The 65838-nt window shown below is 31.2% G+C and overlaps 2 protein-coding genes and 1 pseudogene across 2 annotated transcripts; 2 read left to right on the top strand and 1 right to left on the bottom strand.

The window, feature by feature from the left end:
• Positions 1–17324: 17324 nt before the first annotated feature.
• Positions 17325–20586, top strand: LOC132936700 (uncharacterized). The gene is made up of 4 exons (XM_061003461.1): positions 17325–17558; positions 17683–17793; positions 18757–19027; positions 20294–20586. The coding sequence occupies exons 1-4, from the start codon at positions 17526–17528 to the stop codon at positions 20473–20475; spliced, it is 597 nt and encodes a 198-aa protein (XP_060859444.1). The 5' UTR covers positions 17325–17525; the 3' UTR covers positions 20476–20586.
• Positions 20587–49019: 28433 nt separating this feature from the next.
• Positions 49020–51563, bottom strand: LOC132945478 (uncharacterized; annotated as a pseudogene).
• Positions 51564–59416: 7853 nt separating this feature from the next.
• LOC132945473 (uncharacterized) lies at positions 59417–64585 on the top strand. The gene has a single exon (XM_061015228.1). It carries the CDS (start codon positions 59417–59419, stop codon positions 64583–64585), a length of 5169 nt encoding a protein of 1722 aa, XP_060871211.1.
• Positions 64586–65838: the final 1253 nt, after the last annotated feature.

Genomic DNA, 65838 nt, shown 5'->3' with positions numbered 1-65838 from the left:
TCATATGACAACGCTAATAATATGTCCGGCAGTTATTCAGGTCTCCAAGCACGAGTTAAAGAAATAAATAATATATATTATATGATACCGTATCACCCATATTAGACAATACGTGGTAAACCAACTATAGGCCTTACCCTCGTATTCTCTAGTTCAGGCATGTCAAACACGTGGCCCGCGGCTCATTTTTTTGTGGCCCTCGGCACCAATATTAATGGAAAAAATATTTATTTATTTTTAATTATATTATTTGTGTTACGACTGGATGTCAGAATGGTTTATTTGGTATACATTATACTGTCTTATCTTCTGATAAACTATTATCGAATAGGGATTATTGATGATTTATATATATCTATTTATATCCATATACATTTTAGATTAATAATTTATATCGTCAGTTTGCGACACGCGTGCCTCTTCCAATGTTAACATCTATACGACTAATAATAATCGTTCGATAACCACCGTGTGTTCGAGTTCCGTGTTTCGAGTGTGTTAAATTTTGTTACGTGTATTCTACTGTAAATTTAATCTTTAAAAATGTCTCTTTTAAAACCAAGTGGTAGTAATAAACGAAAAATTACCGATGAACATCGTCAGTTTCACTACAGGAGAAGATGTATTCGTTTCTGTTGTTGAAATCTTGAAAAAATATGATTTACCTTTGGAAAAGTTGTCATCTGTAGCTACAGATGGAGCACCTTCTATGACGGGGAAAAATAAAGGATTCGTTGAAAGATTGCAAAAAAAAGCGAATGAATATGTTGAGCATAAATTTCATAGGACACATTGTATTATACACCAAGAGGTGTTATGTACAAAAGTTATAAATATGGCACATGTAATAAGACCTGTAAAACAAATGGTCAATTTTATAAGATCCCGTGGTTTGAACCTAAACAATTTTCGATTTTTTAAGCGATTTAGAAAGCGAGTATTCAGGTTTACCATACTTTACAGAAGTACGATGGTTATCGTGTTCCACTGTATTGGAAAGATTCTGGAAGTTAAGAGATGCCATACAAATATTTTTAGAGTCTAAAGAACAAGACGTCTGCGTTTTATCGGATCCAATGTGGTTACAAACCTAACATATCCTTCATGGTCGATATAACGAAGCATTTATCGAATTTAAATTTAAAATTACAAGGGAAAAATCAAATTATAACAGCCATTAATGACCATGTTAAGGCTTTCAAATGTAAATTAGATCTATTTAAAACACAATTACAAAACGAAGACTTAACGCATTTCCCAGCATGCATGACGTATACAAAAATTAATAATGATCCAATTTCCTACAAAAAATATTCAGAAAAAATTATGTGTTTGAAGACTGAATTCGAAAATAGATTTAAAGATTTCCAATATTTAGAAAACGATTTTGCCTTATTTACCTCTCCTTTTCAATAGACGCAGTAAATGTTTCAACACATATACAAATGGAATTGATCGAGATTCAAAATGATTCAAATTTAAAAAATAAATTCAATGATGTTGGTGTTCCTGATTTTTGCAGTTTTGTGCCAACACGTTATGTAGAAATTCGTAGATTTGCAAGTAAAATTATCTCTATGTTAAGTAGTACTTATCAATGCGAGCAACTTTTTTCATTAATGAACAGTAATAAATCACCCGTAAGATCCAGATTAACCGACACACATCTAAATTCAGTATTAAAAGTGGCTTCGTCAAATAATATTTATCCCGAAATTGAAAAATTGGTGGGAGAAAAGAGATGTCAAATATCGTCTAAAAAAAATTATTTATATGTTTTTTTTTTGTAATTTATACACCTATTTTCATAAATAATTAGTAGGTATGATTTATATTTTATTTAAATGTTAATGTTAATTTTTTTTTCATTTTTTAATTTAGTTGTAATCAGGGCTTGAATCGTAAATAACGTACAACGGAATTTTTTTTTAAAATGCAAGCCATGGTTGTAATATTGCTGTATTCGTGAACATATAAAGAATAAAATTGAAAAATTTTTACAAAACATTTATTTTTTCGCTAAATTCTTATGTGCGGCCCGCGTAGTAAACTATTCAATATATTTGGCCCACTTGATACTTTGAGTTTGACATGCCTCCTCTAGTTAATGACATTCTCTAAAGTTCATTAGAATGGCACTGTTAACTCGTTGAGGTACGATGGTATGCGCTTGTCAATTCTTAGTTTGTTCCTATCTAGTTGAAATGACTCAAAGATTACATATACCTTGGCACTATTCAGTTTAATAAAACTTCATTGACACATAGTACATATATCCCGGCGCTGTTCCTATAAAAGGTAAGGACGTAAAATAATGTTCAACTCGGGTTTTCAGGTCGGAAACACTTTTATTGTATTAAAACAAACATAAATAAAACACTTAGCAAATTCAGATCGCCTAGCCCGTACTACGATCGGCGTTTCACACGCACGTCGTAGCTACGTCCTCGCCGAATCACTCAGCGATAACTCCGTGCCTGCGCGTACGGCGGTGTTATATAGAAAATATTATTGTTTGTATTATCAATAATATGATTTTTTTCCAGGAAACTTATATGTGTGATTTTCAGTTATCTTCAGTAATAAAGACAGAACAATTATCCAAAGGTGAAAAAAATTATTTTGAACCAAATATAATATACCTAGGAAAATTAAATATAACAAAAGAATTTTCTATCTCCACTATGATAAATGTAATTTTATTGGTATTTACTACCCACAAAATTTGATTAAATTAAATGGATAACTTTTGAACTTTTGATGGATTTTGATACTATTAAAGTAGATAGGTAACAAAAACAATAAAACTACATTTACAACAAAAAACTGTGATTTCTGCCGATTATATAATATGCTCAGTTAATAATAATTGCATGTAATTCTTTCATTGTTAATTATATAACATTTATAAAAAGTTTCTTTCAAATTGAAATTCAAGTATTTTTGAAGTAATTAATTATTAAACAAAACACTGGAATCCAATTATTGGAAAAATCACAGTTTCGAGAAAATATATTTTATATATTAAACAGATAAAAGTTAAAACGTTTACATCTAATTTAAATTGGACGAATTGTATATGCAATTTTATCACCAAAAACCCATTTATTTTTTGTTACATTATTACAATCAAAAATTATTAGAATTAATTTTTAGAATTAAAACATTTTGTGACTTATTAATATTACATACATCTAATTTAAATAAAAAATTGGACGAATTATATGTGATTTTCTTAACAAAATACTGATGTATTTTTTGATTGTAATCATGTAACAAAAAATACATGAATTATTTTGACAAAAAAAATACATTTTTGTGTCTTATAAATATCACATACAACAAATTATTAGAATTAATTTGTTGATAAAAAAACATTTTGTGACTTATTAATATTACATACATCTAATTTAAATAAATAAATTGGACGAATTTTATGCGATGTTCTTACCAAAATACTCATGTATTTTTTGATTGTAATTATGTAACAAAAAATATATGAATGATTTTGAGAAAAAAAATACATTTTTGTGCCTTATTGCCCTTATTGATATTACATACAACTAATTTAAATAAATAAATTGGACGAATTTTATGAGATTTTCTTACCAAAATACTCATGTATTTTTTGATTGTAATCAGGTAACAAAAAATACATGAATTATTTTGACAAAAAAAAATACATTTTTGTGCCTTATTGATATTACATACAACTAATTTAAATAAATAAATAAATTGGACGAATTTTATGCAGTTTTCTCACAAAAATACTCATGTATTTTTTGATTGTGTTAATATAACAAAAAATATATTAATTATTTTTACCAAAAAAAAATACATTTTTGTGCCTTATTGATATTACATACAACTAATTTAAATAAATAAATTGGACGAATTTTATGCAGTTTTCTCACAAAAATACTCATGTATTTTTTGATTGTGATAATGTAACAAAAAATACATGCATTATTTTTACGAAAAAAATACATTTTGTGCCTTATTAATATTACATACAATTAATTTAAATAAATAAATTGGACGTATTTTATGTCATTTTCTCACCAAAAAACTCTAGTATTTTTTGATTGTAATCAGGTAACAAAAAATACATGAATTATTTTGACAAAAAAAAATACATTTTTGTGCCTTATTGATATTACATACAACTAATTTAAATAAATAAATAAATTGGACGAATTTTATGCAGTTTTCTCACAAAAATACTCATGTATTTTTTGATTGTGATAATGTAACAAAAAATACATGCATTATTTTTACGAAAAAAATACATTTTGTGCCTTATTAATATTACATACAATTAATTTAAATAAATAAATTGGACGTATTTTATGTCATTTTCTCACCAAAAAACTCTAGTATGTTTTGATTGTAATCATGTAACAAAAAATACATGAATTATTTTGGCAAAAAAATACATTTTTGTGCCTTATTGGTATTACATGCAATTAATTTAAATAAATAAATTGGACGAATTTTATGCAATTTTCTCATAAAAATACTCATGTATTTTTTGATTGTAATCATGTAACAAAAAATACATGAATGATTTTGAGAAAAAAAATACATTTTTGTGCCTTATTAATATTACATACAATTAATTTAAATAAATAAATTGGACGTATTTTATGTCATTTTCTCACCAAAAAACTCTAGTATGTTTTGTATGTAATCATGTAACAAAAAATACATGAATTATTTTGGCAAAAAAATACATTTTTGTGCCTTATTGGTATTACATACAATTAATTTAAATAAATAAATTGGACGAATTTTATGCGATTTTCTCATAAAAATACTCATGTATTTTTGATTGTGATAATGTAACAAAAAATACATGCATTATTTTTATGAAAAAAATACATTTTGTGCCTTATTAACATTACATACAATTAATTTAAATAAATAAATTGGACGAATTTTATGTCATTTTCTTACCAAAATACTGAAAAAGAATTTCTAGGTTATCAAATCTTAGATATTAAAATAAAAATATTTATGAATTTCTATCTCAAAGTAATTTGCAAATGTTGGTGATATTGACGAATTTTATTAGCATTCTAACTTCAGGCGTTCATAATTATTAAAATGCTGTGAATTTACGCTGGACTTGAGAAACTTTGTAATCAATTTTCAATTTTTTGAACAAGTGAACATTTTTTTTTTCAAAAGTAATTTTAAAAAAAACCAACAATTTCTTATTTCTATAAAATATAATTAGTTCAACAAGAGTTAAAATATTATGAACATTTTAACATGATTGGAAAATGATTATAGAAATATTTGGTAAAAACTTCAAGTAGGTATCTACGTTTATTCATTTTGGGTTTCTACAAAAAAAAAAACAAATTTAAATTCCTATTTTTTTTTGTACTTTTCTTTTTTTTTTTTGAATATTAGTTTTGTATTTTTCATTGCTGGAGTTATTTTAAAAAAAATAGATCGGATATCTTTTCGACTGTTTCCTTTTCTGTTTTATAGTGATTTTCTGTCTTCTTTGAGGATTTAAATATTTGAGTGTCTATTTTTACCTTTTAGTGCTGTAATTTTGTTCTATATCATTGACGGATCTGTATTTTTTGTTAGAGTAGATGTGAAAGATTACCATGATTTATTTTTGTACATTTTTTTAAGGTATTTAGTTTTTGCTCTTTGTTGTTTTAGTTGTATGTAATCCGTTGAGGATTTGAATAAATCCATATTTATTCTTATTTTAATTTTGTTTTTCTCGATGATTTCAAAAACCAACAGGACATTTTTGACATTTACACCTTGAAGTACCAATTACATTCACTTTTCTACTAGAAAAGATGCTAAAGTAGAAAATTGAAACAATATTTCAAGTAGGTACTTATTGTGTATTATTATGCATCTATCATGCAAAGACAAAAAATAAAAAAACTCATTCGCTCCGCTCAGAATTTAAAAAAAATATATAAAAGTCATGTTCAAATGTCTATAAATTTCACAAAAAAAATCAAAATAATTTAAAAAATGATGTATCTATTAATTTCTAATAAAAATATTTAAACAAATTCAAATGTAACCTTATACCAAATTTCAACTAAAAAATCCTGACGATTTTATGCTATTTCTAGTCAGGAAATTCTTGCGATCGTTAGTCGTAATTAAGTAATAACAACCTCAAGACTTTCCTTTTGGAAAAAACATATTTTTAGAACCCTATTAATTGATAAAACTTACAGTATATAAATCACGGAAAATGTAATCTAAAGACAATATTTTATATTAATGTAGGTAGGTACTATGCTAAATTTAATATTAATGTTAGTTAAATAAAAGATAAAAAAAAAAGGTTGGTTGTAGCTGTTGGATTACCTAAATATTGTTTTGGACTTTTATGTTATATTTATTATAATTAACAGTTAACACAAAAATGAAAATAATTTTATATAATTTATATAATACACCTATAATTTTCCCATAAAATGTTTGTCTCTGTTGTATAACACTATTATAACAATTGTATACTTAAAGATAAACTGAGTTATTATATTATGCAAGTGTCTCCATAACTAATTTTCAAGTACACTGTAAAATGTAACCTTTATATATTTGAATTAATAATTGGAATATCGACAGTAGTTATTATTCACCTACCGCGAATATGAAAATATATGAAAATACCATATTTGGTGTTCCTGAACTTCAAATATTCAAAGGAGATAACAGCCCAAAGTGAACCTTTTTCATTTTTTGTATTTCTTTTATGGCCTGATGAAGTAATAGGTTAGAAAATTACGTTTTTAGTGCTTATTAGAACCAAATAAATATATCACGATTACGGTCAGCTATTCGAACTAAAATGTACCAATCTTTTGTCAGTCAGTGACTTAGTGGAAGGACTTAATGGACTACGGCTATGCTTTTGATAAGTGATATTAATTTAGTATTAAGTCTACGTCTTAAGGGGATCGGTGGCGGACAGTTATTTTAGCCAAAACATCCAATTTTTATTCCATCATACTAATCGATGTAGTAATGCGATAATACTTTTTAAAACTGATTTGAATTTGTTATTATGTCTACTTGAGATCGGTCAGTCTATTTTTCCCAATTTCTCCCCCCTAACAACCAAAAATTTAGTTTGAATATTTTGAAATTTCGGCATTTTCAAACGTTGATTATTCGGAATATAAATCAGAAATCTTAAAATGTGAACTGACCGATCTCAAGAAGACATTATAACGAATTCAAATCAGTTTTTAAAAGTATTATCGCATTACTACAGCGATCAGTATGATGGAATAAAAATACATAGTTTTAGTAAAAAAACACATGTTCTGGATCGTTCATGCGCGCGACAATGCGACAGTGACTTGTACTGCGCGTGCCGCGTGCGGAAGAGTTCCTCCGCCACTACCGTTCCTTCACCCATATCGCATGCTACGGTCTGCTATAGATAGATTAAAAATCGTAATTATACTATTCTAGGTATTACTACGGTACAATTATAAAATTTATAATAAGATATTTATTATCTTGCGTATATTGATAATGTGGTATGAATGAAATATAATTTAATAATATAACATGAAAATATGAAATATTGTTCATTTGAGCTTCGCCTCACGTCATTACTACACTTGGACTTGGTATATTATGTATTTTTTTCGCTAGTGTAAAATAGCAAGATTTTTACGCACTTAAGTGATTAAAACTTAGATTTTGTTTTTATAAAACGTGATTTGTTTGATTTATAATAATTTGGTAAAATGGGAAATAAAAATCAAAAACTATCCAAAGTGAAAAAAAATAGAGGTAATGTTTCATCACTTTTAAATTGGCAAACTCATCGCATAAAAAAAAACAGTAAGTGAATATACTTACTTAAATGTTTGTTTACTTATAAATTTCATTTTTTATTTTTGTTTAAATTATTTCGTTGGATAACACCGATAGTTTGACTATTCCAATTGAAGGTCGAATTAACGAGTATGTAGAACAAAGTAGTATTGAATTGTTCGTAATAAATTTTATTTTTTTTGTACATTTACACGTTTTGGGCTACTGATACAATTTTTTTTTCGTTATTTAGAATAAATACCGATGATGTAGAAATGGGTTTTAATATTTTATCTCCGTCGACATCAAATATTAATCACAATATACTTCATTTGAAGTATAAATTGCTTGTGACAAATACAAACGAAAATAAACAAGTACAGAAAGTAAATAATCTTTATACCGAAGATAACAATTTGTTTCTTACATAATAATATAATATTAGGTCTAGGTGTGTCCCCGTGCAATATTGTATGTTAGACAAATTATTTTAATTATTTTAATTAGATGTTAACATAAAATAGGATTAAAAAATCCAATAAAAAATTGTTTTGTGGTTAGAAATTTATTTTATAACATGAGATATTCACTAATAAATTAGGTAACGATTTCACATTTTTTTAAAAATTTAAAAAGTATTGTTTTTTGTTTTGTTTTTGCAAGGTACAATTGTGAAGGTCGAAGATTTGTGGACATAAAACACTTCTTTAATCCTTTAAAAAAATATTAAACACGATCCTTTTAGTTGTACATTTGAAAATTTAAATTTAATAAATGAAAGAAAAAATGGTTTTTTTTCGGAATTTATTTTCAAATGTGATTTATGCAATAAAATTGACATTATATCTAACGAGCCTAAGACAACTGACATTTCGTTATCTATTAACACCGCTATTGTAATGGCAACCATAAACTCAGGACAAGGATTTGCTCAATTAGATACCATGGCAGCTTTTTTAAATATGCCAAGTATGTCAAACATGACTTACCAAAAACTTCACTTAGATGTATCAAATCACACTAATGAAACGGCTATAGAAGCAATGATACTAGCGGGAAATGAGGAAGCTGAAATTGCTAAAAAAGAAGGTAATATAAATGAAAATGGAGTACCACTTATAATTGCCGACGGTGCTTGGTCGAAAAGATCATACAAAAGTGGTTATAATGCACTGTCTGGTGTAGTAAGTATTTTATTTTATATATTTATAGATTATTTGATATTTTCGCTATCACTATTGAATTTTTATTATCAAAACAGGCGTCAATAATAGGTTATAATACAAAAAAAGTACTGTATATGGGGGTGCGTAATAAATATTGTTCGATCTGTGAAAAAGCAAAATTAAACGGAAATCCCGCTTCAGCTCACGTATGCTTCAAAAATTGGGATGGTACTTCTACAGCAATGGAAGCTGATATTATTGTGGAAGGATTTCGGCAAAGCATTCCAATGCATAATATTATATATAATAAGCTTATAGGAGATGGTGACTCAAGTGTAACTAAAAAATTATTTCTGGCTAAACCATATGGACGCGATGTTTTTGTTAAAAAAATTGAATGTATGAATCACATTCTCAGAAATTATCTGAATCGAATTGTTGATTTGTCCGTCCATCGAAAAAGTTCTTCTGGAATAGTTGTACCCGGATTTCTTAGGAAAGTTTTAAAAGATAAACGACTAAAATTACGGTATGTGTATATGCATGATTTATATGTAAATTATATTATATTAATATTGTAAGACTGCAATTTAGATTGGTCTGTTAAAAATTATTAGAAAAATCAAAAAATCATAAATGTTTATATTTTAAAATAGGTGTGCAATTACCAAGGCAATAGTTTTTCGAAAAAATATGACGTTGCATCATAATGAAAAAGTTGAACTTTTAAAACAAGATATATTGAACAGCCCATACCATGTATTTGGACATCATTCTAATTGTGCTAAGTATAAAATTTAAAATATATTAAATGACACTTTTTTTTTTATCTGCAATCGTATAAAATTATGTATTTATATTTTATATAGTTACTTTTGTAATGGTCCTAAAGAAAGTGAGGTAAATTTAGTTCCTCAGATGGAAAATTGTGGACTATTCAAAGATATTTTAGGAGCTAGAAATATTGTCGCTCATCATGCTCAAAGCCTAATATACAACGTAAACAATAATGCAGTTGAAGGCTTTAATAGTGTGGTTGCCAAGTATGTAGGTGGAAAAAGAGTCAATTTTTCTTCTAGAGGTAAGTAATAACAAATACTTATAAAACTAAAAATTATATTTTCGTATTATATGTTTGACATATTATGTATAACTGATATTTTATAGGTTCATATAGTGCACGGTGTAATACAGCGGTAACATCTTATAATTGTGGACCAAAATATATTAGTAATTTACATAAACAAATTACGAATACTAGCCCTGGATTATTTACAAAACAATACATAAAAGAGTAGAAAGATCAAAATTAAAATTAAAATGTAGACGTTTAAATTTCGTTAGGTATTATAATATAACAATTTAAATTTGATTATATTAAACAGATGGGGAGGGGGGCTAAATCTATATATAACTAGTTCTTATATAGCTTATAATATGTAGGTACTCTTAGATTTTTAAATTGTTATATTATTATTATATACCTAATAATATAATATAATAATATTTTTTAAAAATAATTCTATTCATTCTATTCATTATATTATATTCAACTGATTTTTTTTTTTAATTATAAATTATAAGAACCTTTCCAAAAAGAACAAAAATTATTGACGGTTCAGATGAGAATTATGGAGCTGTAAATGAATTAGAGTGTACAATAACTGATATGCCACATGACAAATATTTAAAAGAGGAAAAAATATTTTTAAATAGTCTAAAGCTAACTATAAAAGAAATAGAAGAAGTGGAAAGAAGAACTGTAGGACAGCAAAATAATAATGAATGGCAAAAGTATAGAAAATCACATCTCACAGCTTCCAATTTTGGGCAAAGTGTGTAAACTTAGAGCAAACACTTCTCGAGCAAACACCGTCAAAAACATACTTTATGATATTTTTCAAGGAAACCCTGCCACTCGGTTTGTATTATAGTAATCAAGCATACTGCATAAGTACTCTAAAATCTAAATAATTAAATGTTATTTTATTCATATTATTTATAGGTATGGCATTGAAAATGAACCAATGGCCAAAAGAGATTTTGAAAAAAAGTTTGATGTTAAAATTGAACCAGCAGGATTATTTATACACAATAAACTCAATTATTTAGCCGCAAGTCCCGATGGACTAATAGGCAAAGACGCAATAGTTGAAATTAAGTGCCCTTAAAGTATAAAGGAGTATACACCGGAAGAAGCTGTAAATAACAAAAAATTAAAATATATGATTTATAATGATGAAAAACTAATATTAAAAAAAAATAATTGTTACTATTTCCAAGTACAAGGACAACTCAATATTACAAAACGAAAATGGTGCTATTTTGTAGTGTGGACGCCCAAAGGTAACTTATACTTGTTACTTCATTTTTTATTTCAAATCAACATTATCTAATATTTTATATTTTTTTATAGGTTTTGTAGTTGATAAAATATTAAGAGACGAAGAATTTTGGAAAAATAATATTGAACCCCAATGCACAAAATTTATATGGAATCTTTAGTACCAGAAATTATAGATTCGAGATTTGATCGAGGATTACCTATAAGATCTAGTTTACCGGAACCATAATATTTGTATAGGTATATATTTTTTTAATATACTCTCTAAATAGTCTAAATTAATACATTCATCGTGTATTTTTATAATATATAATCCTTTATACCTACCTAAAATAAATAGAAAATTCTTGTTTTTATAATAAATATATTTTTAATTATTAAAAATTAAATTGTGAAGATTTTTGCCGTATAGCTAAAAAGACGTGTGTGCAATGGACGTCGAACAATAATAATATAGAATATAGAATACAGCGTAATGCGTATGCGGGTATTTACGTAATTATTATTACCGTTTACTACTATACAGTGTTGTTATGGTTATTTGTCAATTAGCAGATAAGATGTGGAGTGGGTAGTACCTGGTGTAGTGCAGAGACCCGTACACATACTAATAATCATTTACTACGCACACAGTTACAAATGACTTACGCATGCACTTTAAATATTGCCTATACCCAACTCCTTAAATATACACCATCACCGATCCCCTTAAGATCCTTAAAATCGATCAGGCAACTTTATTGAAATTTTGTTCTTCAGTTACTATAAACTTTGTTTAGATATTTATTATTTGAAATTTAAATAAAATATCCTAAAATATGGCCTCATCAATCTCAATTCTCAAGTAGACATAATATTAACGAATTAAAATCAGTTTTTAGAAGTCTTTTCACTTTATTAGGTCTATCGGTATAATTTACAAAAGATTGGTACATTTTAGTTTAAATAACTGACCATTAATAAGTTATCGTTAAAAGGATTTCAGCGCACCATTTGTTTTTTATTATGTGATGAATACAATTTATATTTTTATATTCCATTAAAACTATTGAAGCAGCCATCATTCAAGCATTTCAAGCTATCATTTCTTAAAACCTACTTACCCAACGATGCAGCGGCTGCCCGAAGTTGCAAATATCATATAGGTACCGGATCTGTGGTCGCTGTCGTTGCCGCCAGCGGCTTCGGATTCCAAGTCACCGCTGAGTTCATCCTCTGATGGTCCTTTAGCAATTCTAGCTTTCTTGAATCACAATCCGGACGACTGTCATCGATCTCCTATGTCCCAAAAATAATAATAAACTACAATCAATCAACGCGTCACATTTTTAGCCGCAATGAAGTGAGAAACGAAAACTTAATACATACCCATTTAATAATAATATGTCGACGACAACAAAGGTGATTATTGATGGTATTTGCAGTTGGCGCTGGGTTCCGAAAACAAACTACTGTAAACGAGTACCACCAGTAGGCATAATTTCTGTCCTCCGTGTTCTGGTATACAGGAGGGCATCGCGTCAGCTGCAGTCGTATTTATGGTGTTCGTATCCTCCCCACCGGCCACCCATTATCGGTTAAGTTTCTACTGTATATTATAGGCGTATATTATAATAGTACTTGCCGCTGCTCGAGCCTGAAAACCACGACATCTGTATTCGGACAAATGCAATGTAAATAATCGTTGTAAGATAAGATATGTTTTAATATAATAGGTAGTCGTCTACTGGAAACACTATTTTCTGTGTTGTAGGTACCCTTTGACCCTATGTTTTAGTAAACACGATATCATCTTAATATTATAATCTAGTTTGAAAATAACCACGCGTTAAAAAAATTTAGAAAGTACTTATATTGAACGGGAAAAATTACACTATTTGAACTTCATTGGAAACGTTCAGATAAATAGATTGTAAATAATAATATTAATAATACGATAAGTATTCCACCGGATGTTCTTTCTTCGTGTTGTACCTTGCAGTTTGAACCTTTCATTAAAATTTAAAAAAATATAAACCCAATTTAACCATCTATAGTTTAATAATGAATCATGTGCCCTCTTGCAGGGGTCACCCATAAATGAGTATTAAAACACATACTATTAATTATAATATTCGTAGTTTGGTATTTACAACAAAAAAATTGATTGTATGCCATTAATCATAAATATTATCAACAGATATCATTAAAAACTTATTCTAATATTACAAACATAGCCACCGCTTACTACAAATATGAAAAAAATTATAAATAAATTGAATTGATATAATAAATTCAGACATGGGTAAAAATATTTGGAATATGTATTTATATACCTGCTATTTTAATTTTTTTTTTTTGTTTCTGTATATGCATTAGCATTAAATTGAATAATTTTTATAATACATTTTTTTTCTTTATTAAATGTACCTATTATTTTAGTTTTAAATATTCACATATAATAATAAAAAAAGAAATTTACTATATTTTTTGGATAACTCGCTTTATAACTCATCTAGTTGTGGTATACAAATAAAGTGATCGGTGTTTTCCATGCAACTCTCATGCACCTAGGTACCTATTTAATGTTAACAAAATTTATATTAATTTGTAGTTTATGATTTCGGTCAGTCCTTTATTTGCGACAAAGTGCGTAAACGGTTATACATAACGTATTATAATCTGTGCATGTACATTTCTCGCATATAACAGACATTAAAGATATATTTCAAACATAAAAACAGTTTAGTTATGTAGGTTCCTACTGAGATGTCGAATAAAATCACAGCTTCTTACACAGCAGGATTTGTATTTTCTTAAGTAACAATAAAATTGAAAACGCTTTGATCCCAGTTCGCCGACTCTCAATTCGTCGACACCAGGTTTTTTTTTATCAAAAATCCAGTTTTAATGGTTTTTTAAACAAATCACAAGTCGCCTAGGTACCGTCAACTGCGTCCCAACTCAGGTAAACGATTTTTTTCTTACCTTTTCTGTGTCTGGTTACGTCCCATATTTTTGTATAGTAGGTAACCGTTAATGTGACTCATAAAGTGACATATTAAATGTAATATATTTGGCCCATATGGTGTGCAGATATATTTAAACATGAATTGGATTTTACTTGATGAGCTTACAAAAATGTTATCTCATAGGCTTGGTCGGTGGTCTTAAATCTTAATGATTAAATTTACAACTCATGTTATGGCTAAGACGCAGAGCAAAGTATTTAAAAAAACAAGAATTTATTGATAAACAAATAATCAGTTTATAAAATAAAATGATATTCCCGTTGGCCTCTACCCTAAAACTATTTCACTAAATAATCCCTTTTTAAAATTACAAGAAGATGAATTTTTTAATTATTTTAAAACACTGTCTGATCAGAAATGTATTTTTTAATTATTTAATTCTATATATTTCTATTTTTAATTTTTTTTTGCATTAGTGTTTTTTTTAACGACATTGACAAAACAATTACTATACTTTTATTATGACTATTAATTTCCCAATCTATCGATCCTAAAACTACGAATGTATTCATTAGTCATTTCTAAAATCATATTAAAATAATGTAATTGAATGCTTATATATTATAATATAGACGCCCCCACTCTTCTCTCCAGTATCAATTTTAAAGTACCACAGCGTTCCCTCCGTTCTTATACAATCTTCTCTATCCCAAATTGTTCCACAAACTACGGCCGTAATAATCCTATGTATCATATTATGATGCGCATAGCTAATGAACAACCATCATTTCTTATTTAAACAAATCTTATTTTTTAATTGTTATTTATTGTTCTATTAAATTAGATATTTTTTCTATTTAAATGTAATTATATACTTAATGTACTCATGTAATGTAATTGGGCTCTGCCCGTAATGTTTGAAATAAATAAATAAATAAATATAGGAGTATAGGACGCAATCGGTACATACAAAAATAGGAAACAATTATTTAAATATTATCCAACTATTGTGGACGCAATCGCAACACTGGAAGGTATTAAAGGCTGTAACGGCACGTAATCGAATGACGCCCGATTCGCCGACAATGATAATATTGGCTACATGCTATTTGCAATTGTTTACAGCTATAAGGTAATATCTACTACCTAGTTATCTTATCGTTCTATCGTTCTATGCCTAACAAAATATGATTATTGACAATTGACAATTGACATCGATCAATATATTATACATATATACCCAAGTAACATCGAATATTCATCTAATAGTAGATTATCCTCATTTTTCGTATATTCTTGTAATATTACATTTTAACTGAATATAATTATTCATTGAATAATATTTTTAAGCATCTTTCTATTCATAATAAAAGAATATTTTAAAAAGATTATTCATTCTATAATATTATAGGTAGGTATACATAATTATGTTATCATAATTTAATTTAAACACTCTATGAAGAATCTAGAATGAACATTCATAAGGAATGTCCTGACATGAATGTTCTAAGTATAATGAGATTCAGTCGATATTATGAATATTCATTCCATTATATCATATTCATAACGATGTTTTCAAAATTGTATTTTGAACATCCTATGAATAATCTGAAATTAAGATAAGATACAACTACTGATCAGTGGCGTATCTATGTGTTTAAGTACGGGGGTGCAGCTAATTTTTCGGGCCCCTTATCATAGATGCATTTTATAAGACACAAACAAAAATTTAGGAAGGTCAATTTTTAGTTTAGCTTTCGCTAAAAAAGTGACCTCCACAAAATGTTTCCAAAACTATATGTGGCACAACTGGCACAATAATGAGACAAAGGAGTTACATTTACATGTTGTTGAGTTACATGTTTTATTTTAAGGAACATTGAGGAGATTCAATTTAAAATATTTAATTTCAATGTTTTTAAAAAATAATAGTTAAGCTTAAGCATAAAACAAAAACTATAAAATACTGTGTAGAACACTAGCTAAAGACAATACCTACTAACTATATAAAATAAAACAATGTAACAAATTAATTTCTTTATAAATACACTTAAGTGACATAAATACTTTAACCTTTAAGGCTTATATTATATAATATTATTATAAATAAATAATGTAATATCTAAATCTATACATATTTTTAAATATTTTTGAAAAATATTTCAATCAGTGTTGGGATTATCTAGATAATTTTATCTAGATAATTTATCTTGGATAAATAACAATTTATCTTTATCTTATCTAGATAAATATAAATAAACTATTGACAACTATCTTAAGAATTTATCTTACATAAACGATTTATTTATCTAGATATTTAGATAAATTATTCGAGTAAATACTTTTTTAAATTAAAATTGTATTATTTTAATTATTTTTCATTATTATTTAATATTTTCTATGGGAATTGTTTTCATTGCTAAATAGTAAATGCTAATGGTAGGTACAAAAATATTTCTATCGGCCAATTCAACAATAATAATGGGATTATTTGTGTTTATTACTTTATTTCAGTATTATTATCTGAGTATTATTTATAGATATTATAAATAGGTACACACACTAACACAGTAACGCACATTACGCGGGTTAAACTGATTGGTGACTGGGCTCTTTCCCCCTCACCCGTCATGTAATTCCAAATAAACAGAATGATCCATCGAGGAAAAATAATAATATGATGTTATATTATAATAAATATTTTTGTTCATACTACTAACACTGGTCACTGATGCAAGACCAAATTTCTAACATTCACGAATGTTGTGTCAGCTTGAAGTTTGAAGGTACTTAGTTGGTAGTACTCCATACAATATAAATTTTAATTTCTATTATTATGAAATGGCTAGATTTATAATTATTTTAGGTTATTTCCTATTATTATTTGTTGCCATTAGTAATGAGTAATGACTGGTGTAAATTACTATTTAAGTCTGTGATTGTTTTTTGAATGATTGTTTCTCACTTTCTCTCAGTTTAAAATTTATTTACAAAATGGATAAATATCTAATAATTTCGAAGAAGGCAAGTTCAAGTAAACGAACAATTCAAGAAGTAGATGATGACACTGCAGATGACATTGGTTCCAATCAAAATATAGAAACACCAGAACATACATCACTTGAAACCTTACAAAAATCATATTTGTTTAATGGACAGTTCTTTACTATTATACATTGCGACGGACTTAAGTTAATAGCACAATGCAAAAACTGTTCAAAAGTAATTCATGGTCAAAAAATGTCAACTGGAAATTTCCTAAGCCACTTAAAAGTAATTATTAATACCTTGATTAATACACATAGGTATATAGTATAGAAAGATTTAATAATTTAAAAAAAAAAATTATTATTTATGTCCTACGGTTCGCCTATATAAATGTATACATTATTTATAGCATAAACATAAAGTATTATTACATCAAGTAGAAGAGGCTCGAAGCAATGCTAAACTTTCAAATAAAACAAATGTATTTACCCGACCAACCAAAAAACTTACAAAACAACAGGTATCTATACATTTTTCATTTTTAATTTAAGTCAGGGATTTAAAAGTTATTTAACTTATCAACTCATAATTAAAATACCTACAAATTGTATTTGAAACAATAATCTTATAAGAAACAGAAGTAAACCATTTCAATATTGTGTATTGTACCCAATCATTAATTACGTAGGTACAATACTGTAAATTGACAAATACATAACTAAAAGTAAATATATTATTTGGTAAATATTCTTTGGTGTAAGTTATTATTTTACATTTAATATGAGACCTTAAGCCTTTATTTACTTTATATTTTACTATTTTATTATATAGGTACCTTACAATAATTTATATTTGATGGATCAGATATTATATTATACCTAGACTATAATATGATTTATACAATTATGTTTGCATTTTCTTGATATCAATATTGAAATGCAAACTATAAAAGTGCATATCAATTTAAAAACTTATCATAAATAAAGACTGTAAAAAGAATATTAAAATGATTTTAAGTATGTACTCACTGCAAAAGTATAAAGTATTTGAATATCTGTATTCAAAAACTTTTTCTTTCTTGTACTTTAGTAGTATTTAAATAATTTTATCTGGTATTGAATATTAATGTATTTTAAATACTTTCATAATTTATACTATTTATAATTATTATTATGGTTTATTCATAGATCAATTATTTTCTATTGTTTGTATAGTGTAAATATGAACATTATTATGTTCAATAGACATAATATACAATTTCTATTTCATTTTAAACAAATTATTGCTTTTAAAATATAACTTCCATAAGGCATATCAAAAATAATTAATTAAAAAAAAAAACTTACTCAAATACTTTTTAAAAGTATTCTTTTTTTCTATTGAAGTGTTCAAATTAAAATATAGTATGAAACATAAATATTCTATTACCTATGTCTTTAAATCATTGATACTATATTATTAAATGCATTAATATTTGTTTCAGATAAATAAAGTAGTGTTTGATTATATCATTGATGAAATGAAGCCTCTGGTTACATGCGAAAAACCTTCTTTTCAAAAGCTAATCATGGAATTGTCTGGAATTACTGATACTGCTTTATTACCAAATAGAAAACAGTTAGCAAGTGATTTAAAAGAAAGATATACAACATACAAAATTACACTTTCAGAATTAGTAAAAAAACACTTATATATTTGTATCACTGCCGACATCTGGACTGCCAATAATAAAAGTTTCATGGGTATGACATGTCATTTTATTGATAATGAATCTTATGCAAGTCGTCACTCCTATGTTCTTGGATGTAGGAGAATGAAAGGTACACATGATTTCTTAAATATTGCTAAAGTTATTACAGAAATAATGGAAACATACAATTTAAATAATTCTAAAATCACACATATAGTAACAGATAATGCTACCAACTTTGGAAAATGTTTTCGTATTTTTTCAAATGTATTAGAACAGTCAAATGAATATGATGTTGGAAATTTTAATATTGATGATTCAGATACTGAGTGTGCAATCGATTATGATCACGACTCTGAAAGTGATAATGAAAACAATTATCCTGATATTGAAAGAATTAATGTTGGTTCAGTGTTAACCAACTATTACAAAACTAATGAACATAAAAACTATAATCATTTTTGTTTACCACAACACATGACTTGTATAGCACATTCTTTAAATTTGATAGCCACCACAGATATTTCCAAAATTTCTGATGAAAATTATAATCGATTATCTAAAACTACTTTTAACAAGGTACAAGCTTTTTGGAATCTGGTTAGTAGAAGTTCAGTAGCTTCAGATAAAGTTTATGAATATTGCAGCTGTAAGTTTCCAATTCCAGTTATTACTAGATGGAACTCTAAATATGATGCTACTCAAAAAGTGTTATTACATAAAAAGAAATTGGATATCATATTTGATGTATTGAAGTTAAATAAACTCAAACCTAATGAGTGGTTATTTTTGGAAGAATACTGCCTTTTGTTGAAACCATTATCAAATTCGTTGGACAAGTTACAAGGAGAAAAAAATAGTTATCTTGGTTATGTTGCTCCTACGTTAATAGTCTTGAGAAAATTGTTAATTCAGTCAAGTAATGTAAAATACTGCAAACCATTAGCTTCAGCATTAATTAGTTCTCTAGAAAAAAGATTCAACTACATTTATGATTTAAGTAATGCAAACAGCAAGAATTTTATTGTTGCCTCAATAAGTCATCCGAAGTTTAAAATGAGTTGGGTCCCAGTACGATATATAAGCTTATGTAAAGAATTATTTTTAAATGAATGCAATATATTTAAAGATGAAAATTCTATATCTGAGTCTGCATCTGATAATGCAGACAGTGATACTAGTGATGAATTCTATAGTAATTTAACTGGACATTTAACCACATCTTTTCATCCGCCTGCGCAAGATAGTGATTCAGCTGAAATTGATACAAGTGTTTCAAATACAGCTGGTGTTGAAGCATTAACATATCTTAACTCAAAAAAAAAAGAACTTATGTCACTTAATGATGTTCCAATTATCAAACAAGTATTTCTTAAGTATAACACAACCTTACCATCGTCAGCTCCGGTTGAAAGACTGTTTAGTAAGGCCATACAGGTGTTAACTCCTAGACGTAATCGTCTTAGTGATGATGTTTTTGAAATGCTTTTATGTTGTAAGTCTACTGAATGATTTTTTTTCTTCAAATAAGTAGAGGAAACTTATTAAATTATGTTAAATTATGTTAAATTAATAAATAAATTGCAGTAATAGTAACATGTAACAATGTTAACCTATGTTAAAATGTATTATAACATTTAATTATGTACCTACCTATTTGTTTTAATTGTTATTGTGTTACTTCAAATAAAAAGATTTTTAACATGCAACTATGTTTAGAAGTTTATTCTTTATAACATAATTATTAATTATGTTCTTTTAAATGAATGTTTTACTGTTGTTTCTACTTTAAAAAATAATACTTCATTTGTGTATTGTAGTAGATAGTACCTCATAACTAAGGTGACCATACGTCCAGTTTTTAAAAAAAATATATGGTCACCTTACTCATAACTCGTAAGCCACTAGCTGTGATTTATTATTCTACCTTTATAAACAACAGATATTAATACTTATTTTATATTAATAATTCATCCAGATCTCTGTTCTATTAAAAGGACACTGAATTCTGTATAGTAGCTGTGTTGGTTACTGAAAATAGTATAGTTAAACATCTATGGTGAAAAATTAATTATATTTTTTCATATAATATAATTTATCTTAATTTTATCTAGATAAAATAGTTATTTAATTATCTTTATCTAGATAAAAATTAAATTTATTTATCTCTATCTTTATCTAGATAAAAATTAAATTTATTTATCTCTATCTTTATCTAGATAAAAAATTAGTTATCTATTCCCAACACTGATTTCAATTGAGGTCAACAAAATGTTAAAAAATAGAAGTCACAAAATTACCTATTAAACATTATAGTTTATAAATTTTGTTTATTAAAATAAAAATGTATGATAAATATAATGAAATTTAAAATAAAATAAAAAAATGTTGTTAATAATAAAAAATTGTTTTATTTTAAAAAAAACCAAAATATTTAATTTAATTTGTACCTTTCGATGAACTATGACGTTCTGGTTCAGTTGTGAAGGATTCAATTATGTTTAAAGTTGTATCATTTAATGCAGTAGGCTTTGTATTTGGTTGTGTAATATTACTGTTAATGGTATTTTCTTCATAAGGAACGGCACTAGAAAAAAAACTGTTTATTTTGGGTAGTTTTAAGATTTTCTCTTGTTCTTCTTTTTTCTTTTTTCGTTTTTCACAGCCACTAGGAACTCTTTTAGACATGGTCACAGCTCACAATTCACAGTATTAAAAATAAAAAATAAATAGTACCACACTACCACGTACTAAAATGGCAAGAATTAAGATAATAAGTGACAATCAACATGACAGCTCACGAGTCACGATAAGAAACGCGTAGTCTACAATCATAGAATAATATACTCTATGTCTACAATAGAGCATTATGCATTATTTCCGTGGATAAAACCAGTCAACACACACACGCGTGCAAGCACCGTCCAGTGGTAGTGTTGTCACCTCTAAAAATAGCCCAATATGCTCGAGCAATGTTATTGTGAATTTAATATCTGTATTTATAATCAATGATAATATCAATACAGCTGTTTTGACGTTGTCACTTGTCGGTGCCGCTCGAACGCAGTACAAAAATATTTGACGACACTGCTACTTTTTATTTATATTAACATTATTTAGTCAACTAAAAACTTACATGATAAAAAATAAAAGTTTCAGTATTCAGTCGCTATTTGTTGAATAGAGGCTCCAGGGCCCCATTTATAAAAAAACAGCTAAGGGCCCTGGTGCAATGCACCTCCTGCACCCCCTCTAAGTACGACACTGCTACTGATCAGTTTATATATAAAATAAACGTCTCCCATGAACTGGAATTCCCAATGTGTTAAACGTCTATATGTATAATTATATGTTCACTTGGGTATACTTGGCCGCGCGTGTGTGTATCATTGTCATAATCACTCATTCACTCGTCACTTTTATTGGTACAATTGTTGTATGCATGCAATGCGCGACGTTTATATAGCGACTTCAGATTTTCGTAATCGTTTATTGTTTATTATTTAAATTATTTAAATTATTATCAATTGAATCTATTATAATTCGTCAACGTGAAATATACTTATATTCCTAAAACTGGTAAGTTATTATTTTTAATATTATAGATCTATGTAACTATATCTATTGATTAGGTACTGCAGTAATTATAAAATAATAATTTGCTCTGTATAACATATTACATTATATTAATATTGATATACTTTAATACTTATTATATTATGTTATCGTCTGTGTCGAAATTACACAGTGAAAATTATTAACAATATCAACTTTACTCACTTAGTGCCTTAGCAAATCTACAATCCAAAACCTTATCAGAACCATTGGCTCTTTCAATCAGCAACCTTCTTTCCAAATCGAATAAAGAAATCAGATTTATATGGACCCCAGGTCACTGTAACATAAAGGGAAATGAGAAGGCAGACGAAGCGGCTAGAAATGCAGTCAATAGTCCATACAGTGAAAATATTCCTTTTTCCTCACTCGTAGATATAAAAAGAAATATAAACAAATACTGTATTGATTTGTGGAACTCACAGTGGCACATGACCACGGAAAATAAATTAAGGGAAATTAAGCACTCTGTTGAACTCTGGCCGAGATACACTGAACTAAACAGAAAAAATGAAGTTATTCTCAATCGACTCAGAATCGGTCACACGAAACTCACACACGGACATCTTATGGCAAAGACAGATCCCCCCTTATGCCTAACATGCAATACAAACTACTCCATCAAGCATATCATCATCCACTGCCCAAACTTCAACGAAGCCAGAAAAGATCTCAACATCCCAGACAACCTGTACGAAGCAATTGGTCCATTTTCAAACTTTCATAGCATAATTTTATTTAAAAAAAAAATTGAATTGTACAATAACTTATAATATTTAATGTAGAAATTAACACCTGTAAGCTAATAACCTATGTAGTTGATGCTTAACCAATAATAAAAAAAAAAAATATCAACTTTATATTTTAATATGTTTTCTGTAAAAATAAACTATATACCTATTATACCTATATACAGTGTTGAGCATTATCTAGATAAATAATTAATTATCTTATATCTTATCTAGATAATAAACAAAATTAGTTATCTGATGAATTATTGAGTTATCTAACGTAATTCATCTAGATAAATAAATATATTTATTCAAAAAATTCGAAAAATTGAACTTGAAAGTCTTAAAATATTAAATTCCTATTAAATTAATAAATCATCCTTGCACAAATACAGAACAATAACAAAGTTATAGGTAATAATTTTCCATGCCACTTTTATGTTATTTCTCAATTCTAATTATCCCGATTTATACGGGCTACGGCCGAATATTATGTTGCAACGTTGTGTCGTCGACTGCCGTGTAGGTACACCATAATCCAAAGTCCATAATTTATTATTGGGGATAATAAAAATTAATATGTGCACAAGAGTACAAGACCACACTACACGTCTACACACTACCTACACAAACAAGCACAGTAACACATCAATGATATTTTGAATAGCTCGCATATAACTGATCAGTACCGGATCTACAAATTATGCAACCCGGGGCACAACATAATATTAGCGCCCCTAAAAATCACCAATAAAAATGCATGAGTCCTAAAGTGTGTCAAAGTACGGATTATTATTATAGGCGATTTAAATTTTAAATATTCATACAATTAATCAAGATATTATACATATATTTAATATTTATACATTATGGAAATGTTTATTTTCAATAAAGAACAAATAATTTGGAAATTAAACCTATATTTAATAAATACCTATTTAATAATTATTTTTCTTGATTTTTTTGACGCGAATTCGTTAATGACATCTTCATAATCTATAGATTTAGCAACTTGGTGCTCAATGGATATAATTGACAGGTCATTTAATCTTGTTTGCTTTGTAGTTGATCTTAGATATGATTTAATTAGTTTCACTAGTTTCAGTTTACTAAAACTACGTTCACACGATGCCGATGTTACGGGTAATGTCAAAAATATTTGATAAGCTGTGAATATGTTAGGATAAGCTTCTTGAAGACCATTTTTAAGAATAAAATTTAAAATATCACGTGGACGAGCATTTATTAATTTATTGAATTGCATGTTGAGTAAAACTATCCAATTCTAAAATAAATTCATTTTTTTCAATATCTTTTTCATATTTTATACAAAAGTCCATAGCATGTTTTTTTAATTGAATTGTTGGCATACTAAATTAAAACTTTCCATCTAAAAAAGAAAAATCTTTTGCAGCTTCATCAAGTTGACGTCTGGAGTTGAGTAGAAGTTAGAAACTTATTTTAACATCATCGATTAACAATATAAAATACATTTAAACATTTACATAAGCAATAGTGAACGGGACAATAGATGTTAAAGATGCTATAAAACTACATCGGACGCCTCTTTGATCATGTTACGTAGCGTTATGAAACGTTTTTGTTTAAACGTGAGCGATAACAATTTTATCCCCCGGTCACCGCGCGTCTAGGTATTTACAAATTACCACCAAGTTGGGTTTTTCCTGTGTGCTTATTTTTGTCACGTCGCCCGCCTACCCGACGACGTACCTATGCACGAGTGACTGGTGTGATATTATTATAAATTTATCATTATTGAAAATTGAATAAAACGATAATAAGTAATAGCCTAATGCGGACATGCGGTTATTGCGATTTGCGGCTTAGTGTTTGATGTTTGTCGACGAGTTGATTAACTTATGCGTGTGGCGTATCTGTTTCGTATTTTATTGTGCACTGTAGTCTGTAATAACTTAATTGTTACCTATTTGATATTACAAAATACAAAAATTATGTTGTGCTTCTAAACTTTCACTATGAACTCTGAAATTTGTGAATGTGGGAAAAATCGTGGCAAATTGAATAACACGAATTGGACAAGGCCCATTAATTCATGTACGAGTAAAAAGAGAAAAATTATGTCAAACAACAGTAATATTGCCAAGTTTTTTAAAACTACCAAAAGTGTAAAAGGTAGGTTTGAATTATTTTATACACTTATATAATATTTATAATACATATTTTGAGACTTGATGTACAAATACCCGATTTATGTGGGTAGTTAAGTTGCAATTGCCAAATCTAATATATTATAGTTAAAATGCAATTCATTTTTTTGTATAATAAATTTTTTTAATACATATAAAATTCATAGCTCACGTAGCTGGTATGGTATTATGTTATATTTACCTGTATATAAATAAAATATTTTTTGTGTGTTAGAATATAAAAATGTATGTGCCTACATTTTCTTCAAAACTATTTTAAATTCTCAGTAAAGCAACACATATTTTGGTTTACAATCATATCACATATTTTTTTTAAATTAACTTTTATGCTAAATTGAGTTATTTTAATTTTAAGATCAAAACCCAACATGCAGTAAAAATGACGCCCTAAACTCTGGACTATTATCTGAAAACAATTTGAGTTCATGTACATCTTCTGATTATACTAAAGATACAGCCGATACAGGTACCTACCTATTATTGTTAATAATATTGTTTATTTTTATTTACCACATTTCACCTTGTACATGATTTTTACTATTTTAGTTGGAATGGATGAAGAAGTGTCCAATTCTTTATCAACCAGCTTGCCATTTATCCAGAGTCCAATCCTTACTTTGAAGTCACCCATCAAATTAACAATAGGTATAATAGTTTTAAATTTCACCATTTAGTAATTTTTCAAAAGTATTAACAGTTTTTTGTTCTTTGTAATTAAATACATAAAAAAAAAATTATTATTTATTATAAAAACTAAAGAAGTATTATTCTTTAAGCGATTATTAAATCTCAACAACTTCCATTAGATAGTTTTGAACATATATTACATTTTTATGTTTAATAATTAATTACTATTATTTTAAAATATATTAATGAATTGTTTTATAAAATTATAATATACCTAGGTATAAAGAATGTATTTTTTTTAAAACTAAGTACTTATTATTTATTACTTATTTTCCATACATAAATGTACACAATGGTCAATAGCAGATCTAGGATTTTTTTTTTTGGAGGGGGGCAGGTATATTAAAATAATTTTATCTTTTTTTTTATCCAGATAAATAGTGTTTTATCTTTATCTAGATAAATTGTATCCAATTATCTTTTATCTTTATCTAGATAAATTTATAGTTATCTTTGCGCAACACTGCCTATATAATAGGTATAGTCCATTATAAGTTACATTTGCTATTAGATACTGTTAGCACCTAATGGCTAATATATTTATCGGGCTTGTAATCCATGATTTTAATTTTATGTTTTAAAGAAACCCAAAATTATAAACTTAAATTGTTCTTATGGTTTTAACATATAACACAAATATTCCCTTCTAATTAATTAAAAAGAATAATTGTTGATAGTGATTGAAACGGTACCTATCATAGTTTGTGTTATTAGGAGCACCATATAGACTATAAATAAAATGTTTTACATAATCTGTAGCGGCATAGTAGGTACTTGTCTCATATTTTCATTTATGTTGTCTAACATATTATTATTATTTAGTACATCAGTTCATCTCTTAGATACAATTTGAGAAAAGGGATGAAGATTAATATATTAATTTGGCTAAATTTGTTTTTATTAAAATAGTCATAGGTATACTCATATCAATAAGTGACTGTATAATACAATTGTTTCTAAATCTAAATGAAATAAACGGATAATAGAATAAAAACGTTTGATAGGAGAACATTACATTCATATATCAATATAAAACATACTTGGACATTTTGGATATTTTGGCGGTACATCAATAATTGATTTATGTATATTTATCAATTATTGATGTATTAGGCTGTTCTTCATCATTACTTTCATAATTACCCTGCAGTGTATGTTTTTTATTCAATACATTGTTATTGTTTGTATTATTTGTACGTTTACGGTTTTTGGATAAAGTCAAGAATTTTGGAGCTTCTTTATCCAAAAACCGTAAACGTACAAATAATACAAACAATAACAATGTTCATTATTTAACATTCACTTGGATTTTTTAGTAATTTTCATTGTTGTATAAAATATTTATACATGTCATATTTTTTCATTTTAAGACGTATTTATATTTCATATTTTTTGTTCCTAAGTAAATAACCACTATAATTGTTCTTATAATAAATTGTTCAGGGAACATGCATTGATATTAATATATAATAATACTTACCTTATTTTTACTATATATTATTGATATTAAACAATTAGTTAATATTAAATCCTAACAGAATTCCAAAGGCAAGTCATGAGGCAACTTGTGACTTGTCACTCTGAATGCTAGATCTGAGGAACACACTAAGTATCTCTATGTTATTATGGTTATGGTTAACGACCTCAAAGATAAGTTACAACATACAAATCCACTAAAAACATCAATCATAATAAATAGCCGTCATGAAGTAGAGAATGTTTTATCCAAATTCCCTGTAACTGATGAAATTGCATTAAACAAAATAACTAATGACTTGAATTAATTAAAAAAATAATACTTCACTCTATGATCAAATTATAAGTTATGTTAATATAAATGTTATATTTGTACAGCTTAATATTACAATATATTAAGTATTATGTCAAATGTCTTTAAAATACAATTCATTAAATATTTAGGTTAAAACTTAAGCATTGATTGGAGGATCATCTTTTAAAGAGTCTGTCAGGCGCATCTTAAGAAAGTTGATCACTGATGATTATGCTAAATCATTTAGTTATACTGGGCACAAGAATAATAAACGACCGTTTAATAAAACTATTTTGGCATCATTACTTACAAGTAAATATGATTTTTTTTTTTTATATTAATAACAAATTTATTATTTGTTTAATTATGTATTTTTTCTAATTTGAAACTACTAGGTTGAATTTTAATTGTAGGTGATATCTGTAGTAAAGATCTTTCTTCTGAAAACCGTCATTATATTTGTGATAAAACATTGTTGTGTGCTCTAAAAAGTTTTTTTATTTTTTGTAGGTAATTTTCAGAAGAAAAATTACTAAATAAGTTTAAATTTCCATACTTTCTGGCATCGTCAGTTAAATGTAATAAATTATGGAAATTATGAGATAAAATTTAAGGACCATAAATTAATTTGGAAGAAACAACAAAATGCCTTAATAATTCTTTGGCATAGTCAGTCATAGTTAGCAATAATGTGTCAGACAACAATATACAGATTGCAACATGTAATGTTAAGAAATGATCATATTTCTATTTATTTAAATTGTTTTTTAAAACAATTATACCAGTATACAACAGAATTGCCTAAATTCTGTCGCTTTATACAATTTCGCCTCTTTAATTGGTCTTGGTTTTCTTGTGAACTCATGAGGAATATATTTAACTAAATGTAACAATGAATCAGATATGATCCCTACAGTTCTTGATGGTATTTTACGAGGGGGACGCCCAAAACACCAAGTGTTATCTAGCAACTTCTTAACCACTCCTAGACATACTAAGCGCATATAGTCGAGGGGGACTTCAGTAACTAAACCTAGGTTAGGAATTTGCTGAAGGATAGTATGACCATTATGGTGTTCTTATAAATGTCCTACTTATAAATAAGATTAAAAACTAAAATCAAAATTTCGTAAGCTCGAAGATCGGTTAAGAAATGATAAAGAAAGGTAACTTCATAAAATAATATTTTTTTTTACATTTTATTTATCATACATAGTTACATAATATATTTTTCAGGTATAATTAGAATTTTTTTTCCTAGTTCTACAGAACAACATTTTTAAAAAGTTTTTATGCGTCACAAGTTGTGATTGGTATTGAAAACATGATTTTTAACTTGGGACAAAAATAAAAATATATACTTAAGTAAAACTATAAAGATGTTAATAAATAATCTAAAAGTAAACTTTTGACACTTAAATCAAAAGTGATGATATCTTAGTTTAGAAGTTAGGCCAGTTTAAAGGTTAAAACTGTCCCAAGTAGTACTATTTGATAGTATCCATAGAGATAAAAGTAAACCATTTTGTAATGTGTCTGAGATTGATCCTCAATGTTTAGACATTTTAAACAAAACCTACGCTCTTTAGAATCTAAAATAGACCAGGATCAATTCTTAATATCAATTATGACTATACAAAAACCCTTAAGAACCGATATACGTAACCTAAATGAAACCAAAAATAATTAACAAACCGAAATACAGTAAAATATTGCATTCCAACGAAAGAAGGGAAAATTTTTGTATGTGCTGCAATATTCAGTTCGATAACTTCTATATCCCGAAAACATTTAAATATAATTGCTAACAACTTTCAACTTGACATGCAGCCCAAAAGAGAAATGTGGAGGTAAACATGAAAATCCAATAGATCAAGAAGTAACAGCATCTATAATTGAACATATTACCCTATTTAAAGCTAAGAAAAGTCATTATTCAATGACAGTTACAGGTCGTTCATATCTTCCACCTGGATTATCAGTGAGTAAAATGTTTTTACTTTGGTAAAATAAAGTATATATTAATTCGTGATTTCGATTACCTGTCTTGTATCTAATAAAGTTGGTAAGGTCGGGTGCGTTAGGGTTGGGTGACCACGATTTTACGCAGCAGTTGGAACTTGGAACGAGCTTGAAACCGAAATGATAAATTTTAGTTTCTGGTTTTTGATTTTATTGGTTTCCATTTCACTTTTAAATACCGGTATTCAGGTTTTCCTGTTTCAATTTCGGTTACTTACATAAAACGGTTTACCTTTTTCCAGTTTTCGTTTGATGTGTCTATAATATATGATCATGTCATATAACATTTTTTTACATACCAAAATAGTTTTCAATATTTACCATTTCATTAGTCATCACTGGTGTATTTAAAATATATATATTTTGTATGAACATTTAAGCCTTCCACCAACCTACAGTGAGGTCTACAGATGTGAAATTACAATAAATTATATTATAATATAATGAACATAGTACCATTGACTATAAATACTATGGATCGCTCGCTGGCCCGTATTTACGCGGCGCGAAAAATTGGACGAAAAATGGATATATTGTGATATAACTATATAAGTAACTAATGGGCAACAACAGCGCTTCACAACGGCCACATCCATTTTTCACGGTGCGTAAGTATGGGCTAGTGAACGATCTATAGTATTTATAATCAACGATAGAGGTCCGTTACCCAACACTAGTACAACAGTACAACAGTAGTACTAAATACTATATATGATGGTCGATAATACAGGAGACTGGCATACAAAAACTGGCGAATTATTTCTATCATTGCCCTCCGAGATTGTTAAAATAGTTGCCTATTTTACTCCTTGAAATCTTCATGAAAACAAATAATTTTGATTTTAGATTATAATATAGTATTTGCATATTTTCACATATTTCAAATCACCATAAATCCTATTAGCAAATACACTTAACAATGTAATGTACGTTTTATAGTAGGTAGACAGGTAGGTATTAATTGTAATTCAAAACATAATACTACTTATATATTTTACTTTTCAATATATTTATACAACACAAATTAAAATGTGAAATTATAACAAGTGCTTAAAACAAATAATAATACCTAATAATAATTTATCATTTTTTAATAAAAATTGTGCTCAAATATGAGCTACTTTTTTCAACTTTTTATTTTTTGAACATGAATGAATCATTTCACTTCTTCATATAACACATTTTTAAATGTAAGTATTAATTGCTATTAATACTTACATTTAAAAATGTATCTAAAAATTGTGTATTGCAGTCATTGCATAATATACTTAGTGAGTGCCTTTTACAAACATGGCTTATTATTAGTTTAAGATCCTTTTTTAAATTACATTTTTTTTTTAGAATAAGGTTGTTAATGTTTGCATGAAAGAGTGCAGAAACATGTTTAGTGAACTCCAATGTTTTGGCAAGAGGATAAAGTAAACTACAGCCTTCATATTCTTTTATACCAATGTGTGTATTGTCAAGAACAAATTTGTTATTAGTATCCTTATTTTTATGGCCAGTTTTTCAATACATGGTTTATGATCCAATTGACTACAAACCCAAACTGTTACATAAGCCACACTATTTGCAGTTTGATCGTTCATTTAAATATTTATAAAAATACTCAATATTCATTGAACTATAATAATCATCAATATTATCTATTTCTTCTGATTCATTTATGATCTATCTAGTGTAATAATTGAAATTTGTATGTCTTTTGATAGAGCCAAAAATGCAGATGTATCTTTTTCATAGTTGGCATGATTTGTAGGACTAATAAGCATATTATATATTACACGTATGCATACGTATTGCTGATTGGATTTTTGATGCATCTGGTTAAGTTGTTTCCTCCTTTAGCTCTTAACACTGAAAATAGAGATTCAATATAATCTTGGGTCAATTGTCTCATTAATAAGTATTCAATACCATACTTTTCGTTTAATTCTTCAAACAACATTTGTGCACAAATAATATTTTCTTGCCACCCTATTATACGATTCCTCTTTTATTGTTTATTTTTAACTCAGATAAAAATACTAATGCTTCTTTAAAAAAATCCCAATGTAAAGAATTTTTGGTTAATTGTCTTTTAAGAACAAATGGCTCATTTAATTTTACTACTAAAGGCATCAAACAAGTCATTAAAAAACTTCACAAATCTGCCGCTCCAGCTGGTAATTTATTGAAAGATACTGAAGTCAAAATACCAGCATTCACCGAGTTACTTAAAGTTTGGATTGCTAAGACATACTCGCATTGGTGAAAAAGGGGGTAGATCCATATTAATTTATTTTTACTTGCTCGCTAATGTTTATTATTACAATCAACTTTATAAAAATCTTCTATATCTTTCCAACTATATAATTCGTTTGCATTTTCAAAAGTATATATTTTTAAATTGTTTCTCATTGATTTAAGTAAATGTGGATAATCATGCATAAAAAATACATTTTCATTGTTGTATGTTTTAAAAAGTTTTTCTTTTGTAACATTAAATAATTTTCTCATTTTGAGATAATTAGATCCTTGATCGAAAATTATCATTTTTGGGATAAGACCACATTATTTAATTTTGTTATAGTATACTCTACTGAGTACTTATGCACTTGAGTCGATCTCCTGTGATTGAACCACTTGCTATAAAGAATCCAAGTACTTGTTTTCAAGGTAATGTTAAACTCTTAACCATACAAAAAAAAAAAACCTGGTTGCCATGTTTTAAGGTTTTTAAATCTTCAAAAATATCAGATCCATAATCTTCATATCCGTAAAATCTATCATTTTGGGAATTATAGGAAATAAATTGTATAAATGACATCTCGTCAATAATTATTGATACCAATTTTTCTTTTATAGGCGCAGTTTGAAATTTAAGTTTTGAAATATTTAATATATTTTGATTTATGCCACAAGAAACATCCAAACCTTCCAACCATCTTCTGAGAGATCGTACATCGGGCAAGCAAAGAAAACTGTTCATAAAACGATAGGCAACAGATGAATGGTAATATAAATCAATGGAAAACGATTTTTCAGTTTCTTCATATCTTCGTCCGTTTTTTAAAATTGTTTAAGTCGAAATTAAGATTTAGCTATTATGTTGGTTCTTAAATTTTTTTTTTTTAATTACTGCTTTCAACATGTTGCTTATATTTCTCTTTTTTTTTTTTTTACTTTTATTTTGTATTAAGTTTTTGTCCTGTATTCTCTATTTTTTCAACTTTTTCAGATTCTATATAATTAGGCATTTCTACAAAAATAAAAAAAAATATTATTACAACATGACTGGAAATAAATATAATCCCCAATATTGAATTTAAAATTAAACAATTATATCTATACTTGATTTTAGCATAATTGTGACATATATATGCTTTTCTTATTTTTAGAGAGACCAACATTAATAGTTTTGTTGAAAATGCTTTTTAAAAATATTCGAACACAAATAATTAAAACAAGTAATTAAACACTAAATTAGGTACCTACATTAAAATAACCCCAATTCTTTGAAGTTTTTTTGTTATAAATCATCTGATTTATTGCAAACTTTTATTATTTTACTGCAACTTGCAATGATCAACTCAATAACATAATTCTATAAACTTTTATCTATTAATAAATATATATGCACATAACATAGACGTTAGTCTTATTTTATAAATCTAGAGACCTCAGGGTTCATGGCTAAATGGCCATAGTCAGTGAAACATAATTTACAACTTTGATTGTACATGCAACATAAATACCAGACCAGAGACACAATAAAATAATAATAATTGAAACCATTGAGTGCTTATAATTTTATTTATTATTTGTATATTATTTAAACAATCTGAACCAAACAGTGAACGATTTAATTTTTGTATGCCAATTAACTCAACCCTTTAATTTTTTTGCACCATTTATTTCACTGTCTATAGTAAATATATTTAATGCCTGTTGCTTTGGACTATGTCCAAAAGAACCAAATTTTTAAACATATGTATTAGACTGCATTTTGTTGGAGTTTTTTCATTTAATTTCATTAATCTTTATTGATAAGCCTAGATAATGTATTCATTTTTACATACATTGTCTGTCTAGATGTCATAAATAAAGTTCAAAGTTGTTACTTTTAAGAAACACAGTTGATGGTAAATTGATTGATGGCAGTGATCCATATTTTAACCTGAAGCACAAAATTAATAATTAAGTTATTAATTATAAACAATTAGTTCTTGTCAATAGATTCAATATTTTAATGTTCCAATATATAGGTAATTTTTATTCTACCAACACAGGTCTGCCGGTGTTGGTCATATAATCATCCTTCGTAAAGTGAATTGAACAAATCGAATACATTTTGGCAAACTTAGGAATCCACATGTTTCTAATATTTTATTAATTTGTTTTGAGCCAATTTTATCCATTTTTTACAACTATAAATAAAATTAGGTCACCAAAAATTATTATAGTCATCTTTGTATACATAACTTCATAAATAACCAGATTATTTAGGTGCAACTTAATAATATCAAATACTATCGTATTTCATAGTATTTATGATGAACAATAAACAATATTTAGGTGCAACTTAATAATATCAAATACTATCGTATTTCATAGTATTTATGATGAACAATAAACAATATTATATTATAATAATATAATAATTAATAATAATTAATATTTAATAGGAAGTCATAAAAAAAAAGCGGGAATTTATACTAGATTAAGGAGTAAAGTAGGCAACTAATTTAACAAATCTCGGGGGGAAATGATAACAATTTGTTCGACACTATTTTAGTACAGTGTCTTGCATTATCGTAGACAGTATTATGAGGGGTAGGTCTCCTAAAATTATTTGAGCAACACCAATTTTTTTAAGATACACACCACTGGTACCTATATACCTATTATTGAAAACTTACAGTCATGATAGCAGTAAACCGTTAACTGGTAATGTTGCATAAAATATTGTGTATCATGTTATTCAATATTTTAATGCTGAATAATTGTATATTTTAATATGGCCAATGGTAGGAAGATTGAAGCTGTCCCCTTTGGATACATCACTGATAATATAGACGTACAATTTACTGTCTACGAATTCAAAATAATATATTTCACAGCAGTGTTTAAATAAAAATCATTAGCTTATCAAAGATAAAAAGGTGGGTAAGTGTATGTCACTCTGCTGTACAATAGGTTAAAAGTGGATCACTGTAATGGATGGTGTTAAATTTGAATTCAATGATATAATATCATTGTATAAGAAAAACGATTCTGAGCGAAAACGGTCAGTCAGCCTATGATATTACTAAGTATATTTGATTATATTATACATATTTACGTGGAGCCTTGTTTTAAATTTTCTATCCTTATCTATAAAAGTTGAATATTTTATACATTTTTAACTACAATATAATAATTATTAAACCTTAAATTTGATAAATTTTGTCAAAATTTGAACTTTTTAAAACTTATTTTTAAACTGATATTGTAACAATATATCAGGAGCCTTGTATTATATTTTCAAGATTTTTTACCCAACAAATAAAGTTTTATTAACATTCATAGAAAAAAAGACTAACAAAATTAGAAACCAGAAAATGTTTCTAAACAGTTCAAAAAAATAAAAATATTTTGAAAATTTTATCGTATATATAAAATGCAAATATAAACAACCAGTGAAAAATGCATGTATATACGTTCATTTGTTTTAAAGTTACGCCAAAAACTAAAATTCGATTTTGTCAAAACCCGTTTTTCCTTAATTTTTATTTTGTTTTTCCGGGCGCTTTTGAAAACTATTGGGAATTTCAAATTTTGACCTCCCAAAATGCAGTAACTAGATTCACTTTCCCATCGAACAAGATACTGAAGTTGAAAATCGAAGCTTTATTTCGACTACTAATTGTGTACACAGACACAAAAATAAAAAAAAAATAAAAATAAAAAACACACATTGTAAAATCAATACATTCATCGCTCCGCTCAGAATCTAAAATTGTATAGATATTATAATATGGACATAATATTAATTCTATAATATGAAATTCAAAATAAGTTAACACATTCGAGACGGTCCGTCATAATCTAAATTACAGGGATGGCCAACCCGCGGCCCGCGGGCCGCATGTGGCCCGCCTTGGAAAGTTTTGCGGCCCGCGACATTTATCAAATACAGTAGATTCTTAATATGTCGAACGTCGCTATCTCGAATTTTTCGTTATCTCGAACTACTTTGAATTCCCCTTGAAACTACTATTACACTTAATAGTGTTTTGCTCTCGATAACTCGATATAAAATTAATCGTTTTTCGTTATCTCGAGTTCACAAATAATATTTTTGTTACGGTTAACATAGGAATTGTGCAGTACATTGCATACATTGTGCAGGCAGTGCAGTATAGCGATTGTGATTTAGCGCGTTTGTAGTGGAATGGAAAAGAAGCGTAAATTAAATGTTCTTTCAATTTCGGACAAAGTTCGTTTAATACAGTTAGTTGAAAAAAGTGACCGTAAAAAATGTGAAATCGCCAAAGAATTCGTATTATTTATTATTCATATAAATTATACAACATACATTTATATTAGTTTTTTTATTTTTTAATAAAACTTCATATCTCGAAGTTTTCGATATCTCGAACTTTTTTCTGTTCCCCTTGAGATTCAACATAACGAGAATCTACTGTATTTACAAAAAAAAATATTTTTGTGCCGATAGAATATTCTGGAATGCCCGTGCAACGCGGTATCTGTATTATTAACAACGTAATCGCAACAAAAGTAATAATTCTAATCTAATCTGATAAAAGTATATATACGAGTAGACACCAGCTTATAGCAAATCGAATTGTTAAAATAAAACGTGGCTAATAACAGTCATAATCTGTCCGTTCGCTGTGACTGTTGAAGTGCGTTCAGTGTGGAAAAATATTTAAGTACGTACTTTTTTATTATTGTATTTTTTTTTTTTAATATGAGTGTTGCAAAGAAAAGAAAAATAGTAGACGAAAATAGAAAGTACAGTGAGGAGTGGGAAGAAAAGTACTTTTTTATAATTCAAAACACAAAATTAATGTGTTTGATTTGCCGAGAAACAGTAGCTGTATTTAAAGAATATAACGTTAAAAGGCATTATGAAACAAAACATAATGATTATTTGAAATTTAGTAGTGAAGTGAAACAATCGAAGCTCAGGGAATTTACGTCACAATTAAAAACTCAACAAAAAATGTTTAGTTCAGCATTACAGCAACCATCTAATATCGTTAAAGCAAGTTATTCTGTCTCATTTTTGATTGCAAAAAAAATTAAAAAATTTTCAGATGGTGAATTTGTGAAAGAATGTTTGGAAGCTGTAGCAAAGGATATTTAATTGATAAAAATAAACTTTTTTCGAATATAAGTTTATCCCGACAAACAGTATGTCGTCGAATTAATGACATTTCAAACGAAATTATTTTAAAACTACGCGATCGAATTCAAGATTTTAAATATTTTTCTATTGCATTTGACGAAAGTACAGATATATCAGATACAGCTCAACTTGTAATATTCGTTCGTGGAGTAAATGAATCATTTCAAATAACTGAAGAAATGTTAAAATTGATAAGTTTGAAAGGAACTACAAAAGGTGAAGATATTTTTCACGCTGTTGAAAACAGTTTATGCGAAAACAATTTGGATTTGGAAATTATTTCTGGAATATCAACTGATGGTGCACCTGCTATGGTTGGCAAAGAATAAGGAGCTATAAAACTACTGATCGATAAAATAGAATCTACTAGAAAAACTAATAATTTCTGGAAAAGAGATGATTTATTTATAATCCATTGTTTGATTCATCAACAAAATTTATGTTCTCAAGTATTATCGAACCATATTATGCAAGTAGTTATAAAAACAGTGAATTACATTCGATCACATGCGCTTCCCCACCGACAATTTAAGGAGTTCCTGAAAGAATTGAATTCAGAATATGGTGACGTAGTATATTTCAGTCATGTCAGATGGTTAAGTCGTGGAAAATGTTTAAAGCGATTTTATGAGTTACGTCATGAAATTGACTTGTTTATGAATGATAAACAAAAACCAGTATTAGAATTAAGTAATGATGAATGGTTATTAGATTTATGCTTTTTAGTGGATATTGTCGAAAAACTGAACCAATTAAATATATCATTACAGGGAAAAGATAATTTAATAATTGACTCATGTAATTACATCAATGCATTTCAGAAGAAATTATTGTTATTTGAATTTCAATTAAAAAATAATAACGTTCAACACTTTCCATTGCTAAACGAATTGAAAAATTCCAAACATATCGATAGCATTAAATATGCACAAGAAATAAGGAAACTTATAGCTGCTTTTGAAAGTCGTTTCACTAATTTAGACAAATACACGACAATATTTGAAATATATTCATCTCCTTTTCATACTGATGTCAATTCTGCCCCAGAATATCTTCAGATGGAACTCATTGACTTACAATGCAATAATGAATTAAAACACATTTTTGAAACATCGAAATCAAAAATAGATTATTATAATATTAATATCAGAAAAGAACGTTTTCCCAATTTGAGAAATCTGGCACAAAAAGTTGTGAGTGCTTTTGGATTGACTTACACTTGTGAATCGTTTTTTTCGAAAATGAAATTCGCCAAAGATAAATCACGCACAAACCTAACAGATGAAAACCTGCAACATCAATTACGGTGTGCAACTACAAGCATTTCTATTGATTTGAAAAAGCTTGGTGAACGAGTTGAGAAACAAATATCTCACTAAATAGTAATGTTTTTTGTATTAAATACTTTTATTATAACTATTATATATTTTAATTTTTTTTAAATACTTTTATATTTTTATATGTGGCCTAATTTTATTTTGAATAAAATATGTGATTACTTATATTAATATTTTGGGCTGATGACCATTTTTTTTTTTTTTTTTTTTGGCAACCCTATATGTGGCCCGCAGGTTGTGATGTATTTACAAAGTGGCCCGCAAGATCATTTGGGTTGGCCATCCCTGATCTAAAAGTTACGTTTGAGACGAGTCACGTATCTGGCGCGTTACGATATTTTACTTATAAAAGACGAATCACGCGTCTCGCACGTTGTGTCTACTATCGAATTTTAAAAATCGATATAAAATCATATACTCACACCATTGTTTTCATATGACAATCTATCGATAGGTAATATCGTAAAGATTATTTATATAAAAAGAATACATTATTTGCTCCACGTGGAGCGTCACTGGAATTTGATTCGAAGCGCCTATTGGCTGTTAATAATAGTTAAAATTAGTGGTAAAAACCGCTCGTCTCAAGGGGAAAAAAGGAGGGAAAATGTTCCGTCTCCATTGTACATAGTTGTATCAAGCGCCTCGCGCGTGATTCGATTCGAATGTGTTAATAAAGTCAAAAAATTCTGTTTAAGGCAATTGAAAATTATAAATTTTAGGTGTACAAAGATTGACGCATGACAGTTAATAGGTATTCTTTTATTACTACATATTGTACTATAATATGACTATAGTATATACTTATATTATTATTATTTATACCTGATAGTTATATAATATAATAAATATTTTTTTTAAGGAGCCCAAGTTATTAAATACCTATGCCTATCGATCAATATCGAATAATCTATCGACAAACAATTAATTTGTTACAGTATAACAAAATAATAAGACATAAATCCATTAGTCATTACATAATATGATATGTACAACCAGAAAATAATATTAGCAATTGATATTTTGTTCGGAGAACTTGTTTCACTGTTCAAGGACGAGTAAGATCATTGAGATGACAATAATAGTTCCAAATCATCATCTTCTTCAATACGAGAATAATTGTCATTATTTGTATCTGAATCAACTAAAAAAAAAGAAAGAATTAACAGTTTTATTAAAATTAGGAGCAAAGTTATCTAGAGAAGTATTAATAAACTTGTTGCTTTAAATTATTTTTACGTTTCACCTAAAGATGAGTTATGGACAGTATTATCCTCTCTTGGCCAATAACATCTTCATTTAAATAAAGTAAAGCCTTCTAAGTCTTTATTTAGCATATTTTTTTTCATCTTCAGTAAGCAAGCATTGATATCTAGGATCGAGAAAAATGGCTAAAAGTTGAAAGTTATTGTTTTTATTAAAATCTATATAATAAATTTAGTTAAAATGACTAGTTTAAAATTAAAATAAACCATTATTGGTCGATTTGTGACTTAAATAACCAATAGAGTAATTTATACATTTTATTTGGGAGGAGTAAAAAATAGTATTGCCTAATTAAAATAACTTCACTTAATTACCAGAATCGTCTTAACTAGAAGTAATTTTTATAAATTGAACAACTGTTCTTTAATAAATTGATCTAATTTGTAACATTTAAATATAAATTAAAAATAATTTAAAAAAAAATGTGTTATATTGTTTTTCATCTTTGATACACCCTGTATATGAAATTTGAAACTACATGTAGATATTAAGTATATGTTTTAAAACATGAGTTTCATTACCTACTCATTAGTTAAACAATTAATAAAGTAAATAATGAAACCAGGGAATTCGCTCTGCTGTACAGTAGGTTTTGAATGAACTCATCATTGGATATTTTAAATCTCAATCAATGGTACCTAAATCATTATTTCGAATGAATACGATAAAAAACGATTCTGAGCGGAGACGGTCATTCAGTTTCACGATTTAAGAGGACGTTATACCTGCATGTGTTGTCTCCGTCTTACAAGTGCGTAACATAGAAAATTTACGCTCAGCAGAACACGTGTAGCTCTGTTAGTATACAATTTAGAGAGAATTGACCTCTTGTAAAATCTAAAGGTAAGATTATTATCTAGGCAACCTCATGGGCTTTTTATTATATTTTAATTTTAACGCGAGTTATGAGTATTTTAAAATTGAAAATTTTTTGTACATCTTAAAATACTCATAATTCGCTTTAAAATTAAAATATACTAAAAAGCCCACGAGGTTGCCTAGATAATAATCTTACCATTTTACAAGAGGTCAATTCACTCTAATTTTTTAATTAACGGAGCTACACGTGTTTTGCTGAGCGTAAAATTTGCTATGTTACGCACTTGTAAGACGGAGACAACACATGCGGGTATAACGTCCTCTTAAGGTGGTATGGTTGCCCAACGGGCAACGACCCATCAGAAAAATGTTATCACACGGCATACGGTTTGAATCGAAAAGTTACGTGATCTACGGGGGCCCTCGCATACGAGATAACACCATAGCCACGAAAAGTGATTACTCCGATTATAGTACCACTCCGAATACTACGAATACTACGAATATCGTTTGCTCCGAATATGACGGATGAAAATTACGATACCACTAACAATCATTATTCCGATAACGATATTACTCCGAAAATATTGCTACGAATATCAGTTGTTCCGAAAAAATACAACCACGAAATAATAACCACGGTTTTAGATATTATATACTTTATTGGTGGGGGTGGGGGGGGGGGGGTGACTTGGAGGGGCTTAGCCTCTCCAAAACTTGTATTTGAATTTAAATATTAAATCCTTCATTAGTTATCTAATCTACTTAATCCAGAAAATGTCATGTGTTGAAGGTTATTTATTTATGAGTTACACATGCTAATCATCTGTTTTCATGTGTTGAGTGGAAAAACGACTTCAGTCATAACTTTTTTACCTATAAGATTACTATCAAAAGATATGGTTGAAAGCAAAAATGGCTTTAGTCAATGACTCGTGTCGTTTTTACACTCAACAATAAATAAACATTAACGTGTTTATTTTTAAATCAGTAATTTTAAGATTAAATATTTTTTATATCACGAAGGCGAAACGTATAAAAACCCTAATGAAGTGTGTACTTTTTTGCTTACATATTTTCAACAATGTGTTCCATCAGAAGTGAAAGAATTAAGATTATTTTCTGACAATTTTCCTGAACAAAATAAAAATAATACTGTTGTGCGATTTTGTCAAGCTTTAGTTGATACGGGTCGGTTCGAAGTAGTAGAACATTATTTTCCTATACGAGGGCATTCTTTCTTAGATTGTGATAGAGATTTTGGTGTGATAAAACGTACTTTAAGAAAAATTGATAGAATTTATACACTACGTGAATATCTCAAGTTAATAATTCAGTCTAGTAATAAAAACAAGTTCAAAGTCCAACTTATAACATTAGACATTTTTGATTTTAAATCATGGTGGAATAAATATTTTAAGAAAACATGCAATTCGGTAGAATCTTCAAAAAGATCAGTTCCACGTGACAAAAAAGTATTTTTCAATGTATCATTTTTTCACCACTACATTTATAAGAGGGGAATGGTAACAATTACTAGTGAAATTATTAAGAGCACCAATAAACATACTTTCTGGTTAACACTGCCCGGAACAAATAAAATTGAACTACCAACAGAAAATTATAAAGATATTTTACCAATAAATTCAAATAAAATGAAGGATATAAAAAATTCAGCATCTTAAATAGCTCCTTTTAAAACAAATAATTATTTTTGAAATGAAGTTTTGCACTGGTGAACAATTGAAAAATAAATTCAGAATTTATGTAAAAATATAAAAATATAGTAAAATAATTTTTTATGTATCAATAATTTATCAATTAACTATTGTGATAATATGACCTATAATCTAAAATAAAGTAATTTTCTATACATTAAAACAATGTGTTTGTTTGCTATATTTACATTGAATGGAAAAACGTATGAGTCAGAAAACTTTGAAAGTCAATAATAAAAAAACATCATATTATTTATATACACAAATTTTATATAATCAGTGCATAATATATTTCTACAAGGATTCATTTTTAAATAATAATTTTTTTTTAGAATTATTTAAATTTACACTTTTTATCAATTATCCAAGTTTTAAAAAATTGACTCATGTCGTTTCTCAATTGTTTTATATTATTTTATACCTAATTCAGTTTTATTGTTTTGTTTGAAATGTAAATAAATTCCTATAATTTGTTTAACAAAAATAAAAAATATATATAATATAATATATGTATATTGATATGAATAATTTTAATTCTAAAATATCATAATATGTACAATATAACAATGCTATTTGATATAATATTATGCACAATATACATTTTATATTTTTTTAAGATTACCTTCTGATGAAATAAGAGAAGTATTGTCGGAATCTGATTCTGAAGCTGAAATTTATCACGCATCTGATGAAGAAGAATATTGTCCCAAACTAGCAGCTATTGAGAATGAAGAATCAGATGCAGATATAGAGCATGTTATCAATCACGATGAAGAATTTGATTCAGATGAGAGGAACGAAGACGAATCTATTGATATTATGCCCAGATTTGGTAGACATGGTACTCAGTGGTATGATGCACCATTTCCTCAAGCTCAAACAAGTTCTCGTAATATTTTGCTTCAAAAACCTGGATCATCAAGTTCCGCTGCATTATTTACAGCAAAAGAGATATTCAAATCTATCATGATAAAAGAAATGTGTGACATAATCTTCAGAGAAACCAAAAGAAAGGACAACAAGTTACAGAAGAATTACAACAAAAAACTAACGGACAAATTTCCAGTAATTAATCGGCCATGACCACCAACAAAAACATTCAAACCATTTACTGAAGAAGAATTTGATGCATTCTTAAAAATCTAAATATTAAATATTATAATCAAACAAAACGAGGTGTAGATTACATATAGGTACATAGAACACAATCAAAGATTTAACTCAACTGACCGATGCCGAAGATTTTTGAAAGAGCTTGCAAATCAGTTATGTATGCCTGCAATAGAAATCCGTACTTCCATACCAAAAGTAGTAGGAAATCATTTTACCCGTAGTAATAATAATATATATAATAATATGACGTTCTTTCCAAACACTGAATTATATAGTATTATAGCTAATGTACTACTGTTGTCACATCTTCTATATATTTATGACCTACATGGCTACATCGTAGTATGGTAAGTTCCACGTCCAACGACAATGATAAATTACACTTACGCAAATGATGAAAAATACCTACCTTTAAAATAATTGCAATAATACAAAAACATATATTTCTAAACGATTTCTCATACATTTTATCTTATTTTTTGGGTAAGAATGATGACTGTAAAATAAAACATGTTAAAATAATATATATAGGCGATAAAGATGTAGACAATATCAACAAACCATTACCTCCGACTAAAACGTACGGAAGATCAAGAAATGAAATGACTGAGCTTATGTTTCCAAGCCCATCTTCTATTACAGATACCCCTAAAAGAAAAATTATAAATGACTTAATAGATATGCCAACACCAAATTCAAAAAGGTTGATTTACGCGGATGAAGATGATACACCAAGAAAAAAAAGTTAAAATTAAAAATAGATCAACAAAAAATTAAACTACGTAATAAAAATATCCAAGTTTGTAAATTAAAACAACGTGTAACACGATTTAAGACTCGGAACACATTACGAAGTCTTATGTATTCACATCAATTTCGATCAAAACATGCTAGATCAATAGTAACAATGCAACTTAGAAATAAGCAAATACCTTGAACACTAGAAGAAAAAAATCTGGCTTTGACTTTGTTCTACAAATCCCCAACAGCCTACAACTTTTTAAAGCTACAAAATATTAACTTACCAGCTCCATGGTCGATTCAGTTTCAATGAAGCTATAAAATATTTTATTGATTTACAAAAAATTAAAAAAGGCAAAATGACTAACCTCAATGTTTTAAAGGCATTATACAAACGATAACTTTTGAGGAAGAAAAATCTAATAACAATGAAATCAGTTTTATATTAAATAATCGGTTAAACCAGGACGAACTAGAAAAATTATTTAGTATTTTTCGACAAAAAGGTGGCTACAATAAGAACCTTACAGCGAGAACGATTATAACGTCATTTAGAAGTACATGTATATTTTCATTATCCACTTCTAAAGGGGTAATTGTGAAAATATTATTGAAAATATCGATTCCCAAACAAAAAACGAGACGTGACGATTTTTCTGGAAGGAGAACAGATAATTAACATCGAAAATGATCAATCGTCAGATACGAATTCAGAATGCAGTTCAATAGATACAGTTTTAGCAGATTATTCGGTGACATGTTTCGCTGGATATTTAGCATTAAAATGTATCAAAAATTTAATTGTGAATATTGTTTACAATATTGATTACAGAGAAAGATTTAAATGATAAGAATCAAATACTTATTATAAACAAAAATTATTCATAATTTAACAGAGGACTTAGGTCACCGGCAAAAATATTTAATGATATAATCGATAATATTTTAAATATTTTTGAAAACAATTTTAACAACGTGAAACATAAAAAAAAAAATCAGGAATAATTTAACCAACAAAATACAAAGTAATGAGAAAATAAAACGCATGGGTTGAAATTAATGCCGAATGTGTTGAACTTACATTACATTACATTATATTATAGAACAACTTTTGATTTGTAAAATATTTAAAAAACTAAACTTTATGCAACAACATCAAAATTAGCGAAAATTAAAAAATTAAAAATTTTAAGTCACATTTAGATACCTAACTTAAAATAAGATACTTAAAGCTTATTTTTATACAATACATTATATTATTATATTCAATAAATGTTATTAAGTATCTGACAGTTATTATACATAAAAATAATATGCATTTTGTTTATAACATTTATATTTTACTTTGTAAGGGTGGGCTAATATATAATCAATGGTATAACTTGCCTTAGGTTAGATTATTTATTTAAGTTTGCGTGTATATTTTTAAAAACAATTGACTAGGTACCTCTATTGATTGTTTGATTTACATACCTATAGGTATATTATTATTTTTTACTTTTTATACATGGCATAATTAGGTATTTAAGTTTAAGTGTGTTATTTTAAAAATCAATGACTTGAAAAATAAATTTCATGTTTTTTTTATACTAGCATTTAGTGTTTAATGTATACTTTTTTATTTAATTATTAATACTTTTCAATATTTTAATTTTTTATTCTACAAATATCAATAAAATTGTACCTACAATTTAATAACATAATTCTTTTATACTACATCTGTTCAGAATAACATTGATCTAATATTATAATATTATAATATTATAAAATCAATGAGAATAAGAACGAACCGGGCGGTCTCGTATATATAGATATATTTTTAATCGTGGCCCCACTCAGACCATTGTCGTTGACACCGCACGCTCAGCTGACACCGCACGCCAGCTGTATGCTCGAGCGCTGTGGGTTCTTATTATGAACAGGTAATTAATACTTATTTACAAATACATCAACGATACGGGCAAATGTAAACTGGGCCCGTGGTTACCTTTTTTGTTGTAAACTCGAACCGGAAATTACAGGTAATAAAATAGGTCGATTGTAAACTCTGCTTGGGAATTTAAGATAATAAAATAGGTAGATTGTAAACTCGGCCCGATAATATTCTGCAAATAATAAATAACGTACTTAACTATATCTTATCATGAACAATTTGTTCTTGACGAATGTTAAAATTTCATTTTTACGACGTTTCAGTAGTGTGTACACAACCGTGACGATGGCATGCATAGTTGAGTCCCAGCGTGGAAAACCACTTTTTGTTTTAGATATTTTAAATATTCTAAAGTAACTCGTCCGTTAGCTTCAGGTGAAATAAAGTGGCGATGTATAAACCGCAATTGTACAGCGTTTTTAAAAACGTTTGGAATAAGTAATAATATTACGGAGAAAAATGATGATCATAAACACGAACCTGTCAAGGACCAAGTTTTGCAACGACAATGTGTTACCGCCGTGACAAAACGCAAAGCAACTGAGGATATCTGCACTAAACCAAATAAAATTTTTTGTAGTGCAGTAAATAATGTACCTGACGCGCAAGATCTGCAAGTAAGTGATATTCGGTATGTTAAGAGGAATATGTACAACGCCAGAAGAAAGTTAATGCCCACACTACCGAAATCAATCGAAGAAGTACACGAGGTATTAGAAAGTATGGAAATATTTACAAATAGAAATACAAATTTTTTATTAATTAATGATAGACAAGAAAAAATAATCATTTTTAGCTGTGACACAAATTTAAAAACGCTTTGCACATCAAAATATATATATGTTGACGGAACTTTTTCATATTGTGCCAAGTTTTTTAAACAGATGTTTACAATACATGGTCATATAAATGGTCATTACATACCGCTTGTTTTTTGTTTATTGGCTGGGAAAACTACAGATACATATATTTCTTGTTTAAAACACATCCGTTTCAATGTGATTTTAAACCAATATCCATTATCAGCGATTTTGAAAAAGCCATCCATCACGCTTGTAATTTTATTTGGCCAAACATTAAAATATATGGATGCTGATTCCACATAACACAAGCTTGGTATAGGAATATACAACAAAATGGATTGAGTGTAGACTACAAAACAAAAGATTCGGAAATAAGCAAATGGTTGATTAATTGTTATGGATTAGTGTTCCTAGAGCCGGAAAATGTTTCAGAAATTTTTCATTAACCTTAATGGAATCGAAACCTGATGATAATCGAGTTACTAAATTCGCGGATTATTTAGTCGATACATACGTAGGAGAAGATGCTATTTTTCCACCTGATGTGTGGGCCTGTGCATTAGTTGATACGTATTTAACAACTAATGCATGTGAATCATTTCATGCGCATTTTAATTCCAGTTTCAATTCAACTCACCCGAATATATTTTCTGTAATTACAAAATTAAAAGAAGTACAAACAGAAACGTACATTAAAATCAATAGCCTAAATGCACCATTTCAATTTCAAAACACAAAAACTAAAAAAAAAAAAAGAATTACTAGAAAAAACACTTACAAAATACAAAAATAAGGAGATATTGGAGATATCGGTGAGTGAATACGTCAAACACAAGGCTTTTTACATAAAAACATAAATTTATATTATAACCTATATTATTAGTTATTACATTACAGTTTTACTTATATTTTTACCCATTTTACTTATATTTTTTAATTACTTCAATTTTTACACATTTATATAACGAATTTCATACTATGAATAATAATATGAAAATGAAAATGGTGGTGATGACACCTCGTGGTTTCCTCTGGGTAATGCTAAATGGTTCTCAAAAATATTATTAGAACATATTACATACGAATATTTTTATTCGGGCCGAGTTTACACGTCAATCGTTTTTAACCAAATAATACTGTAATTTTATTTTTAAATATTTAGTTCTTCAACAAATGCGACTATGCATGATGAAATTAGCTTACGTGAAGAGGACGAAGAATCAATTGGAGTTATACAAGAAGAAGAAACTTCAAATAATATGACCGAAGGATTCTCTTATGCTGGACAGCGTATAAGGTCAAAAAAAGATAATATGACGGTAATATTGGCAAAAAGAACAGCAGAACGTACAAAATTAATTGAAAAAATTCAAAATCAAAACGAAGAAATTTTAAATGCTAAAAAATGTGAGGATGAGATTGATTTATTTTTTAAAAGTTTAGCCATAACAATAAAAAAATTACCACGACAAGGTATAATAGAGGCAAAACTAAGAGCATTAACACTGGTGAGTGAACTCGAGGAAAAGTATTCACACGGTACCTCACCCCAACAAGTATTTGATGATAATTATATTCAGACCTCTACACCCAGTACATCGTTAGCACCAGACAACTCTCAAGGCTTTAATGACCAGAAAAAAAACAGTTTTTTTATAATATTATTAAAAATGTTTAAATATAACTTAAATAATAACTTATACAAAATATTGTAAAATTTAAAAAAATATTTTTTATTTTGTTATCTTATAAATTTGTTTTTATATGAAGTAGATATTTATAACAATTAAAGATAAACTTATTACATAAACAACAGTTGTTGCGTGAATACAGATCCAATTTATAATACAAAGTAGTTATTAAAATCCCCATGGTACTGATCCTTCACGACTGAAGTATGTTTTGAAAAGTTCTCTTACTTCAAAACCTTCAATATTCGCATCTCCGATAATGATAACATGTTATCCGTTGGTGTCGATTGGTCTTTATCATAGTCATAAAATGGCCGTCTGTGTTTTTCCAAATAACCATCTCTTAGCATATTATGTAGACAACAAGCTACCCAAATCAGATTATCACAGGTTGATGTTTCAATATTAATTGGATGGTAAAACACCCTAAAAATTTGACTCAGTAAACCGAAAGCGTTTTCGGTTACTCGTCTTGCACGACTGAGTCTGTAGTTGAATGTTTTCTTCGTTACATTGTTTCTACTTGCTTGTTTTGTATATGGCTTCATAATATGGTGATGCAATCGGAAAGCCTCATCACCAACAATCACATGGGGTACGACTATGTCAGACCCAGGTAATACACAATCTTCGGGAAAACCAAACGATCCATTTAATACTTGTTTACCCATAACAGACTTCAGAAAAATTCCACTATCGCCTTCCTTTCCATAGGAACCTATGTCAACTACTATAAATTTATAGTTAGCATCAACCATAGCGAGTAAAACTATGGAAAAAAATCCTTATAATTGTAAAATAAAGATCCAGAATTGTTTGGACTACGTATCCGTATATGTTTGCCATCAATTGCAAGGATGCAGTTAGGGAAATTCCATTTGCAACTAAATTCTGCAGTTTTGGATTTGAAATCGATAGTACTTGGATTAGGTATAAAAATTGGAACTAATTTTGTTTTCAAAACGGCCAATGTTTGTTGAACAATTTTGATTATATAGCTGTGACAAACACGAAAACCAAATGACAATGAACGAAAAGATTCACCAGTAGCCATATACAGTCGATTCCGTTTAATAGAGACACCGGTTAATAAGGACAACCGCTTAATCGGGACAATTCTAAAATTACAAAAACAAATGTATACTTGTAATGTAAAAGTACGCCGCTTATCTGGGCCGCGAATCTGGATAATTGGGACATTTTTATCGAGTATAATATTAAATATTAATAGATCAATAGTCCGACAATCGCGAACGACTCGCGTAATCGATTTTAGATTAAATTATATACATTTTATCTTATCGTATGTTCAAATGTGATGTGTGTTAAATGTTATTTAGTGCATTAGTCGCGTTTGTCGCGTGCAGTAACGATGTCTCGTATACGTAAAGATTTATCGCTTGCGCAAAAATTAGATATTCTAGACAAAATTAAATTACAGCCACCAGGCTGTAGTACTCGTCGTCTTTCGGAAATTTTAGGAGTATCAAAATCAACAATCGCGCGAATTCAACTACAAGAACAGTTTTTGCGAGAACAAGCTCTTAGCCAAGTAACAACGCGGAAAAGGAAACGAGAGGGTAAAGATGCAGATGTAGACGAGACACTTACACAATGGTTTACACTGGCTACTAGTCGGGGCGTTCAAGTGTCGGGTCCTATATTAAAAGCTAAATCCGAAGACCTTGCAAGGAAACTTGGTAATGACGAATTCAAAGCCACCGACGGTTGGTTATCTAGATGGAAAGTAAGACACGACATAAAATTTAAAAGATCACATGGTGAAAAAGCTAGTGCAAATTCAGAGTATGCCGATGAATGGAAATTTACAAAATGACCACAGATTCTTTCAAAATTTTCTCTCGATGATATTTATAACGCAGATGAAACAGGATTGTACTATCGTGCAACTCCAGATGGTTCTCTGTGTTTTAAACACGAATCGATAGCTGGATCAAAAAAAGCTATGGACAGAATAACTATACTGTGTTGTGTGAACGCAAGTGGGACTGACAAAAAAAACCACGGTTCATAGTAGTTAAAAATCTTGCCACACATACACGTGTTTGCTACCTACCGTATCAGCCGTTAAAAAACAATCGTAAAACCAACCTACTTTTATAAATATTTAGGTTATACATAATATGTACTATGTTTTTCTTTTTGTATAATTAAAAATGTTCTATAATTGTGTTATTGTAATAACTAATATGTATTTGTAATAATAAAAACATAAAAAATCAGTTTTTCAATAAATGTATATGTTTTTTTTTTCATTTCGGATTATTGGGACAACCGCTTTATTGGGACAAAATAACATGCAACCAATGTGTCCCAATAAAGCGGAATCGACTGTATCTACACAAATATTACGTATTAATTTATTATTAGCCTATACATATTATTTTTAAACAAATGTACACATACCTCAAGGTAATCGCCAACTTTTCTGCTGCAGAAATGGGGGTTTTCACTCTATTTGAAGGTTGTTTCGTAAGATCGAATTCAACTAAAGATAATATGAAATTAAACTGGTTGTGATTGATGCGAAAAAACTCTCGAAATTTTGTTTCATTTTCAAATAAATGTCTATTTATCAAAATTTCAAAATAACCTTCAGACACACAATTATTAAATAAAACCTTAGTTGGTTTCCTTTTATTTGGATTTAAATAATTACGTAAAAATAAATTATCTTCTTCCTCCTCTTCTTCAAGCAAATCAATAATCATTTTGTTATTATTAAAAACGCACATTAAATCGGACATGGTTTAACACTTAAAATATACGTCTTTACACAACAAAATGCGAAGAACGACTAAACAAATAGTGATATTATGTTTAGAGCCGCGGCGATTTGTATGTCTAGGAAACCAATCAGACTTCGGCGGCTGATCGCGACGGCTTGTCGCCGGGATCGGCCGCCGCGGCTAGCCGTGCCTTGGAAACCGTACCTTAAGGTCGAAAGAGTGAGTAACACCCGCGTTACTGGTCAGATCATCTTTTATAGTTTATTACAGAGCCTCATATAGTTTTAATCAGAACCTCTCTCAGTGTCAGTATTTATATAGATTCATTACATTAATTATATATCCATTAATTCTTTTGTGTTTAATTGAAATATTTAGTATTAATATCAACTTATAAAAGCATTATATATATTGTTACAACAAGTGTCTAATTTAATAAATCGGTAATCATAGTATACGTAATCTACGTGTTACTTATTTAACACCAATACCTACGGTTTAACGTCATTCGACGGTGGATCACACTTCAAAGGCAGTCAAATATATTATAATAATAACGCAGTTTATTAAATCAAAAAATTCGACGCATGTATTTATGCCTGTATATAGTAATACCTTTGCGACGAAAAGTGGTAAAACACGACTTTTCTAAAAAATTATCGATAAACACGCGCGACGGCGGCACTTGGTTTGTACGTTATCTCCGCCGCGGCGGGCCCTCCGGGAACAAAGTACGACCGCGCGCGGCCTGTAAATTTAGCGGGGAACGCGAATAAGGTCCGAACGAGGACGCAGCATGTCCTCAAAGGGGGTAAAGATTGATATCTTCATACATAAACTAAATTATTTATATTAATAGATTAATAAATAAACTAATCAATAAAATATATAAGTTTTTATCTTTAAATATAAATACAAAGTTGTTCGTAAATATACCTTTTTTTTGTGATGTATAATATTACAAAGCAGAGGCCTGGGAGACTACCCATCGAGTTTTTTCATTGGCCGTCTCAAAAATGTTGATTGAGAGCCACAAAAGAGATCCGTTATCCTTCCATTATCCTCTATAGCAGTACAAAAAATCGACACGGGGGCGCCACACGGGTCTCTGCTTTATAGTTTTAGACTTGCTCTCCGAGCGTCGCTGGGGGAGACCCCTAAAACACCCGGAGATAGTCATGAGTGTTTTTGATGTCGGAAGCTACAGCGGTCTTGTGGTCCGGTCGTCGGTGTCCTGTAGTTGATTTGTGATAAAAACTTAGATCATATACAATGGATGGAGCTACTTTTATCATTTGCTGTGTTCAACATAACCCCCCACTTATTAGTTATTTTATAGTGATTGTTGTCGAAACGCATGCGTAATAACTCGTTGTTCCTTGAAATTAAATGGGTGGTGGGGATGAAATGTAAAGCGGCATAGGCGCAATGCATGCGCAATAACTCGTAGTACCTTGACATTAAATGGGTGGTGGGGGGTTATGTTGTACACAGATCGGTACACGAGAAGCACACACATAGCTCCATCCATTGTATATCAATTAGTAATAAGGATATTTGGATTAATGATAAGAATAGCGGATTTGTGATAAGAAAAGTGGAATTATGATAAGGATAGTGGATTTTTGATAAGAATGGTGGATTAGCTAACCGGTGGATGAGTTAACCGGATAGCTGTCAAAGTTTTTTACTGCCGTCGAAAACGCCAAATCACGTAAAAATTCAAATATTTCGGACGTTTATGCAAATCATATAGCCTCCGTATTGTTTTGGGTGTCTAGAAGGTCAGTCACCTCGAATGAGGTTCGCCGTAGTTATAAGGGTAGGCTACTCGACTGCGTCGAATCGCAGACAGCGTTCAGTACTGTCAACGAAAATCGGGGTCGAGGAAGGTCCACTTTGTTGCGGCGACCCCGCCCGGTTGCTAAGAGGCCTTCAAAATCGGGTCCGTTAAACCAGTTGTGGCGGACCCCAGGTGTAGCGTGAGCTGTGACGTGGCGCCAAGCCGTGCGCTCGCAAGCGGCGGCCTATACCTCACTGGTTTAGTTGTCCTGCAGTGTCGTTCGACTGGCAGGCGTTGCGATCGTAACCCGGCCTCAGGGTAAGATGGTCGTCGCAGACGGGCGCTCAGGCGTCAACCCTTAACTGGGGCGACCGCTCAGGGACCTTAACTGGTTCACGGGCGGTCGGGCTTGGACGTAGACTTCATTGACCGCTGTCCGGCGTGGAGAGGATCTTCCGGAGGTTGGCAACTCCGGTCGTAAGCGCCAGGCACCGACATGGACAGACCTGACCAGGCGACAAACGGATGCAACCCGTGCAAAGCCCGGCGCGGGCCAGAGGGAACAGGGCTGAGCTTGGTGGATAGGTCAAAAAATGCACCCACAAACCAAACGATGAATACGAACCAAAACAGAACTACCCCTAGTGATAAGCCTATAATGGTAAATTCACCCTCCGTGGAGGCACGGGCCCACGGATTTGGAGGGGGCCAATTCGTATTTCATCAACGGCCAGTGCCGCGCAGCCTGGCTGACGTGCCCTCGGGCGAGATCAACCTGACCATTTCTGACAAGCCTCCAGGCACCCACCTAAATAATAAAAACCTTGACTCTATCCTCATTAATGACGATAAAGGCTACGATCTAGTCGAAGGCACGACCGTCAGACCTAAAGTCGGGGGAAAAACCGACAACCTGCAATTTTCTTCCCCTTTGACCACGGGGAAGAAAAGGAAACAGGATGCCGAAAGCGACAGCAGCATTACCCCAACCAATTTAGAAGATACTCACACAAAGAACATTGACGATCACTGTGATACCATAGAGCTGGTGGTCTCAGAAACGCGATGTATTATCGAAGATATGGTAAAAGAACTTTTGGCAGGCGGAGGTCTGATATGCTGAATCAAAAGCTTGATGAGCTGCTTATCAGGTCCAGACGTCTTGGAATGGCAGGTTTCAAGATTGTCAGCTGGTGGTCGGAACAGCGTGCTCAACTCCCTGAATCACGACACCTGATGAATGATCTTTAAGGCGACATTGGTTTGTTGATAGAAAAATATAGGTCTCTTGTAATAGAAAATGACAAGTGCCTCACAAACAAAGTCCGCAAAACAACGGAACCTGCTCCCAGTCCGTCAGGCAACCCCCCCCCCCCCACGAGATCGAAAAGGAGTCCTTCCATCGAATACATGGTGAGAGACCAAGATGCCACCCAAGTCATAAGCCCGTCGAGTCAGACCCGTAAAGCCAGGGCTAAATAACCAAGGGTAAAGAGAGAATACTATTACTCACTGTACCCTCCCATAAACAGTACACCCAAGCCCAAAGATTCCAGGAAGCGCCTAAGCAAAAATACAAGTCGAATGCTAAAGCTAGGGGCACCACGGCTGGTTTTCGCTTCGAGGTCGTTGGTAGGCCTGACACATGTACTGATATCCGCAAATTTGTCGAACAGAAAATCAGCTGCCCAAAAGTCCGCATCTCGTGCAGCAAAACCGGTATTGTTCTGTTCCCGGAAGATCCGGAAACACCCGATGCGCTCAGAAGAACGGGCAAATTCAATGAGAGAAAGCCTGCTCTCCCGAGAATAATTGTCAAAGGTGTCGACAGATTGCTTGAAGCTGATGTTTTGGCATGGAACTTGGGTAATCAGAACGCTCACTTAGGCCTCACAGAAGAGGACGTTAAAAGTATACATCCCGTTTTTAAAACCGGTCATCGAGACAGGATCATGGTAGACTGGGTGATCGAATCCCGCCCAAAACCTTTAGCAAACTAGAAGGCAAACTGCCCCTCACCAAGTGCAAAATGAAAATTCACAATAGATTCCCCCGATGTTATAAGTGCCAAAGGTATAAAACGTGTCGAGCGGAGACAACAGTTTGTCGAAACTGTGCTGGCAACCATGATTCGAGAGAATGTGAATCGCAGTCCGTCAAATGCTCCAATTTCAAAAGCAGTAGTCATAAAGCGTCCTCGGCCAACTGCCCTGCCAATATGGCCGCCCTAAGGACACTTCTCCGGCGAACGGACTTTGCTTTTAAATCGTTCGAATGAGTACCAACAAATCCGTTAAAATCGTCCACCACAATTTAAATAAAGATAGGTTAGCAAGCCACCAGCTAAGGGAGTGGTGTAGATCCCATCTAACTGACTTCGCTCTACTACAGGAGCCTCTCGTACAAAACTGTAGAGAGATTCACCTTGGCAAGGACTCGGGCGCGGTGATTATCGTCCTCTCGGATCGACTCCAGGCGATCAATCTAAGTTCATACAATTCAAATAACACAATCGCCATCAGAGCCACGTACGGCCCGGGACCCGAGGACTTTATAGTCCTGGTGTCCTCATATTTCAAGTTTAATATCCCTACTATCCTACATACCGAAAGATTGGACCAGATCCTTAACAGTGAGAAACGAGTACTCATATGCGCGGACACCAACGGGCACTCCAAGCGATGGCACGCACCTGTTCGTAACAAACGAGGCAGAATTGTAGAGGAGCTTATCTGTAAATACGACCTCTCAGTCCATAATGTTAGCGGCAAAATGAACACTTACCACCGCGAGGGGATGGGCACCTCTAACATAGATGTTACAATGCAAACGATGGACATCAATGACCTTATAGTCAACTGGGATGTCAGTGATGCCACTGATAGTGACCACAGGGTGCTAAGCTTTGAGTTAGCTATAAAAAGAACACATCCCACGAGTGTAACCTCCCCCCGGTTTAATGTCCGCACGGCGGATTGGGACTTGTTCCGTAGCACGCTCTCTGTCAAAGTCGGCGGCATCATGGAAACCGACATCAAAGTCATGGCAGCAGGCATTGATCGCGCCTTGGCTTTAGCGGCCAATCGGTCGATTGGTAAATGTAGGGCCAAGAGCACGATGGGCAAAAACATCTAGTGGTCCCCAGAACTCTCGACCATGAGCTGATCCGAGCCAGACGCCAAGGTCTGAGATCGTATAATAGACCAGCGGAATAACTTTCTAGCAGAGATACGCACACAGAAAATGGTCGGTTGGAAAAATCGACTAACGAAATCAATGTAAAGACGTGGGGCAGGGCCTTTTAATTGGCCAAGAACGACAGTAAACATAGCTTTATTCCGAACCCGCTTCACGCCCCGACGGCACCAACATGGCAGACTGCCGGGAAACAGCAGGACTCATTCTCAGCACATTCGTCCCCTCGTTGGCGACTTGCAATATCATGGTCCTCTGGAAAAACCAAGAAATACCTGACTCGACTGCTATCAAAGCAGCTATTTGGCGAATAAAGCCCTCCAGTGCTCTGGGTATCGATGGAATAACAGCTGGCATGCTCAGGAAGGCCTCCCAGGTACTCGGCGGGCCGATCAACAGCCTGTTCAGCAGGTGTATCACAGAAGGGAAGTTTCCTGAGCCATGGAAGCTGGTTATTATACCCAAGCCGGGCAATATCAAATCCTATAGACCGATAAGCCTCCTACCAATACTTGCCAAAGCTCTTGAGTCAATCATCATCCAGGCTATTGACAAAGAGACAAGTCTAAACTCGTTTGTAGAACAACATGGGTTCACGGTAGGTAAATCGACGTCAACAGCCATTAACGAGCTGTACAAATGGGTTGATGCATCTAAGGCCAGGCACGTTTTTGGGACCTTTCTTGACATAACAGGTGCCTTCGATAATGTCAAGTGGTCACTTATGCTAAAACAGCTGAGCACGCTAGGCGCATAACTCAATACACTGCGGATCATTAGCTCTTACCTGACTAACAGGTGGGCGGACTTTGAGCTCGAAGGCGTGCACTACACTAAAAAGCTAGAACGGGGCTGCCTGCAGGGATCACAGTCGGGGGCCACGCTGTGGAAAGTGGCTATCACGCTTATATATAGCTCAGCCAAGGCCGCCACAACAAAAATTATTACATACGCAGACGACATTTTGTTAATGGTCGGAGCTGCCAGGCAAGCCACAGCCTTTAAACGCATCGAGAGGTCACGTGACCTGCTGACAAGCTGGGCTACGGACTTTGCGCTGGAGTTCTCGGCCAACAAAAGCCAATTGCTATCCATCAAAGGTGGCCTCAAACTAGGATATTCAGTAGCCTTTTGGTCAGCACCAGACGCTAGCAGAATTATGTCGTCAGCCACTACTAAATATTTGGGCGTGACCCTAGATCCCAGGAGGAGTTACTGGGACCATATCGAGGCCACAAGCAAGAAGTCGAAGGACATGTACAGAAGACTAAGGCCGCGTGCACATTCAAGAGCGTTGCGCGGTGAGCGGCGAGCGTTGACCAAAATAAATCAAACACGGTAATTTTATCGGAGCTGTGTACACTGACCTTGAGCGTTGAGCGTTAGCGATGCGCTGTGCGCGTTGCGTTGATTATTTTACAAGACGTCTTGAATTATGAGCGTTGTCAACTGTTAATAATCGCATAAAATTATTCATTTTAAAAGCACCATGTGTTCGAAAAATCAGTTTACAAATGGGCAAATGAGTTTGCATTTTTATAATAGATAGGTCATATGGATCATATTCTTAAATTTAGATGTTTGTTTATCAACTACATACAACGAAACCTTTTTTACAAGATAATTTACATATATAATTAATGGATTTTAAGATTAAATTTCTATTGTGTGTTAAAACTAAATGGGAATATGGTATACTGATATTATTGTTGTTGTTGTAAATTCAATAATTATATGTTATTCATCCTACAAACAATAACACACAAACACCAACTTTCATGCACGTGCTCAAATTGCGTTTATATATATATATAAAATAATATATTCCAACTATCAATTATTAACAGGGCTCGGTACTTAATGCATTTGTATATTTGTTCGGAAAATAAATGAAAAGAATCGACTTCGATACAAATTTGTTTTGTGATGTCTAGATTTCAAAATTTAAAAATTGTTGTCGCATATACTTGCATATTTTGGTATTTTTTTCTGTAATTGCATATTATTAAGATGTATAGGTTTTGTTTACGCCAAATTGTACTCACCTTATCTATATTATTATTATTACTATTATTATTTTTAATTGATACTATTATTATTATTATTTTAATTATTACGATTGTTATTAATATTGTTAATATCGTATCTTATCGTATATCCATATTTAACCATTATTATTATTCGCAACTTTCGGCGATTACACTATTCCGGTTCAATTCTGTCACAGAACACGGCACCTACCTGTTCAAGTCTGTCACAGAACACGGGACCGGAGCAGTGTTATCGCCGACAACGCACATATAAAAGGCTGTGCGAACGACGAACGAACAACCATTCCCTTACCAGCATTGTAGTAAGACCCACCCGGGCAGACTTACGCTTTGCTGGTAAACGGACTCCCCCAGCTTTGACGGAACCTCGTCGGACGGTTGTGGTGCGGCCAGTGATCGAATAGTTGGAGAAATTCCGGCATTGGATCGGCCGCCCACAGTCATTGGGGCAATAGTTGGAGCTATTCCGGCATTGTTCCGACTGTTTACCAGTCCGACTTGACCCCCCGTGATTCCCCGTCAGTGCGTTCGTCGTCGCGGCCTTTTACTCAGGCATAGTGCGTTAGTCCGTATTTTATTTTTTATTTTATTGTAATTTAAAAATCATGTTTATTATTAAACCTAATATGTTATATCAATGTAATTGTCATTAAGACAGATAAAAATAAATTATCAACTTTGTCATTAAGACATATTAATAAATTTTATACTTGTCATTGTGACATCCTAACCTATTCGTGGTACTGAACCACAACCCTGTATATAAAACATTGGTCCTTCGAGCCGGATTAAACAAAACAAACCTAGACCTTATCATAAGTCTACCATAAACTCACATCAAGATGGTCATGCCAGAGTCTATAAAATACCTCGACGCCAAAGCTCGAGTGGTTCGAGCACTCGGCCGCATTACGAGGTTCACACAGGCAACCAATGAATATCTCGCAGACCAAACCAGTACAAGCAAACGGGCAAAGGTCGAAACCATGCTCTTAGAAGTAAATGATCTACGTGCCAATGTTGATCAAGATATCCAAGTTATGGAGACAGCAGTAGGATCAAAGACATCGCCTATCGACGTCACTGACAATACATGCAGCACTTCCCTGAGCGATTCATTTGACCAACTATATTACGATCTTATTGCTATGGCTCACTTACATACGATTCCATTAACTAAAGAACATGAAATTTCACAAAACCAGACAACTCAATTTGGAAACTCGTCGATCTATCAACTACCGAAACGGAAATTCCCCACCTTCTCCGGAAGTCTAAAAGAGTACCAAGGCTTTGAAGATCTGTTTAATTCAATTTTGTCGCATACTCCAGAACTCCAGGACGTTGAAAAATTTGAATATTTAAAGACATCTTTAGAAGGAGAAGCACTCTCTCTGGTATCGCATCTATCGTTGACCTCAGCCAATTACCAAAGTGCGTGGAAAATCCTACGAAGTCGGTACGGGAACAAACGTGATTTGGCACGTATCCATTTGGATGCACTTTTAGCACCTCAAAAGGTTACATTTGCCAACGCCGCATCAATTAAACACGTGATTAACATCATTCAAGAACATACAGCTGCGTTGGACAACCTGAATTTTATCACTCGTCAGTGGGGGCCAATTCTGGTGCACATATTCGAACAACACCTCGATTATGAGTTACGTTCTCGCTGGGAGTTACGGGTAGGAGAAAACTATTCGCCCCAGGTCAGCGAATTTGTGGATTTTTTACACACTCACATCCGATCGGCAGAAGTCCACCCGTCTAGCTCGACGTCAACGAATGAGGCACCACCAACTTCATTTAAAAACTCTAATACTAAAGCTCGCCATCGTCCCGTTGCCAAAGTTCTAACTACAACAGCTCCACAGACGCCCATTACTAAATGTGCGCTATGCAAAACGGTCCATTCAATACGTCAATGTTCAGTTTTCCTCAAGGAACCTCCCACTGAACGATTCAAAATAACAAAGACGTTAGATCTTTGCATAAATTGTTTGGGCTCCGGTCATTCATCTGCAGCATGTCCTTCGAAAAGCTCGTGTAAATCCTGCCGTAAACGTCATCATTCATTGCTTCATTTTCCAGAACAAAAGACATCAACAAATGATGTTGTTTCACCAATTTCAATGGTAGCGGTACATCCACGACCACAATCCATTCTATTATCAACCTTACTCGTCAATATCTCGTCAATCCATAAGGAAACCTACACTTTTCGAGCACTGTTGGATACAGGATCCCAAGTGAGCTTCATTACCAAAAAATGTGCCGATCGACTGTCATTAGTTCAACGCCGCTGTTCTGCCAGAGTGAACACTTTCTCAGGGGCATCAATTAATGCAGTGTCTGGCATATCATCGATCAAGCTGGCACCAGTAGGGAAAACTGAGCCTTGCATCCCACTCGACGTCTTCATTGTCAGTAAAATTACTGATGCAACACCGCAGTCTAGTTATTCATCTACTTCATGGTCACACGTAAAAAACTTGGATTTAGCTGACCCAACATTTCACACTCCCGGCCCAGTTGACATCTTACTCGGGGCAGATGTCGCACCAACCATACTGACTGGTACTCGCATTGCAGGACAACCATTACAACCGACCGCTTTCGGAACGATATTTGGATGGATCTTGATGGGTCCAATATCACCAACATCCAGCAACCAAATGACCTCATTGTTAGTAACCACGAATACGACATTAGAAAAAACGCTAACAAAGTTTTGGGAGATGGAGGAACTCCCAAAGGTAAAACATCTAAGTCCTGATGAAATTCAGGCGGAGACCATCTTTACATCTTCAATCAAACGTCTACCCTCGGGACGGTTTAGTGTTGCCTTGCCATTTAAACATTTACGTCCAATACTAGGTGACTCCAAAGGTGGAGCGCTCAGAAGATTTCATGCTCTCGAAAGGCGTATGGCTCAAGATCCAACCTTGGGCAAAAAATACTCAGATTTCATGCAAGACTACTTGGAAAGTAAACACATGGAAGTAGTTCCCGAGAGCAATAAAATCACTCCCTATTGCTATTATATACCACATCATTGTATCCTGCGTCCGGAAAGTCAAACTACAAAGCTTCGGGTAGTTTTTGACGCCTCATCTCGAACTACTTCTGGACAGTCATTAAATTCCAGCGTGTACACTGGACAGAAGTTACAGCAAGAAATTACCAACATTCTGATTCGAGCTCGAGTACACAAGTTTTTATTCACTGCGGATATCAAACAAATGTACCGACAAATCCAAATTCATGCAACCGATCGAGACTATTTACGCATACTTTGGCGTTTTGAACCAGACTCACCAATTCAAGAATATCGCCTATGTACGGTTACATATGGCACCTCTTGTGCTCCACACCAAGCACTACGCACGATGCAATATCTGGCGACAATAGAAGAGTCAAGGTTTCCAATTGCTGCTAAAGTGCTGAAGAATGACATGTTTGTTGACGACATTCTTACAGGAGCTCAGTCAGAAGAGGAGACCCTGTTCTGCCAACAACAGGTGATAGCTCTGTGTGCTCAGGGGAAGTTCCAACTAAGGAAGTGGGCTAGTAATCTACCCAGCATCTTACAAGCAGTACCCGCTACTGAATGCTCTATGGATCCCGCTGTACTATTTGATGACGAAGGGCAAGCAATACTCAAGATCCTCGGCATGCATTGGAACCCTACACAGGACTACTTTTCGTACCACTATCATAGTCCAAGCCTCACAACAACAAAACGTTCGGTCTTATCAGATATGGCACGTATCTTCGACCCATTGGGTTTCTTAGCACCCGTCACCTTCCTGGCCAAATATGTAATGCAATTACTATGGACGTCTGGAATTGGTTGGGACGATCTCGTCCCGGAACAAATACTAACGATTTGGAAGCGATATCAACAGGAGCTTAAAAGCATACAAACATTAACTATTCCTCGTCGAATCACGATAGATGGGCATCCAACATATGAGTTACATACATTTTCCGATAGCTCAGAAAAGGGTTATGCTGCAGTCGTGTATCTGCGTTGTATTAGTGGTTCCACGATTCAGTGTCACCTCATCACAGCAAAATCAAAGGTAGCTCCACTTAAACACGTCACCATTCCACGGTTGGAACTTTGCGGAACGCTACTTGCTGCAAAATTGTTGCATTCAGTCCATCACATTTTCGCTTCAATTATATCCATCACTACAATGCACGCGTGGACTGACTCAACCACCGCTCTGTCTTGGATAAAATCATCGCCTCATCGTTGGGCAACATTCGTCGCCAATCGTACAAGTCAACTACAGGAACTTACACCACCATCTATATGGCGTTATGTTCCCACAAATGACAACCCTGCTGACTGTGCCTCAAGGGGGCTCTATCCATCTGAGGTTCTTCATCATCCACTCTGGTGGTCTGGTCCCAGATTTCTCTACCAAGACCATAATACATGGCCACCAACAGTTATCAACAACGATCCTGATACGACAAATTCGGAAGAACGTAAAACTACTCTAGTAGTCACACTACATCAGACTGTCATCGAAGATCTATTAAATAAATATTCATCACTCGCTACAATCATACATGTTGTCGCATACTGTTCAAGAATCTTTACCAAATCTAAACCAATAACCATAAAGTTGTCTCCTCATGAACAAGTAGATGCCTTGCAACGGATCATTCGAACAGTACAAGGGCAATCATTTTCGGATGAGTTTGACAAAACAGGTAATTACTCCTATGCAAACACTAGCAAATTACGAAAACTCAGTCCGTTTCGAGATGATCACGGAATAATACGTGTTGGTGGTCGTCTAAATCATGCACCGATTCCATATGCACAGAAGCATCCAATACTTCTGCCACGTTCCCACCGACTAACGAACCTACTCATTGATGATTTTCATAAAGAACACAAACATCCCGGTGCCACTACTCTGCAAACAATAATTGCACAACAGTATTGGATAATATCTGGTCGCCAAGTCATTAGATCCCGATTAAGACTCTGTATTGCTTGCTACAAGACGCGCCCACGCAATCCACAGCCTTTTATGGGTGACATGCCCAAATATCGTCTGCAACAGATAAAACCATTTATGACAACAGGCGTAGACTATGCCGGCCCAATCATTTTAAAGTCCTCTACAACACGTCGAACGGTGCCCAGTCAAGCATACATCTGTTTATTTGTGTGTATGACCACCAAGGCATTACATTTGGAAGTGGCCTCAGATTTGTCATCCGAAACCTTTCTGATGGCGTTTTGTCGTTTCATCTCCAGACGCGGACCGATTGAACAAATACACAGTGACTGCGGAACAAATTTCAAGGGGGCGGCTAACCTATTACAGCCCGTCGATCAATTCACCCATTCCAAGGAGTATCAGAATCAGTGTCAGGCATATCTAACGGCTCGGAATATCAGTTGGCATTTTAACCCCCCTTCCGCACCACATTTTGGAGGATTATGGGAGGCTGGGGTCAAATCAGTCAAAACACTGTTATACAGAACCCTTGGGTTGCAACGACTAACATACGAAGAATTGAGCACATTGCTGAGTCGCATTGAAGCTACTTTAAACTCACGTCCACTGGGTGCCCTAAGTTCTGATCCATCCGAATTTGAGGCCCTTACTCCAAGTCACTTTCTCACTCTTATGTCCAGTACAGCCACTGTCGAACCTAATTTAGAGAAAATTCCTCTATCTCATTTTCAACGTTGGAGACTAATTAAGGACCTCCAAGTCCACTTCTGGAAACGATGGCAAAACGAGTATTTGCAAACTCTCCAAAGACGCAGCAAATGGACAAACCATAGTGACAACTTGAAAACCAATACCTTGGTCCTAATACGAGAACCAACACCTCCACTTCTATGGAAACTTGGTCGGATTCTCCAGGTGCACCCCGGCCAAGATGGGATTGTTCGAGTTGCTACCGTCCAAACCAGCACCGGAATCATCAAGAGACCAATCGTGAAACTCTGTCCACTTCCAACCTGTTAAACGCTGAACGCATTTAAGGTGGGCAGGATGTTTACGCCAAATTGTACTCACCTTATCTATATTATTATTATTACTATTATTATTTTTAATTGATACTATTATTATTATTATTTTAATTATTACGATTGTTATTAATATTGTTAATATCGTATCTTATCGTATATCCATATTTAACCATTATTATTATTCGCAACTTTCGGCGATTACACTATTCCGGTTCAATTCTGTCACAGAACACGGCACCTACCTGTTCAAGTCTGTCACAGAACACGGGACCGGAGCAGTGTTATCGCCGACAACGCACATATAAAAGGCTGTGCGAACGACGAACGAACAACCATTCCCTTACCAGCATTGTAGTAAGACCCACCCGGGCAGACTTACGCTTTGCTGGTAAACGGACTCCCCCAGCTTTGACGGAACCTCGTCGGACGGTTGTGGTGCGGCCAGTGATCGAATAGTTGGAGAAATTCCGGCATTGGATCGGCCGCCCACAGTCATTGGGGCAATAGTTGGAGCTATTCCGGCATTGTTCCGACTGTTTACCAGTCCGACTTGACCCCCCGTGATTCCCCGTCAGTGCGTTCGTCGTCGCGGCCTTTTACTCAGGCATAGTGCGTTAGTCCGTATTTTATTTTTTATTTTATTGTAATTTAAAAATCATGTTTATTATTAAACCTAATATGTTATATCAATGTAATTGTCATTAAGACAGATAAAAATAAATTATCAACTTTGTCATTAAGACATATTAATAAATTTTATACTTGTCATTGTGACATCCTAACCTATTCGTGGTACTGAACCACAACCCTGTATATAAAACAGGTTTATACTGCATATTTTATCAATAATGCATATTTCGAAATTTTTACGTGCATATGTAAGTGCATATTTTCAAGTTTATTTATTTAAGTACATTAAGTCCTGAGCCCTGATTATTAATAATCAATTTATCATTGTAATTTAATATTTTGAAAAATTAAAACTGTTTGTAGTGTATATCACTAACTAAAAAAATTAAAAAAAAGAGTAAGAAACGACGTGTTGAAGACATAGATTATGATCCTTTTTTGCAAATAGAGCAACAAAAATTAGATCTTATTAGGGAAGAGCTAAAAAGGGACTCAACTATGACGAATAATCCTGATTACCATTTTTTAATGAGTCTGTTGCCTTATTTTGAAAAATTTGATGCTTTGGAAAAATTACAACTAAGAACAAATATTCAAAATGTCGTTTTTCAAACATTA

The sequence above is a fragment of the Metopolophium dirhodum genome, chromosome 1 (assembly GCF_019925205.1).
Source record: "Metopolophium dirhodum isolate CAU chromosome 1, ASM1992520v1, whole genome shotgun sequence".
NCBI classification, from domain to species: Eukaryota; Metazoa; Arthropoda; class Insecta; order Hemiptera; family Aphididae; genus Metopolophium; species Metopolophium dirhodum.
The sequence above is the reverse complement of the archived record's forward strand: the minus strand, read 5'-3'. Positions and strand labels throughout refer to the sequence as shown.

What these genes read in the sequence shown, in the direction of transcription:
- LOC132945473 (XM_061015228.1), top strand. Translation starts at nt 59,417, where the DNA reads ATGGTCATGCCAGAGTCTATAAAATACCTCGACGCCAAAGCTCGAGTG.
- LOC132936700 (XM_061003461.1), top strand. Translation starts at nt 17,526, where the DNA reads ATGTCAACTGGAAATTTCCTAAGCCACTTAAAA. An exon ending in ATTTCCTAAGCCACTTAAAA is followed by an intron (nt 17,559 to 17,682) that starts GTAATTATTAAT and finishes CATTATTTATAG; the next exon opens with CATAAACATAAAGTATTATT. An exon ending in AAAAACTTACAAAACAACAG is followed by an intron (nt 17,794 to 18,756) that starts GTATCTATACAT and finishes TATTTGTTTCAG; the next exon opens with ATAAATAAAGTAGTGTTTGA.